This window comes from Daphnia pulicaria, chromosome 7 (assembly GCF_021234035.1).
Source record: "Daphnia pulicaria isolate SC F1-1A chromosome 7, SC_F0-13Bv2, whole genome shotgun sequence".
NCBI lineage: Eukaryota > Metazoa > Arthropoda > Branchiopoda > Diplostraca > Daphniidae > Daphnia > Daphnia pulicaria.
This window is the reverse complement of record NC_060919.1, coordinates 10378737-10447842: the sequence shown is the minus strand read 5'-3', so window position 1 is coordinate 10447842 and position 69106 is coordinate 10378737. Positions and strand designations below refer to the sequence as shown.

At 38.5% G+C, this 69106-nt stretch overlaps 4 protein-coding genes, 1 long non-coding RNA gene and 1 pseudogene across 29 annotated transcripts; 2 read left to right on the top strand and 4 right to left on the bottom strand.

Moving 5' to 3' along the window:
• Positions 1 to 29763: 29763 nt before the first annotated feature.
• Positions 29764 to 36678, bottom strand: LOC124348714. The gene has a single exon (XM_046798988.1). It carries the CDS (start codon positions 36676 to 36678, stop codon positions 29764 to 29766), a length of 6915 nt encoding a protein of 2304 aa, XP_046654944.1.
• Positions 36679 to 36790: 112 nt separating this feature from the next.
• Positions 36791 to 38169, bottom strand: LOC124348713 (annotated as a pseudogene).
• Positions 38170 to 45657: 7488 nt separating this feature from the next.
• On the bottom strand, positions 45658 to 48731 carry LOC124348532. 9 transcript variants are annotated; one of them, XR_006920003.1, is made up of 9 exons: positions 48598 to 48729; positions 48453 to 48501; positions 48294 to 48392; positions 48100 to 48235; positions 47806 to 47989; positions 47610 to 47733; positions 47320 to 47474; positions 46020 to 46204; positions 45658 to 45956 (listed from the first exon to the last, which is right to left on the bottom strand). XR_006920003.1 is itself a non-coding variant. In XM_046798763.1 (4 exons), exons 1-4 carry the CDS (start codon positions 48708 to 48710, stop codon positions 48111 to 48113), a joined length of 390 nt encoding a protein of 129 aa, XP_046654719.1. In that variant the 5' UTR covers positions 48711 to 48731. The 9 variants fall into 9 exon arrangements, 1 of the variants encoding a protein (XP_046654719.1); XR_006920004.1 differs by having other exon boundaries at positions 47861 to 47989; positions 48453 to 48521; positions 48598 to 48727; XR_006920001.1 differs by having other exon boundaries at positions 47610 to 47736; positions 48453 to 48521; positions 48598 to 48726.
• LOC124348533 lies at positions 46202 to 47475 on the top strand. The gene is made up of 2 exons (XR_006920007.1): positions 46202 to 46241; positions 47295 to 47475. It is a non-coding gene; the product is annotated as an uncharacterized LOC124348533 (long non-coding RNA).
• Positions 48732 to 50305: 1574 nt separating the features above from the next.
• LOC124348423 lies at positions 50306 to 53122 on the top strand. 9 transcript variants are annotated; one of them, XR_006919979.1, is made up of 9 exons: positions 50306 to 50433; positions 50514 to 50562; positions 50623 to 50721; positions 50780 to 50915; positions 51026 to 51209; positions 51282 to 51405; positions 51541 to 51695; positions 51758 to 51942; positions 52006 to 52304. XR_006919979.1 is itself a non-coding variant. In XM_046798629.1 (4 exons), exons 1-4 carry the CDS (start codon positions 50321 to 50323, stop codon positions 50902 to 50904), a joined length of 390 nt encoding a protein of 129 aa, XP_046654585.1. In that variant the 5' UTR covers positions 50306 to 50320; the 3' UTR covers positions 50905 to 50915. The 9 variants fall into 9 exon arrangements, 1 of the variants encoding a protein (XP_046654585.1); XR_006919977.1 differs by having other exon boundaries at positions 50313 to 50433; positions 50494 to 50562; XR_006919981.1 differs by having other exon boundaries at positions 50379 to 50417.
• LOC124348421 lies at positions 52334 to 55172 on the bottom strand. Of its 9 annotated transcripts, none has more exons than XR_006919971.1 (9): positions 55039 to 55168; positions 54894 to 54942; positions 54735 to 54833; positions 54541 to 54676; positions 54247 to 54430; positions 54051 to 54174; positions 53761 to 53915; positions 53514 to 53698; positions 53153 to 53450 (listed from the first exon to the last, which is right to left on the bottom strand). XR_006919971.1 is itself a non-coding variant. In XM_046798628.1 (4 exons), the coding sequence occupies exons 1-4, from the start codon at positions 55149 to 55151 to the stop codon at positions 54552 to 54554; spliced, it is 390 nt and encodes a 129-aa protein (XP_046654584.1). In that variant the 5' UTR covers positions 55152 to 55172; the 3' UTR covers positions 54541 to 54551. The 9 variants fall into 9 exon arrangements, 1 of the variants encoding a protein (XP_046654584.1); XR_006919973.1 differs by having other exon boundaries at positions 54302 to 54430; positions 54894 to 54962; positions 55039 to 55164; XR_006919969.1 differs by having other exon boundaries at positions 54051 to 54177; positions 54894 to 54962; positions 55039 to 55163.
• Between the last annotated feature and the right edge of the window lie 13934 nt (positions 55173 to 69106).

Below are 69106 nucleotides of genomic sequence, written 5' to 3'. Positions count from 1 at the left end.
GGTCCAAAATAAAAAAATCCGATAAAATGATGAAAAAAGACTTTCAGGAGGTGGAGAGGTCCAAAATCAAAAAATCCGATAAAATGATGAAAAAAGACTTTCAGGAGGTGGAGAGGTCCAAAATCAAAAAATCCGAAAAAATGATGAGAAAAGACTTTCAGGAGGTGGAGAGGTCCAAAATCAAAAAATCCGATAAAATGATGAAAAAAGACTTTCAGGAGGTGGAGAGGTCCAAAATCAAAAAATCCGATAAAATGATGAGAAAAGACGTTTCACGAAGTCAAAGGTCAAAGTTCAAAAAGTCAAAAAAAAATGATGAGAAAAGACGTTTCAGAAGGTCAAAGGTCAAAGTTCAAAAAATCCAAAAAAATGATGAGAAAAGACTTTCAGGAGGTGGAGAGGTCCAAAATAAAAAAATCCGAAAAAATGATGAGAAAAGACGTTTCAGAAGGTCAAAGGTCAAAGTTCAAAAATTCCGAAAAAATGTAGAGAAAGACGTTTCACGAAGTCAAAGGTCAAAGTTCAAAAAATCCGTTTCTTGTTGAATGCTTTGAAAAATGAAGAAAATAAAGGAAATAATGATGCGATGCGACTCAGTTGAAAAATTTTGTTTTTTTATCGACGCCTTAGCCCACTCGCCCATCTCGGCCCATTCTCTTATTTCGGATTCAAAACGACATCAAAACTCTCAGTTGAAATTGTTTTTTTTTATCGACGCCATAGCCAACTCGCCCATCTCTGCCCATTCTCTTATTTCTCTTATGACGGAAAAATGATGAGAAAAGACGTTTCAGGAGGTTGAGAGGTCAAAATTCAAAAAATCCGAAAAAATAATGAGAAAAGACGATTCAGGAGGTCATAGGTCAAAGTTCAAAAAATCCGAAAAAATGATGAGAAAAGACTTTTCAGGAGGTCAAAGGTCAAAGTTCAAAAAATCCCAAAAAATGATAAGAAAAGACGTTACAGGAGGTGGAGAGGTCCATAATAAAAAAATCCGAAAAAATGATGAGAAAAGACTTTCAGGAGGTGGAGAGGTCCAAAATAAAATAATCCGAAAAAATGATGAGAAAAGACTTTCAGGAGGTGGAGAGGTCCAAAATCAAAAAATCCGAAAAAATGATGAGAAAAGACGTTTCACGAAGTCAAAGGTCAAAGTTCAAAAAGTAAAAAAAAAAATGATGAGAAAAGACGTTTCAGAAGGTCAAAGGTCAAAGTTCAAAAAATCCGAAAAATGATGAGAAAAGACTTTCAGGAGGTCAAAGGTCAAAGTTCAAAAAATCCGAAAAAATGATGAGAAAAGACTTTCAGGAGGTGGAGAGGTCCAAAATCAAAAAATCCGAAAAAATGATGAGAAAAGACGTTTCAGAAGGTCAAAGGTCAAAGTTCAAAAAATCCGAAAAAATGATGAGAAAAGACGTTTCACGAAGTCAAAGGTCAAAGTTCAAAAATTCCGTTTCTTGTTGAATGCTTTGAAAAATGAAGAAAATAAAGGAAATAATGATGCGATGCGACTCAGTTGAAAAATTTTGTTTTTTTATCGACGCCTTAGTCCACTCGCCCATCTCGGCCCATTCTCTTATTTCGGATTCAAAACGACATCACAACTCTCAGTTGAAATTTTTTTTTTGATCGACGCCATAGCCAACTCGCCCATCTCTGCCTATTCTCTTATTTCGGATTCGAAACGACATCACAACTCTCTATTGGAATTTTTTTTTGTGATCGACGCCTTAGCCCACTCGCCCATCTCGGCCCATTCTCTTATTTCTCTTATGACGGAAAAATGATGAGAAAAGACGTTTCAGGAGGTTGAGAGGTCAAAATTCAAAAAATCCGAAAAAATGATGAGAAAAGACGTTTCACGAAGTCAAAGGTCAAAGTTCAAAAAGTAAAAAAAAAAAAATGATGAGAAAAGACGTTTCAGAAGGTCAAAGGTCAAAGTTCAAAAAATCCGAAAAAATGATGAGAAAAGACTTTCAGGAGGTGGAGAGGTCCAAAATCAAAAAATCCGAAAAAATGATGAGAAAAGACGTTTCAGAAGGTCAAAGGTCAAAGTTCAAAAAATCCGAAAAAATGATGAGAAAAGATGTTTCACGAAGTCAAAGGTCAAAGTTCAAAAAATCCGTTTCTTGTTGAATGCTTTGAAAAATGAAGAAAATAAAGGAAATAATGATGCGATGCGACTCAGTTGAAAAATTTTGTTTTTTAATCGACGCCTTAGCCCACTCGCCCATCCCGGCCCATTCTCTTATTTCGGATTCAAAACGACATCACAACTCTCAGTTGAAATTTTTTTTTGATCGACGCCATAGCCAACTCGCCCATCTCGGCCCATTCTCTTATTTCTCTTATGACGGAAAAATGATGAGAAAAGACGTTTCAGGAGGTTGAGAGGTCAAAATTCAAAAAATCCGAAAAAATAATGAGAAAAGACGTTTCAGGAGGTCATAGGTCAAAGTTCAAAAAATCCGAAAAAATGATAAGAAAAGACTTTTCAGGAGGTCAAAGGTCAAAGTTCAAAAAATCCCAAAAAATGATAAGAAAAGACGTTACAGGAGGTGGAGAGGTCCAAAATAAAAAAATCCAAAAAAATGATGAGAAAAGACTTTCAGGAGTCTCTATTGGAATTTTTTTTTGTGATCGACGCCTTAGCCCACTCGCCCATCTCGGCCAATTCTCTTATTTCGGATTCAAAACGACATCACAACTCTCAGTTGAAATTTTTTTTTTGATCGACGCCATAGCCAACTCGCCCATCTCTGCCCATTCTCTTATTTCTCTTATGACGGAAAAATGATGAGAAAAGACGTTTCAGGAGGTTGAGAGGTCAAAATCAAAAAATCCGAAAAAATGATGAGAAAAGACGTTTCAGAAGGTCAAAGGTCAAAGTTCAAAAAATCCGAAAAAATGATGAGAAAAGATGTTTCACGAAGTCAAAGGTCAAAGTTCAAAAAATCCGTTTCTTGTTGAATGCTTTGAAAAATGAAGAAAATAAAAGAAATAATGATGCGATGCGACTCAGTTGAAAAATTTTGTTTTTTAATCGACGCCTTAGCCCACTCGCCCATCCCGGCCCATTCTCTTATTTCGGATTCAAAACGACATCACAACTCTCAGTTGAAATTTTTTTTTGATCGACGCCATAGCCAACTCGCCCATCTCGGCCCATTCTCTTATTTCTCTTATGACGGAAACATGATGAGAAAAGACGTTTCAGGAGGTCAAAGGTCAAAATTCAAAAAATCCGAAAAAATGATGAGAAAAGACGTTTCAGAAGGTTAAAGGTCAAAGTTCAAAAAATCCGAAAAAATGATGAGAAAAGACTTTCAGGAGGTGGAGAGGTCAAAATCAAAAAATCCGAAAAAATGATGAGAAAAGACGTTTCAGAAGGTCAAAGGTCAAAGTTCAAAAAATCCGAAAAAATGATGAGAAAAGATGTTTCACGAAGTCAAAGGTCAAAATTCAAAAAATCCGTTTCTTGTTGAATGCTTTGAAAAATGAAGAAAATAAAGGAAATAATGATGCGATGCGACTCAGTTTAAAAATTTTGTTTTTTAATCGACGCCTTAGCCCACTCGCCCATCCCGGCTCATTCTCTTATTTCGGATTCAAAACGACATCACAACTCTCAGTTGAAATTGTTTTTTTTTATCGACGCCATAGCCAACTCGCCCATCTCTGCCCATTCTCTTATTTCTCTTATGACGGAAAAATGATGAGAAAAGACGTTTCAGGAGGTTGAGAGGTCAAAATTCAAAAAATCCGAAAAAATAATGAGAAAAGACGTTTCAGGAGGTCATAGGTCAAAGTTCAAAAAATCCGAAAAAATGATGAGAAAAGACTTTTCAGGAAGTCAAAGGTCAAAGTTCAAAAAATCCCAAAAAATGATAAGAAAAGACGTTCAGGAGGTGGAGAGGTCCATAATCAAAAAATCCAAAAAAATGATGAGAAAAGACTTTCAGGAGTCTCTATTGGAATTTTTTTTTGTGATCGACGCCTTAGCCCACTCGTTCATCTCGGCCAATTCTCTTATTTCTCTTATGACGGAAAAATGATGAGAAAAGACGTTTCAGGAGGTTGAGAGGTCAAAATTCAAAAAATCCGAAAAAATGATGAGAAAAGACGTTTCAGGAGGTCAAAGGTCAAAGTTCAAAAAATCCAAAAAAAATTATGAGAAGAGACGTTTCAGGAGGTCAAAGGTGAAAGTTAAAAAAATCCGAAAAAATGATGAGAAAAGACTTTCAGGAGGTGGAGAGGTCCAAAATCAAAAAATCCGAAAAAATGATGAGAAAAGACGTTTCAGAAGGTCAAAGGTCAAAGTTCAAAAAATCCGAAAAAATGATGAGAAAAGACTTTCAGGAGGTGGAGAGGTCCAAAATCAAAAAATCCGAAAAAATGATGAGAAAAGACGTTTCAGAAGGTCAAAGGTCAAAGTTCAAAAAATCCGAAAAAATGATGAGAAAAGACGTTTCACGAAGTCAAAGGTCAAAGTTCAAAAAATCCGTTTCTTGTTGAATGCTTTGAAAAATGAAGAAAATAAAGGAAATAATGATGCGATGCGACTCAGTTGAAAAATTTTGTTTTTTTATCGACGCCTTAGCCCACTCGCCCATCTCGGCCCATTCTCTTATTTCGGATTCAAAACGACATCACAACTCTCAGTTGAAATTTTTTTTTGATCGACGCCATAGCCAACTCGCCCATCTCGGCCCATTCTCTTATTTCTCTTATGACGGAAAAATGATGAGAAAAGACGTTTCAGGAGGTTGAGAGGTCAAAATTCAAAAAATCCGAAAAAATAATGAGAAAAGACGTTTCAGGAGGTCATAGGTCAAAGTTCAAAAAATCCGAAAAAATGATGAGAAAAGACATTTCAGGAGGTCAAAGGTCAAAGTTCAAAAAATCCCAAAAAATGATAAGAAAAGACGTTACAGGAGGTGGAGAGGTCCAAAATCAAAAAATCCGAAAAAATGATGAGAAAAGACGTTTCAGAAGGTCAAAGGTCAAAGTTCAAAAAATCCGAAAAAATGATGAGAAAAGACATTTCAGGAGGTCAAAGGTCAAAGTTCAAAAAATCCCAAAAAATGATAAGAAAAGACGTTACAGGAGGTGGAGAGGTCCAAAATCAAAAAATCCAAAAAAATGATGAGAAAAGACTTTCAGGAGTCTCTATTGGAATTTTTTTTTGTGATCGACGCCTTAGCCCACTCGCCCATCTCGGCCAATTCTCTTATTTCGGATTCAAAACGACATCACAACTCTCAGTTGAATTTTTTTTTTTGATCGACGCCATAGCCAACTCGCCCATCTCTGCCCATTCTCTTATTTCTCTTATGACGGAAAAATGATGAGAAAAGACGTTTCAGGAGGTTGAGAGGTCAAAATCAAAAAATCCGAAAAAATGATGAGAAAAGACGTTTCAGAAGGTCAAAGGTCAAAGTTCAAAATTCCGAAAAAATGATGAGAAAAGATGTTTCACGAAGTCAAAGGTCAAAGTTCAAAAAATCCGTTTCTTGTTGAATGCTTTGAAAAATGAAGAAAATAAAGGAAATAATGATGCGATGCGACTCAGTTGAAAAATTTTGTTTTTTAATCGACGCCTTAGCCCACTCGCCCATCCCGGCCCATTCTCTTATTTCGGATTCAAAACGACATCACAACTCTCAGTTGAAATTTTTTTTTGATCGACGCCATAGCCAACTCGCCCATCTCGGCCCATTCTCTTATTTCTCTTATGACGGAAAAATGATGAGAAAAGACGTTTCAGGAGGTTGAGAGGTCAAAATTAAAAAAATCCGAAAAAATGATGAGAAAAGACGTTTCACGAAGTCAAAGGTCAAAGTTCAAAAAGTAAAAAAAAAATGATGAGAAAAGACGTTTCAGAAGGTCAAAGGTCAAAGTTCAAAAAATCCGAAAAAATGATGAGAAAAGACATTTCAGGAGGTCAAAGGTCAAAGTTCAAAAAATCCCAAAAAATGATAAGAAAAGACGTTACAGAAGGTGGAGAGGTCCAAAATCAAAAAATCCAAAAAAATGATGAGAAAAGACTTTCAGGAGTCTCTATTGGAATTTTTTTTTGTGATCGACGCCTTAGCCCACTCGCCCATCTCGGCCAATTCTCTTATTTCGGATTCAAAACGACATCACAACTCTCAGTTGAATTTTTTTTTTTGATCGACGCCATAGCCAACTCGCCCATCTCTGCCCATTCTCTTATTTCTCTTATGACGGAAAAATGATGAGAAAAGACGTTTCAGGAGGTTGAGAGGTCAAAATCAAAAAATCCGAAAAAATGATGAGAAAAGACGTTTCAGAAGGTCAAAGGTCAAAGTTCAAAATTCCGAAAAAATGATGAGAAAAGATGTTTCACGAAGTCAAAGGTCAAAGTTCAAAAAATCCGTTTCTTGTTGAATGCTTTGAAAAATGAAGAAAATAAAGGAAATAATGATGCGATGCGACTCAGTTGAAAAATTTTGTTTTTTAATCGACGCCTTAGCCCACTCGCCCATCCCGGCCCATTCTCTTATTTCGGATTCAAAACGACATCACAACTCTCAGTTGAAATTTTTTTTTGATCGACGCCATAGCCAACTCGCCCATCTCGGCCCATTCTCTTATTTCTCTTATGACGGAAAAATGATGAGAAAAGACGTTTCAGGAGGTTGAGAGGTCAAAATTCAAAAAATCCGAAAAAATAATGAGAAAAGACGTTTCAGGATGTCATAGGTCAAAGTTCAAAAAATCCGAAAAAATGATAAGAAAAGACTTTTCAGGAGGTCAAAGGTCAAAGTTCAAAAAATCCCAAAAAATGATAAGAAAAGACGTTACAGGAGGTGGAGAGGTCCAAAATCAAAAAATCCAAAAAAATGATGAGAAAAGACTTTCAGGAGTCTCTATTGGAATTTTTTTTTGTGATCGACGCCTTAGCCCACTCGCCCATCTCGGCCAATTCTCTTATTTCTCTTATGACGGAAAAATGATGAGAAAAGACGTTTCAGGAGGTTGAGAGGTCAAAATTCAAAAAATCCGAAAAAATGATGAGAAAAGACGTTTCAGGAGGTCAAAGGTCAAAGTTCAAAAAATCCGAAAAAATGATGAGAAAAGACTTTCAGGAGGTGGAGAGGTCCAAAATCAAAAAATCCAAAAAAATGATGAGAAAAGACTTTCAGGAGTCTCTATTGGAATTTTTTTTTTGATCGACGCCTTAGCCCACTCGCCCATCTCGGCCAATTCTCTTATTTCTCTTATGACGGAAAAATGATGAGAAAAGACGTTTCAGGAGGTTGAGAGGTCAAAGTTCAAAAAATCCGAAAAAATGATGAGAAAGACGTTTCACGAAGTCAAAGGTCAAAGTTCAAAAAATCCGTTTCTTGTTGAATGCTTTGAAAAATGAAGAAAATAAAGGAAATAATGATGCGATGCGACTCAGTTGAAAAATTTTGTTTTTTTATCGACGCCTTAGCCCACTCGCCCATCTCGGCCCATTCTCTTCTTTCGGATTCAAAACGACATCACAACTCTCAGTTGAAATTTTTTTTTTGATCGACGCCATAGCCAACTCGCCCATCTCTGCCTATTCTCTTATTTCGGATTCGAAACGACATCACAACTCTCTATTGGAATTTTTTTTTGTGATCGACGCCTTAGCCCACTCGCCCATCTCGGCCTATTCTCTTATTTCTCTTATGACGGAAAAATGATGAGAAAAGACGTTTCAGGAGGTTGAGAGGTCAAAATTCAAAAAATCCGAAAAAATGATGAGAAAAGACGTTTCACGAAGTCAAAGGTCAAAGTTCAAAAAGTAAAAAAAAAATGATGAGAAAAGACGTTTCAGAAGGTCAAAGGTCAAAGTTCAAAAAATCCGAAAAAATGATGAGAAAAGACTTTCAGGAGGTGGAGAGGTCCAAAATCAAAAAATCCGAAAAAATGATGAGAAAAGACGTTTCAGAAGGTCAAAGGTCAAAGTTCAAAAAATCCGAAAAAATGATGAGAAAAGACTTTCAGGAGGTGGAGAGGTCCAAAATCAAAAAATCCGAAAAAATGATGAGAAAAGATGTTTCACGAAGTCAAAGGTCAAAGTTCAAAAAATCCGTTTCTTGTTGAATGCTTTGAAAAATGAAGAAAATAAAGGAAATAATGATGCGATGCGACTCAGTTGAAAAATTTTGTTTTTTAATCGACGCCTTAGCCCACTCGCCCATCCCGGCCCATTCTCTTATTTCGGATTCAAAACGACATCACAACTCTCAGTTGAAATTTTTTTTTGATCGACGCCATAGCCAACTCGCCCATCTCGGCCCATTCTCTTATTTCTCTTATGACGGAAAAATGATGAGAAAAGACGTTTCAGGAGGTTGAGAGGTCAAAATTCAAAAAATCCGAAAAAAATAATGAGAAAAGACGTTTCAGGAGGTCATAGGTCAAAGTTCAAAAAATCCGAAAAAATGATGAGAAAAGACATTTCAGGAGGTCAAAGGTCAAAGTTCAAAAAATCCCAAAAAATGATCAGAAAAGACGTTACAGGAGGTGGAGAGGTCCAAAATCAAAAAATCCGAAAAAATGACGAGAAAAGACGTTTCAGAAGGTCAAAGGTCAAAGTTCAAAAAATCCGAAAAAATGATGAGAAAGACGTTTCACGAAGTCAAAGGTCAAAGTTCAAAAAATCCGTTTCTTGTTGAATGCTTTGAAAAATGAAGAAAATAAAGGAAATAATGATGCGATGCGACTCAGTTGAAAAATTTTGTTTTTTTATCGACGCCTTAGCCCACTCGCCCATTTCGGCCCATTCTCTGATTTCGGATTCAAAACGACATCACAACTCTCAGTTGAAATTTTTTTTTTGATCGACGCCATAGCCAACTCGCCCATCTCTGCCCATTCTCTTATTTCTCTTATGACGGAAAAATGATGAGAAAAGACGTTTCAGGAGGTTGAGAGGTCAAAATAAAAAAATCCGAAAAAATGATGAGAAAAGACGTTTCAGAAGGTCAAAGGTCAAAGTTCAAAAAATCCGAAAAAATGATGAGAAAAGATGTTTCACGAAGTCAAAGGTCAAAGTTCAAAAAATCCGTTTCTTGTTGAATGCTTTGAAAAATGAAGAAAATAAAGGAAATAATGATGCGATGCGACTCAGTTGAAAAATTTTGTTTTTTTATCGACGCCTTAGCCCACTCGCCCATCTCGGCCCATTCTCTTATTTCGGATTCAAAACGACATCACAACTCTCAGTTGAAATTTTTTTTTGATCGACGCCATAGCCAACTCGCCCATCTCGGCCCATTCTCTTATTTCTCTTATGACGGAAAAATGATGAGAAAAGACGTTTCAGGAGGTTGAGAGGTCAAAATTCAAAAAATCCGAAAAAATGATGAGAAAAGACGTTTCAGGAGGTCAAAGGTCAAAGTTCAAAAAATCCAAAACAATTATGAGAAGAGACGTTTCAGGAGGTCAAAGGTCAAAGTTAAAAAAATCCGAAAAAATGATGAGAAAAGACTTTCAGGAGGTGGAGAGGTCCAAAATCAAAAAATCCGAAAAAATGATGAAAAAAGACTTTCAGGAGGTGGAGAGGTCCAAAATCAAAAAATCCAAAAAAATGATGAGAAAAGACTTTCAGGAGTCTCTATTGGAATTTTTTTTTTGATCGACGCCTTAGCCCACTCGCCCATCTCGGCCAATTCTCTTATTTCTCTTATGACGGAAAAATGATGAGAAAAGACGTTTCAGGAGGTTGAGAGGTCAAAATTCAAAAAATCCGAAAAAATGATGAGAAAAGACGTTTCAGAAGGTCAAAGGTCAAAGTTCAAAAAATCCGAAAAAATGATGAGAAAGACGTTTCACGAAGTCAAAGGTCAAAGTTCAAAAAATCCGTTTCTTGTTGAATGCTTTGAAAAATGAAGAAAATAAAGGAAATAATGATGCGATGCGACTCAGTTGAAAAATTTTGTTTTTTTATCGACGCCTTAGCCCACTCGCCCATCTCGGCCCATTCTCTTCTTTCGGATTCAAAACGACATCACAACTCTCAGTTGAAATTTTTTTTTTGATCGACGCCATAGCCAACTCGCCCATCTCTGCCTATTCTCTTATTTCGGATTCGAAACGACATCACAACTCTCTATTGGAATTTTTTTTTGTGATCGACGCCTTAGCCCACTCGCCCATCTCGGCCTATTCTCTTATTTCTCTTATGACGGAAAAATGATGAGAAAAGACGTTTCAGGAGGTTGAGAGGTCAAAATTCAAAAAATCCGAAAAAATGATGAGAAAAGACGTTTCACGAAGTCAAAGGTCAAAGTTCAAAAAGTAAAAAAAAAATGATGAGAAAAGACGTTTCAGAAGGTCAAAGGTCAAAGTTCAAAAAATCCGAAAAAATGATGAGAAAAGACTTTCAGGAGGTGGAGAGGTCCAAAATCAAAAAATCCGAAAAAATGATGAGAAAAGACGTTTCAGAAGGTCAAAGGTCAAAGTTCAAAAAATCCGAAAAAATGATGAGAAAAGACTTTCAGGAGGTGGAGAGGTCCAAAATCAAAAAATCCGAAAAAATGATGAGAAAAGATGTTTCACGAAGTCAAAGGTCAAAGTTCAAAAAATCCGTTTCTTGTTGAATGCTTTGAAAAATGAAGAAAATAAAGGAAATAATGATGCGATGCGACTCAGTTGAAAAATTTTGTTTTTTAATCGACGCCTTAGCCCACTCGCCCATCCCGGCCCATTCTCTTATTTCGGATTCAAAACGACATCACAACTCTCAGTTGAAATTTTTTTTTGATCGACGCCATAGCCAACTCGCCCATCTCGGCCCATTCTCTTATTTCTCTTATGACGGAAAAATGATGAGAAAAGACGTTTCAGGAGGTTGAGAGGTCAAAATTCAAAAAATCCGAAAAAAATAATGAGAAAAGACGTTTCAGGAGGTCATAGGTCAAAGTTCAAAAAATCCGAAAAAATGATGAGAAAAGACATTTCAGGAGGTCAAAGGTCAAAGTTCAAAAAATCCCAAAAAATGATCAGAAAAGACGTTACAGGAGGTGGAGAGGTCCAAAATCAAAAAATCCGAAAAAATGACGAGAAAAGACGTTTCAGAAGGTCAAAGGTCAAAGTTCAAAAAATCCGAAAAAATGATGAGAAAGACGTTTCACGAAGTCAAAGGTCAAAGTTCAAAAAATCCGTTTCTTGTTGAATGCTTTGAAAAATGAAGAAAATAAAGGAAATAATGATGCGATGCGACTCAGTTGAAAAATTTTGTTTTTTTATCGACGCCTTAGCCCACTCGCCCATTTCGGCCCATTCTCTGATTTCGGATTCAAAACGACATCACAACTCTCAGTTGAAATTTTTTTTTTGATCGACGCCATAGCCAACTCGCCCATCTCTGCCCATTCTCTTATTTCTCTTATGACGGAAAAATGATGAGAAAAGACGTTTCAGGAGGTTGAGAGGTCAAAATAAAAAAATCCGAAAAAATGATGAGAAAAGACGTTTCAGAAGGTCAAAGGTCAAAGTTCAAAAAATCCGAAAAAATGATGAGAAAAGATGTTTCACGAAGTCAAAGGTCAAAGTTCAAAAAATCCGTTTCTTGTTGAATGCTTTGAAAAATGAAGAAAATAAAGGAAATAATGATGCGATGCGACTCAGTTGAAAAATTTTGTTTTTTTATCGACGCCTTAGCCCACTCGCCCATCTCGGCCCATTCTCTTATTTCGGATTCAAAACGACATCACAACTCTCAGTTGAAATTTTTTTTTGATCGACGCCATAGCCAACTCGCCCATCTCGGCCCATTCTCTTATTTCTCTTATGACGGAAAAAATGATGAGAAAAGACGTTTCAGGAGGTTGAGAGGTCAAAATTCAAAAAATCCGAAAAAATGATGAGAAAAGACGTTTCAGGAGGTCAAAGGTCAAAGTTCAAAAAATCCAAAACAATTATGAGAAGAGACGTTTCAGGAGGTCAAAGGTCAAAGTTAAAAAAATCCGAAAAAATGATGAGAAAAGACTTTCAGGAGGTGGAGAGGTCCAAAATCAAAAAATCCGAAAAAATGATGAAAAAAGACTTTCAGGAGGTGGAGAGGTCCAAAATCAAAAAATCCAAAAAAATGATGAGAAAAGACTTTCAGGAGTCTCTATTGGAATTTTTTTTTTGATCGACGCCTTAGCCCACTCGCCCATCTCGGCCAATTCTCTTATTTCTCTTATGACGGAAAAATGATGAGAAAAGACGTTTCAGGAGGTTGAGAGGTCAAAATTCAAAAAATCCGAAAAAATGATGAGAAAAGACGTTTCACGAAGTCAAAGGTCAAAGTTCAAAAAGTAAAAAAAAAATGATGAGAAAAGACGTTTCAGAAGGTCAAAGGTCAAAGTTCAAAAAATCCGAAAAAATGATGAGAAAAGACTTTCAGGAGGTGGAGAGGTCCAAAATCAAAAAATCCGAAAAAATGATGAGAAAAGACGTTTCAGAAGGTCAAAGGTCAAAGTTCAAAAAATCCGAAAAAATGATGAGAAAAGACTTTCAGGAGGTGGAGAGGTCCAAAATCAAAAAATCCGAAAAAAATGATGAGAAAAGACGTTTCAGAAGGTCAAAGGTCAAAGTTCAAAAAATCCAAAAAAAAGATGAGTAAAGACGTTTCAGGAGGTCAAAGGTCAAAGTTCTAAAAATCCGAAAAAATGATGAGAAAAGACTTTCAGGAGGTGGAGAGGTCCAAAATCAAAAAATCTGAAAAAATGATGAGAAAAGACGTTTCAGAAGGTCAAAGGTCAAAGTTCAAAAAATCCGAAAAAATGATGAGAAAAGATGTTTCACGAAGTCAAAGGTCAAAGTTCAAAAAATCCGTTTCTTGTTGAATGCTTTGAAAAATGAAGAAAATAAAGGAAATAATGATGCGATGCGACTCAGTTGAAAAATTTTGTTTTTTAATCGACGCCTTAGCCCACTCGCCCATCCCGGCCCATTCTCTTATTTCGGATTCAAAACGACATCACAACTCTCAGTTGAAATTTTTTTTTGATCGACGCCATAGCCAACTCGCCCATCTCGGCCCATTCTCTTATTTCTCTTATGACGGAAAAATGATGAGAAAAGACGTTTCAGGAGGTTGAGAGGTCAAAATTCAAAAAATCCGAAAAAATAATGAGAAAAGACGTTTCAGGAGGTCATAGGTCAAAGTTCAAAAAATCCGAAAAAATGATGAGAAAAGACATTTCAGGAGGTCAAAGGTCAAAGTTCAAAAAATCCCAAAAAATGATAAGAAAAGACGTTACAGGAGGTGGAGAGGTCCAAAATAAAAAAATCCGAAAAAATGATGAGAAAAGACGTTTCAGAAGGTCAAAGGTCAAAGTTCAAAAAATCCGAAAAAATGATGAGAAAGACGTTTCACGAAGTCAAAGGTCAAAGTTCAAAAAATCCGTTTCTTGTTGAATGCTTTGAAAAATGAAGAAAATAAAGGAAATAATGATGCGATGCGACTCAGTTGAAAAATTTTGTTTTTTTATCGACGCCTTAGCCCACTCGCCCATCTCGGCCCATTCTCTTATTTCGGATTCAAAACGACATCACAACTCTCAGTTAAAATTTTTTTTTTGATCGACGCCACAGCCAACTCGCCCATCTCTGCCCATTCTCTTATTTCTCTTATGACAGAAAAATGATGAGAAAAGACGTTTCAGGAGGTTGAGAGGTCAAAATTCAAAAAATCCGAAAAAATAATGAGAAAAGACGTTTCAGGAGGTCATAGGTCAAAGTTCAATAAATCCGAAAAAATGATAAGAAAAGACTTTTCAGGAGGTCAAAGGTCAAAGTTCAAAAAATCCCAAAAAATGATAAGAAAAGACGTTACAGGAGGTGGAGAGGTCCAAAATCAAAAAATCCGAAAAAATGATGAAAAAAGACTTTCAGGAGGTGGAGAGGTCCAAAATCAAAAAATCCAAAAAAATGATGAGAAAAGACTTTCAGGAGTCTCTATTGGAATTTTTTTTTTGATCGACGCCTTAGCCCACTCGCCCATCTCGGCCAATTCTCTTATTTCTCTTATGACGGAAAAATGATGAGAAAAGACGTTTCAGGAGGTTGAGAGGTCAAAATTCAAAAAATCCGAAAAAATGATGAGAAAAGACGTTTCAGAAGGTCAAAGGTCAAAGTTCAAAAAATCCGAAAAAATGATGAGAAAGACGTTTCACGAAGTCAAAGGTCAAAGTTCAAAAAATCCGTTTCTTGTTGAATGCTTTGAAAAATGAAGAAAATAAAGGAAATAATGATGCGATGCGACTCAGTTGAAAAATTTTGTTTTTTTATCGACGCCTTAGCCCACTCGCCCATCTCGGCCCATTCTCTTCTTTCGGATTCAAAACGACATCACAACTCTCAGTTGAAATTTTTTTTTTGATCGACGCCATAGCCAACTCGCCCATCTCTGCCTATTCTCTTATTTCGGATTCGAAACGACATCACAACTCTCTATTGGAATTTTTTTTTGTGATCGACGCCTTAGCCCACTCGCCCATCTCGGCCTATTCTCTTATTTCTCTTATGACGGAAAAATGATGAGAAAAGACGTTTCAGGAGGTTGAGAGGTCAAAATTCAAAAAATCCGAAAAAATGATGAGAAAAGACGTTTCACGAAGTCAAAGGTCAAAGTTCAAAAAGTAAAAAAAAAATGATGAGAAAAGACGTTTCAGAAGGTCAAAGGTCAAAGTTCAAAAAATCCGAAAAAATGATGAGAAAAGACTTTCAGGAGGTGGAGAGGTCCAAAATCAAAAAATCCGAAAAAATGATGAGAAAAGACGTTTCAGAAGGTCAAAGGTCAAAGTTCAAAAAATCCGAAAAAATGATGAGAAAAGACGTTTCACGAAGTCAAAGGTCAAAGTTCAAAAAATCCGTTTCTTGTTGAATGCTTTGAAAAATGAAGAAAATAAAGGAAATAATGATGTGATGCGACTCAGTTGAAAAATTTTGTTTTTTTATCGACGCCTTAGCCCACTCGCCCATCTCGGCCCATTCTCTTATTTCGGATTCAAAACGACATCACAACTCTCAGTTGAAATTTTTTTTTTGATCGACGCCATAGCCAACTCGCCCATCTCGGCCCATTCTCTTATTTCTCTTATGACGGAAAAATGATGAGAAAAGACGTTTCAGGAGGTTGAGAGGTCAAAATTCAAAAAATCCGAAAAAATGATGAGAAAAGACGTTTCAGGAGGTCAAAGGTCAAAGTTCAAAAAATCCAAAACAATTATGAGAAGAGACGTTTCAGGAGGTCAAAGGTCAAAGTTAAAAAAATCCGAAAAAAATGATGAGAAAAGACTTTCAGGAGGTGGAGAGGTCCAAAATCAAAAAATCCGAAAAAATGATGAAAAAAGACTTTCAGGAGGTGGAGAGGTCCAAAATCAAAAAATCCAAAAAAATGATGAGAAAAGACTTTCAGGAGTCTCTATTGGAATTTTTTTTTTGATCGACGCCTTAGCCCACTCGCCCATCTCGGCCAATTCTCTTATTTCTCTTATAACGGAAAAATGATGAGAAAAGACGTTTCAGGAGGTTGAGAGGTCAAAATTCAAAAAATCCGAAAAAATGATGAGAAAAGACGTTTCAGGAGGTCAAAGGTCAAAGTTCAAAAAATCCAAAACAATTATGAGAAGAGACGTTTCAGGAGGTCAAAGGTCAAAGTTAAAAAAATCCGAAAAAATGATGAGAAAAGACTTTCAGGAGGTGGAGAGGTCCAAAATCAAAAAATCCGAAAAAATGATGAAAAAAGACTTTCAGGAGGTGGAGAGGTCCAAAATAAAAAAATCCAAAAAAATGATGAGAAAAGACTTTCAGGAGTCTCTATTGGAATTTTTTTTTGATCGACGCCTTAGCCCACTCGCCCATCTCGGCCAATTCTCTTATTTCTCTTATGACGGAAAAATGATGAGAAAAGACGTTTCAGGAGGTTGAGAGGTCAAAGTTCAAAAAATCCGAAAAAATGATGAGAAAGACGTTTCACGAAGTCAAAGGTCAAAGTTCAAAAAATCCGTTTCTTGTTGAATGCTTTGAAAAATGAAGAAAATAAAGGAAATAATGATGCGATGCGACTCAGTTGAAAAATTTTGTTTTTTTATCGACGCCTTAGCCCACTCGCCCATCTCGGCCCATTCTGTTCTTTCGGATTCAAAACGACATCACAACTCTCAGTTGAAATTTTTTTTTTGATCGACGCCATAGCCAACTCGCCCATCTCTGCCTATTCTCTTATTTCGGATTCGAAACGACATCACAACTCTCTATTGGAATTTTTTTTTGTGATCGACGCCTTAGCCCACTCGCCCATCTCGGCCTATTCTCTTATTTCTCTTATGACGGAAAAATGATGAGAAAAGACGTTTCAGGAGGTTGAGAGGTCAAAATTCAAAAAATCCGAAAAAATGATGAGAAAAGACGTTTCACGAAGTCAAAGGTCAAAGTTCAAAAAGTAAAAAAAAAATGATGAGAAAAGACGTTTCAGAAGGTCAAAGGTCAAAGTTAAAAAAATCCGAAAAAATGATGAAAAAAGACTTTCAGGAGGTGGAGAGGTCCAAAATCAAAAAATCCAAAAAAATGATGAGAAAATACTTTCAGGAGTCTCTATTGGAATTTTTTTTTTGATCGACGCCTTAGCCCACTCGCCCATCTCGGCCAATTCTCTTATTTCTCTTATGACGGAAAAATGATGAGAAAAGACGTTTCAGGAGGTTGAGAGGTCAAAATTCAAAAAATCCGAAAAAATGATGAGAAAAGACGTTTCAGAAGGTCAAAGGTCAAAGTTCAAAAAATCCGAAAAAATGATGAGAAAAGATGTTTCACGAAGTCAAAGGTCAAAGTTCAAAAAATCCGTTTCTTGTTGAATGCTTTGAAAAATGAAGAAAATAAAGGAAATAATGATGCGATGCGACTCAATTGAAAAATTTTGTTTTTTAATCGACGCCTTAGCCCACTCGCCCATCCCGGCCCATTCTCTTATTTCGGATTCAAAACGACATCACAACTCTCAGTTGAAATTTTTTTTTGATCGACGCCATAGCCAACTCGCCCATCTCGGCCCATTCTCTTATTTCTCTTATGACGGAAAAATGATGAGAAAAGACGTTTCAGGAGGTCAAAGGTCAAAATTCAAAAAATCCGAAAAAATGATGAGAAAAGACCTTTCAGTAGGTCAAAGGTCAAAGTTCAAAAAATCCAAAAAAATTATGAGAAAAGACGTTTCAGGAGGTCAAAGGTCAAAGTTAAAAAAATCCGAAAAAATGATGAGAAAAGACTTTCAGGAGGTGGAGAGGTCCAAAATAAAAAAATCCAAAAAAATGATGAGAAAAGACTTTCAGGAGTCTCTATTGGAATTTTTTTTTGTGATCGACGCCTTAGCCCACTTGCCCATCTCGGCCAATTCTCTTATTTCTCTTATGACGGAAAAATGATGAGAAAAGACGTTTCAGAAGGTTAAAGGTCAAAAAAAAATATCCGAAAAAATGATGAGAAAAGACCTTTCAGGAGGTCAAAGGTCAAAGTTCAAAAAATCCAAAAAAATGATGAGAAAAGACGTTTCAGGAGGTCAAAGGTCAAAGTTAAAAAAATCCGAAAAAATGATGAGAAAAGACTTTCAGGAGGTGGAGAGGTCCAAAATCAAAAAATCCGAAAAAATGATGAAAAAAGACTTTCAGGAGGTGGAGAGGTCCAAAATCAAAAAATCCGAAAAAATGATGAGAAAAGACGTTTCACGAAGTCAAAGGTCAAAGTTCAAAAAGTCAAAAAAAAATGATGAGAAAAGACGTTTCAGAAGGTCAAAGGTCAAAGTTCAAAAAATCCAAAAAAATGATGAGAAAAGACGTTTCAGGAGGTCAAAGGTCAAAGTTCTAAAAATCCGAAAAAATGATGAGAAAAGACTTTCAGGAGGTGGAGAGGTCCAAAATAAAAAAATCCAAAAAAATGATGAGAAAAGACATTTCAGGAGGTCAAAGGTCAAAGTTCAAAAAATCCCAAAAAATGATAAGAAAAGACGTTACAGGAGGTGGAGAGGTCCAAAATCAAAAAATCCGAAAAAAATGATGAGAAAAGACGTTTCAGAAGGTCAAAGGTCAAAGTTCAAAAAATCCGAAAAAATGATGAGAAAGACGTTTCACGAAGTCAAAGGTCAAAGTTCAAAAAATCCGTTTCTTGTTGAATGCTTTGAAAAATGAAGAAAATAAAGGAAATAATGATGCGATGCGACTCAGTTGAAAAATTTTGTTTTTTTATCGACGCCTTAGCCCACTCGCCCATCTCGGCCCATTCTCTTATTTCGGATTCAAAACGACATCACAACTCTCAGTTGAAATTTTTTTTTTGATCGACGCCATAGCCAACTCGCCCATCTCTGCCTATTCTCTTATTTCGGATTCAAAACGACATCACAACTCTCAGTTGAAATTTTTTTTTTGATCGACGCCATAGCCAACTCGCCCATCTCGGCCCATTCTCTTATTTCTCTTATGACGAAAAAATGATGAGAAAAGACGTTTCAGGAGGTTGAGAGGTCAAAATTCAAAAAATCCGAAAAAATGATGAGAAAAGACGTTTCACGAAGTCAAAGGTCAAAGTTCAAAAAGTAAAAAAAAAAAATGATGAGAAAAGACGTTTCAGAAGGTCAAAGGTCAAAGTTCAAAAAATCCGAAAAAATGATGAGAAAAGACTTTCAGGAGGTGGAGAGGTCCAAAATAAAAAAATCCGAAAAAATGATGAGAAAAGACGTTTCAGAAGGTCAAAGGTCAAAGTTCAAAAAATCCGAAAAAATGATGAGAAAAGATGTTTCACGAAGTCAAAGGTCAAAGTTCAAAAAATCCGTTTCTTGTTGAATGCTTTGAAAAATGAAAAAATAAAGGAAATAATGATGCGATGCGACTCAGTTGAAAAATTTTGTTTTTTAATCGACGCCTTAGCCCACTCGCCCATCCCGGCCCATTCTCTTATTTCGGATTCAAAACGACATCACAACTCTCAGTTGAAATTTTTTTTTGATCGACGCCATAGCCAACTCGCCCATCTCGGCCCATTCTCTTATTTCTCTTATGACGGAAAAATGATGAGAAAAGACGTTTCAGGAGGTTGAGAGGTCAAAATTCAAAAAATCCGAAAAAATAATGAGAAAAGACGTTTCAGGAGGTCATAGGTCAAAGTTCAAAAAATCCGAAAAAATGATGAGAAAAGATATTTCAGGAGGTCAAAGGTCAAAGTTCAAAAAATCCCAAAAAATGATAAGAAAACACGTTACAGGAGGTGGAGAGGTCCAAAATAAAAAAATCCAAAAAAATGATGAGAAAAGACTTTCAGGAGTCTCTATTGGAATTTTTTTTTTGTGATCGACGCCTTAGCCCACTCGCCCATCTCGGCCAATTCTCTTATTTCGGATTCAAAACGACATCACAACTCTCAGTTGAAATTTTTTTTTTTTATCGACGCCATAGCCAACTCGCCCATCTCTGCCCATTCTCTTATTTCTCTTATGACGGAAAAATGATGAGAAAAGACGTTTCAGGAGGTTGAGAGGTCAAAATCAAAAAATCCGAAAAAATGATGAGAAAAGACGTTTCAGAAGGTCAAAGGTCAAAGTTCAAAAAATCCGAAAAAATGATGAGAAAAGATGTTTCACGAAGTCAAAGGTCAAAGTTCAAAAAATCCGTTTCTTGTTGAATGCTTTGAAAAATGAAGAAAATAAAGGAAATAATGATGCGATGCGACTCAGTTGAAAAATTTTGTTTTTTAATCGACACCTTAGCCCACTCGCCCATCCCGGCCCATTCTCTTATTTCGGATTCAAAACGACATCACAACTCTCAGTTGAAATTTTTTTTTGATCGACGCCATAGCCAACTCGCCCATCTCGGCCCATTCTCTTATTTCTCTTATGACGGAAAAATGATGAGAAAAGACGTTTCAGGAGGTCAAAGGTCAAAATTCAAAAAATCCGAAAAAAATGATGAGAAAAGACGTTTCAGAAGGTCAAAGGTCAAAGTTTCAAAAAATCCGAAAAAATGATGAGAAAAGATGTTTCACGAAGTCAAAGGTCAAAGTTCAAAAAATCCGTTTCTTGTTGAATGCTTTGAAAAATGAAGAAAATAAAGGAAATAATGATGCGATGCGACTCAGTTGAAAAATTTTGTTTTTTAATCGACGCCTTAGCCCACTCGCCCATCCCGGCCCATTCTCTTATTTCGGATTCAAAACGACATCACAACTCTCAGTTGAAATTTTTTTTTGATCGACGCCATAGCCAACTCGCCCATCTCGGCCCATTCTCTTATTTCTCTTATGATGGAAAAATGATGAGAAAAGACGTTTCAGGAGGTTGAGAGGTCAAAATTCAAAAAATCCGAAAAAATAATGAGAAAAGACGTTTCAGGAGGTCATAGGTCAAAGTTCAAAAAATCCGAAAAAATGATGAGAAAAGACTTTTCAGGAGGTCAAAGGTCAAAGTTCAAAAAATCCCAAAAAATGATGAGAAAAGACTTTTCAGGAGGTCAAAGGTCAAAGTTCAAAAAATCCCAAAAAATGATAAGAAAAGACGTTACAGGAGGTGGAGAGGTCCATAATCAAAAAATCCAAAAAAATGATGAGAAAAGACTTTCAGGAGTCTCTATTGGAATTTTTTTTTGTGATCGACGCCTTAGCCCACTCGCCCATCTCGGCCCATTCTCTTATTTCTCTTATGACGGAAAAATGATGAGAAAAGACGTTTCAGGAGGTTAAGAGGTCAAAATTCAAAAAATCCGAAAAAATGATGAGAAAAGACGTTTCACGAAGTCAAAGGTCAAAGTTCAAAAAGTAAAAAAAAAAATGATGAGAAAAGACGTTTCAGAAGGTCAAAGGTCAAAGTTCAAAAAATCCGAAAAAATGATGAGAAAAGACTTTCAGGAGGTGGAGAGGTCCAAAATCAAAAAATCCGAAAAAATGATGAGAAAAGACGTTTCAGAAGGTCAAAGGTCAAAGTTCAAAAAATCCGAAAAAATGATGAGAAAGACGTTTCACGAAGTCAAAGGTCAAAGTTCAAAAAATCCGTTTCTTGTTGAATGCTTTGAAAAATGAAGAAAATAAAGGAAATAATGATGCGATGCGACTCAGTTGAAAAATTTTGTTTTTTTATCGACGCCTTAGCCCACTCGCCCATCTCGGCCCATTCTCTTATTTCGGATTCAAAACGACATCACAACTCTCAGTTGAAATTTTTTTTTTGATCGACGCCATAGCCAACTCGCCCATCTCTGCCTATTCTCTTATTTCGGATTCAAAACGACATCACAACTCTCAGTTGAAATTTTTTTTTTGATCGACGCCATAGCCAACTCGCCCATCTCGGCCCATTCTCTTATTTCTCTTATGACGAAAAAATGATGAGAAAAGACGTTTCAGGAGGTTGAGAGGTCAAAATTCAAAAAATCCGAAAAAATGATGAGAAAAGACGTTTCACGAAGTCAAAGGTCAAAGTTCAAAAAGTAAAAAAAAAAATGATGAGAAAAGACGTTTCAGAAGGTCAAAGGTCAAAGTTCAAAAAATCCGAAAAAATGATGAGAAAAGACTTTCAGGAGGTGGAGAGGTCCAAAATAAAAAAAATCCGAAAAAATGATGAGAAAAGACGTTTCAGAAGGTCAAAGGTCAAAGTTCAAAAAATCCGAAAAAATGATGAGAAAAGATGTTTCACGAAGTCAAAGGTCAAAGTTCAAAAAATCCGTTTCTTGTTGAATGCTTTGAAAAATGAAAAAATAAAGGAAATAATGATGCGATGCGACTCAGTTGAAAAATTTTGTTTTTTAATCGACGCCTTAGCCCACTCGCCCATCCCGGCCCATTCTCTTATTTCGGATTCAAAACGACATCACAACTCTCAGTTGAAATTTTTTTTTGATCGACGCCATAGCCAACTCGCCCATCTCGGCCCATTCTCTTATTTCTCTTATGACGGAAAAATGATGAGAAAAGACGTTTCAGGAGGTTGAGAGGTCAAAATTCAAAAAATCCGAAAAAATAATGAGAAAAGACGTTTCAGGAGGTCATAGGTCAAAGTTCAAAAAATCCGAAAAAATGATGAGAAAAGATATTTCAGGAGGTCAAAGGTCAAAGTTCAAAAAATCCCAAAAAATGATAAGAAAACACGTTACAGGAGGTGGAGAGGTCCAAAATAAAAAAATCCAAAAAAATGATGAGAAAAGACTTTCAGGAGTCTCTATTGGAATTTTATTTTGTGATCGACGCCTTAGCCCACTCGCCCATCTCGGCCAATTCTCTTATTTCGGATTCAAAACGACATCACAACTCTCAGTTGAAATTTTTTTTTTTTTATCGACGCCATAGCCAACTCGCCCATCTCTGCCCATTCTCTTATTTCTCTTATGACGGAAAAATGATGAGAAAAGACGTTTCAGGAGGTTGAGAGGTCAAAATCAAAAAATCCGAAAAAATGATGAGAAAAGACGTTTCAGAAGGTCAAAGGTCAAAGTTCAAAAAATCCGAAAAAATGATGAGAAAAGATGTTTCACGAAGTCAAAGGTCAAAGTTCAAAAAATCCGTTTCTTGTTGAATGCTTTGAAAAATGAAGAAAATAAAGGAAATAATGATGCGATGCGACTCAGTTGAAAAATTTTGTTTTTTAATCGACACCTTAGCCCACTCGCCCATCCCGGCCCATTCTCTTATTTCGGATTCAAAACGACATCACAACTCTCAGTTGAAATTTTTTTTTGATCGACGCCATAGCCAACTCGCCCATCTCGGCCCATTCTCTTATTTCTCTTATGACGGAAAAATGATGAGAAAAGACGTTTCAGGAGGTCAAAGGTCAAAATTCAAAAAATCCGAAAAAATGATGAGAAAAGACGTTTCAGAAGGTCAAAGGTCAAAGTTCAAAAAATCCGAAAAAATGATGAGAAAAGATGTTTCACGAAGTCAAAGGTCAAAGTTCAAAAAATCCGTTTCTTGTTGAATGCTTTGAAAAATGAAGAAAATAAAGGAAATAATGATGCGATGCGACTCAGTTGAAAAATTTTGTTTTTTAATCGACGCCTTAGCCCACTCGCCCATCCCGGCCCATTCTCTTATTTCGGATTCAAAACGACATCACAACTCTCAGTTGAAATTTTTTTTTGATCGACGCCATAGCCAACTCGCCCATCTCGGCCCATTCTCTTATTTCTCTTATGATGGAAAAATGATGAGAAAAGACGTTTCAGGAGGTTGAGAGGTCAAAATTCAAAAAATCCGAAAAAATAATGAGAAAAGACGTTTCAGGAGGTCATAGGTCAAAGTTCAAAAAATCCGAAAAAATGATGAGAAAAGACTTTTCAGGAGGTCAAAGGTCAAAGTTCAAAAAATCCCAAAAAATGATGAGAAAAGACTTTTCAGGAGGTCAATGTCAAAGTTCAAAAAATCCCAAAAAATGATAAGAAAAGACGTTACAGGAGGTGGAGAGGTCCATAATCAAAAAATCCAAAAAAATGATGAGAAAAGACTTTCAGGAGTCTCTATTGGAATTTTTTTTTGTGATCGACGCCTTAGCCCACTCGCCCATCTCGGCCCATTCTCTTATTTCTCTTATGACGGAAAAATGATGAGAAAAGACGTTTCAGGAGGTTAAGAGGTCAAAATTCAAAAAATCCGAAAAAATGATGAGAAAAGACGTTTCACGAAGTCAAAGGTCAAAGTTCAAAAAGTAAAAAAAAAAATGATGAGAAAAGACGTTTCAGAAGGTCAAAGGTCAAAGTTCAAAAAATCCGAAAAAATGATGAGAAAAGACTTTCAGGAGGTGGAGAGGTCCAAAATCAAAAAATCCGAAAAAATGATGAGAAAAGACGTTTCAGAAGGTCAAAGGTCAAAGTTCAAAAAATCCGAAAAAATGATGAGAAAGACGTTTCACGAAGTCAAAGGTCAAAGTTCAAAAAATCTGTTTCTTGTTGAATGCTTTGAAAAATGAAGAAAATAAAGGAAATAATGATGCGATGCGACTCAGTTGAAAAATTTTGTTTTTTTATCGACGCCTTAGCCCACTCGCCCATCTCGGCCCATTCTCTTCTTTCGGATTCAAAACGACATCACAACTCTCAGTTGAAATTTTTTTTTTGATCGACGCCATAGCCAACTCGCCCATCTCTGCCTATTCTCATATTTCGGATTCAAAACGACATCACAACTCTCTATTGGAATTTTTTTTTGTGATCGACGCCTTAGCCCACTCGCCCATCTCGGCCTATTCTCTTATTTCTCTTATGACGGAAAAATGATGAGAAAAGACGTTTCAGGAGGTTGAGAGGTCAAAATTCAAAAAATCCGAAAAAATGATGAGAAAAGACGTTTCACGAAGTCAAAGGTCAAAGTTCAAAAAGTAAAAAAAAAATGATGAGAAAAGACGTTTCAGAAGGTCAAAGGTCAAAGTTCAAAAAATCCGAAAAAATGATGAGAAAAGACTTTCAGGAGGTGGAGAGGTCCAAAATCAAAAAATCCGAAAAAATGATGAGAAAAGACGTTTCAGAAGGTCAAAGGTCAAAGTTCAAAAAATCCGAAAATATGATGAGAAAAGACTTTCAGGAGGTGGAGAGGTCCAAAATCAAAAAATCCGAAAAAAATGATGAGAAAAGACGTTTCAGAAGGTCAAAGGTCAAAGTTCAAAAAATCCAAAAAAATGATGAGAAAAGACGTTTCCGGAGGTCAAAGGTCAAAGTTCTAAAAATCCGAAAAAATGATGAGAAAAGACTTTCAGGAGGTGGAGAGGTCCAAAATCAAAAAATCCAAAAAAATGATGAGAAAAGACTTTCAGGAGTCTCTATTGGAATTTTTTTTTTTGATCGACGCCTTAGCCCACTCGCCCATCTCGGCCAATTCTCTTATTTCTCTTATGACGGAAAAATGATGAGAAAAGACGTTTCAGGAGGTTGAGAGGTCAAAATTCAAAAAATCCGAAAAAATGATGAGAAAAGACGTTTCAGAAGGTCAAAGGTCAAAGTTAAAAAAATCCGAAAAAATGATGAGAAAAGACCTTTCAGGAGGTCAAAGGTCAAAGTTCAAAAAATCCAAAAAAATTATGAGAAGAGACGTTTCAGGAGGTCAAAGGTCAAAGTTAAAAAAATCCGAAAAAATGATGAGAAAAGACTTTCAGGAGGTGGAGAGGTCCAAAATCAAAAAATCCGAAAAAATGATGAGAAAAGACGTTTCAGAAGGTCAAAGGTCAAAGTTAAAAATATCCGAAAAAATGATGAGAAAAGACCTTTCAGGAGGTCAAAGGTCAAAGTTCAAAAAATCCAAAAAAATGATGAGAAAAGACGTTTCAGGAGGTCAAAGGTCAAAGTTAAAAAAATCCGAAAAAATGATGAGAAAAGACTTTCAGGAGGTGGAGAGGTCCAAAATAAAAAAATCCAAAAAAATGATGAGAAAAGACTTCAGGAGTCTCTATTGGAATTTTTTTTTGTGATCGACGCCTTAGCTCACTCGCCCATCTCGGCCAATTCTCTTATTTCTCTTATGACGGAAAAATGATGAGAAAAGACGTTTCAGGAGGAGGACGAGACAGGAGAGGTCAAAATAAAAAAATCCGAAAAAATGATGAGAAAAGACGTTTCAGAAGGTCAAAGGTCAAAGTTCAAAAAATCCGAAAAAATGATGAGAAAAGATGTTTCACGAAGTCAAAGGTCAAAGTTCAAAAAATCCGTTTCTTGTTGAATGCTTTGAAAAATGAAGAAAATAAAGGAAATAATGATGCGATGCGACTCAGTTGAAAAATTTTGTTTTTTAATCGACGCCTTAGCCCACTCGCCCATCCCGGCCCATTCTCTTATTTCGGATTCAAAACGACATCACAACTCTCAGTTGAAATTTTTTTTTGATCGACGCCATAGCCAACTCGCCCATCTCGGCCCATTCTCTTATTTCTCTTATGACGGAAAAATGATGAGAAAAGACGTTTCAGGAGGTCAAAGGTCAAAATTCAAAAAATCCGAAAAAATGATGAGAAAAGACGTTTCAGAAGGTTTAAGGTCAAAGTTAAAAATATCCGAAAAAATGATGAGAAAAGACCTTTCAGGAGGTCAAAGGTCAAAGTTCAAAAAATCCAAAAAAATGATGAGAAAAGACGTTTCAGGAGGTCAAAGGTCAAAGTTAAAAAAATCCGAAAAAATGATGAGAAAAGACTTTCAGGAGGTGGAGAGGTCCAAAATCAAAAAATCCGAAAAAATGATGAAAAAAGACTTTCAGGAGGTGGAGAGGTCCAAAATCAAAAAATCCGAAAAAATGATGAGAAAAGACGTTTCACGAAGTCAAAGGTCAAAGTTCAAAAAGTCAAAAAAAAATGATGAGAAAAGACGTTTCAGAAGGTCAAAGGTCAAAGTTCAAAAAATCCAAAAAAATAATGAGAAAAGACGTTTCAGGAGGTCAAAGGTCAAAGTTCTAAAAATCCGAAAAAATGATGAGAAAAGACTTTCAGGAGGTGGAGAGGTCCAAAATCAAAAAATCCAAAAAAATGATGAGAAAAGACATTTCAGGAGGTCAAAGGTCAAAGTTCAAAAAATCCCAAAAAATGATAAGAAAAGACGTTACAGGAGGTGGAGAGGTCCAAAATAAAAAAATCCGAAAAAATGATGAGAAAAGACGTTTCAGAAGGTCAAAGGTCAAAGTTCAAAAAATCCGAAAAAATGATGAGAAAGACGTTTCACGAAGTCAAAGGTCAAAGTTCAAAAAATCCGTTTCTTGTTGAATGCTTTGAAAAATGAAGAAAATAAAGGAAATAATGATGCGATGCGACTCAGTTGAAAAATTTTGTTTTTTTATCGACGCCTTAGCCCACTCGCCCATCTCGGCCCATTCTCTTATTTCGGATTCAAAACGACATCACAACTCTCAGTTGAAATTTTTTTTTTGATCGACGCCATAGCCAACTCGCCCATCTCTGCCTATTCTCTTATTTCGGATTCAAAACAACATCACAACTCTCAGTTGAAATTTTTTTTTTGATCGACGCCATAGCCAACTCGCCCATCTCGGCCCATTCTCTTATTTCTCTTATGACGAAAAAATGATGAGAAAAGACGTTTCAGGAGGTTGAGAGGTCAAAATTCAAAAAATCCGAAAAAATGATGAGAAAAGACGTTTCACGAAGTCAAAGGTCAAAGTTCAAAAAGTAAAAAAAAAATGATGAGAAAAGACGTTTCAGAAGGTCAAAGGTCAAAGTTCAGAAAATACGAAAAAATGATGAGAAAAGACTTTCAGGAGGTGGAGAGGTCCAAAATCAAAAAATCCGAAAAAATGATGAGAAAAGACGTTTCAGAAGGTCAAAGGTCAAAGTTCAAAAAATCCGAAAAAATGATGAGAAAAGATGTTTCACGAAGTCAAAGGTCAAAGTTCAAAAAATCCGTTTCTTGTTGAATGCTTTGAAAAATGAAGAAAATAAAGGAAATAATGATGCGATGCGACTCAGTTGAAAAATTTTGTTTTTTAATCGACGCCTTAGCCCACTCGCCCATCCCGGCCCATTCTCTTATTTCGGATTCAAAACGACATCACAACTCTCAGTTGAAATTTTTTTTTGATCGACGCCATAGCCAACTCGCCCATCTCGGCCCATTCTCTTATTTCTCTTATGACGGAAAAATGATGAGAAAAGACGTTTCAGGAGGTTGAGAGGTCAAAATTCAAAAAATCCGAAAAAATAATGAGAAAAGACGTTTCAGGAGGTCATAGGTCAAAGTTCAAAAAATCCGAAAAAATGATGAGAAAAGACATTTCAGGAGGTCAAAGGTCAAAGTTCAAAAAATCCCAAAAAATGATAAGAAAAGACGTTACAGGAGGTGGAGAGGTCCAAAATAAAAAAATCCGAAAAAATGATGAGAAAAGACGTTTCAGAAGGTCAAAGGTCAAAGTTCAAAAAATCCGAAAAAATGATGAGAAAGACGTTTCACGAAGTCAAAGGTCAAAGTTCAAAAAATCCGTTTCTTGTTGAATGCTTTGAAAAATGAAGAAAATAAAGGAAATAATGATGCGATGCGACTCAGTTGAAAAATTTTGTTTTTTTATCGACGCCTTAGCCCACTCGCCCATCTCGGCCCATTCTCTTATTTCGGATTCAAAACGACATCACAACTCTCAGTTGAAATTTTTTTTTTGATCGACGCCACAGCCAACTCGCCCATCTCTGCCCATTCTCTTATTTCTCTTATGACGGAAAAATGATGAGAAAAGACGTTTCAGGAGGTTGAGAGGTCAAAATTCAAAAAATCCGAAAAAATAATGAGAAAAGACGTTTCAGGAGGTCATAGGTCAAAGTTCATAAAATCCGAAAAAATGATGAGAAAAGACTTTCAGGAGGTGGAGAGGTCAAAATAAAAAAATCCGAAAAAATGATGAGAAAAGACGTTTCAGAAGGTCAAAGGTCAAAGTTCAAAAAATCCGAAAAAATGATGAGAAAAGATGTTTCACGAAGTCAAAGGTCAAAATTCAAAAAATCCGTTTCTTGTTGAATGCTTTGAAAAATGAAGAAAATAAAGGAAATAATGATGCGATGCGACTCAGTTGAAAAATTTTGTTTTTTAATCGACGCCTTAGCCCAATCGCTGTAGAATTATGGGCGTAATTCCCTTCCAGATTTCTCTGGGCGGTTCAATGAAATTGCCGTATGACGGGAGTTCTAATTGATAGATACTTACTTCTATGGTGATAGTGTTGAATATGCGTTCGACGATGCGTCTAAGCGGTAGATAATCAGATTGAATCTGTGGAGAGAAAGAATAAGCCCGGTTAATATCAGGTATACACCGGTTGAGGAGACGATCGGTGGTGGCTTGGAGTCACCCCGTAGGATGGCCGTCAAACGCCGTTCGAGTGTTGGTGGCTACCGTCAGACGATGCGTCTATCGGTGCCGGGCAGATACCGTCCGGATGCCGGATATCTATTTCACCTGGAGTGGCTGCAACCCAGAAAGCAGAACGATCTGAATTCTGTCTTAGAAATTATTCCTTGCCCAAGAAATATTTCTAAGTCCCTAAATACACAAATAAATACAAGTCTTTTCCCACGACGGAGAGCGGACAACATACACAAATACAAGCGGAATACAATGAGCAGAAGCCCAAGGGAATTGACTCAAGACCCGGACCCAAAGGAGCAGTCTAAATAAGAACTTACTAGTTTGAGTGTGTGTGAATGAGTGATTTATTAGCACAGATAGATGCCCTGAGGTTACATACAATTATAGGCTGGGTAATAAACGTTGTCATGTATGCATAATTCAATTAATTAATAACGTGCGGAATATAGGTGGCGTTGTCTTCAGTTCCTTGTAGTCTTTGGCGGTTGTTATTTCCGGAGTTGTGGATGCCTCCGGGAACTTCCTGTTTATCATTCGCCCAAGTATTTAGGCGGTAAATCCAATGAAGGCGGTAAATTCAAAGGTTGGCCGGTTGAGATCTTGTGAATATTCTAAGTCCAGTCGGTCGGAATTATTCTAAGTCCGCTCGATGGTTTTTCTTCTAAGTCCCATTGCCGGAATTTTGGCTAAGTCCTAACCGATGAATCTTTTCTAAGTCCCGCCAGATATTCCAGGATTTCGTCTAAGTCCCATCATTGATAACAAGGACCTCTTCTACAATAGGGAAACTGCATAATGTTCCGCCGCATAATGTCTTGGTTTCACGGGCTGGCATGTAAAAGTTGGCCGATGGATAGGGTGTTGCCTCGGCCTGGTGATCTGAGCGCTCCGTCTCATCTGTGCTTTTCCTGAGCAACAAGGTGTTCCGCCGCTCAGGTGATGTGTCCGTTTAGTTTCTGTTAGTGGTGCCGTTGGACGGTGGTGGCTCGTCATAGCTCGGGTCTGAGGCCCAGATGCCTTGGACCCAATCTTCTCCCCGTCCTACGTCGTGCTGTTCTTCGAGCTCCCGGCGTCTCTCTTCTTCTTGCTCGGTCATTGGTTGTTCATCCGAGCCGTCGTTCTTGTCGTATTTTCCTCTCGGGCCTGCTTCGAGCATTCGTGGTGGGTCGTAGCGGTGTTTCGTACCGACTACTTCGGTGTCATCTTCCGTACCCTCAGCGTCAAGGGTGGTTGAATAATTCAACACTCCCCCCATGGAATCTTGTTTCCATAATTCCCCAGCTGAGGTAACATAGTCCCCGTACAGACTGGGTGTTGGCGAGAAGTCGGCATCGATTGTTCCTGCTTCTACTTCCAGTGGGTATAGGCATTGGATTGCTCGTTCTGTTTCTACGGGTTTGCCTTTTTCCATCAGAATTAGCTGAACCCGTCGTATCTTTCCATCTTTGCCTTTCACTACTTCAGTTACTCGTCCTACAGGCCATTCGATGCGTTTGGTGTTTGGTTGAAATGCGATTACGACTTGTCCTACTTGAATTGGTTTGATTCTTTTCTGAGCCGCATAGTGTCGGTTCAAATCTTTAAGGTGCCTGGGTCGGTATTCTGTCCACCAACCGGCTACTAGCTGTCGTCGAGCTATCTCTCTTGCTGTTATGTGCGAGGCGTCTGAGTTCAGCAGAGACGCTTCATCGAGTGGTTGCGTGTCCATTTGATTCACAAATCCTCCTTTGAGGAGTTGGTTTGGAGTCAATGGGAATAGGTCTTTTGCTACATAGGCTAGTGGCCTATTGTTCACGATGTCGCTGACTTCAGTGACTACTGTGCAGAAGAGGTCGTAATCCATTTGTAGTGGATTGAAGGTTTTATAGAGTGCTTCTTTTGCTGTTCGTACCATTCTCTCCCAAAATCCTCCCCACCATGATGAGAGTTTTGCCGAGAATCTCCAGACAATGTTATTATTGGCCATGTAATCTCCTATAAGGCGGCTTGCAAACAACCTTCTTAGGTACTTAGCTGCACTTTCGAATTCTTTCGCGTTGTCTGAGTATAGTGTTCTCGGTTTGAAGCGCAAGGCGCAGAAGCGTCTGAATGCATTGATAAAGGCAGCTGTACTCTTGTTTCTTGTGACTTCTAGATGTACCGCCCGTGTGGTTGCGCATGTAAACAGGAGGATGTATACATGTTGTATTTGGCCGGCTATTTCGGGGGTTATGTGTTCAAACTTCTTGGCTCCTGAAATACCCGGGGCTGTCTCTTTGGGTAGTACCGGTGGGCCGGCTGAAGGTTCGGTTACCAAGACTTGGAATGGCCCGGCAAAGTCTACTCCAGTGACTGAAAACGGGTCTTCCGTCCTTAGTCTTTGTATAGGTAGATGTGACGGAATCTCGTCACAAGATGTGGCGTTCTGTCTTTGACAGGGTACGCATTGATCCAAGATTTTTCTGATGACTTGCACATGTCTTGGGAGCCAGTAGTCGACCCTGATTGCTGTGATCATTGTAGCCATGCCTAGGTGACCGACTCTCTTGTGTATATCTCGTATCAGTACTGTTGATAGATAGTGATCTGGTGGGAGTAGAACTAGTGCGTCCTCTTTATAGTGTGCGAGCAGCGCTTGCTGTCTTCCGACACACCGGATTACTCGGTTGGTTGTATCGAATCTCGGTCTGAGTTTGTTAAACAGCTTCTCTGTCGGAGTTTCTTGGTTGATGATGGCTTCATAGTCCTCTGGGTACGATTCTCTTTGTGCTTGCCGCAATACGTCGTACGTGGCTCGAAGCAATTCGTGATCCTGTAGCCTGACGAATTTCCTGACTGTCAGGTACCGGTAGCTATCTGATTGAGGATCCACATCCGCTATCCAGTATTCGTCTACTTCGTGTTTTTTGTTGGAAACAACTTTTCGCCCGCAGAAGGCGTCAATAGCTCTGGTGAGCATGGCTCGTATCCTGACGATTCTTGTCCATTCGCTGTATTCTAAATACCATATCGGATGCTTTGGTCTTATCATGTCTGTTCTGATGTGAGAAACCGTTGTTTCCAAGGGTTTGTATTCATCATACTTAGGTAGCCAGTTTGGACCTGTCCACCATTTTGCCTGAGCAAGCTCTTTGGCTGAGGCTCCTCTGGATAATAAGTCGGCTGGGTTCTGTGTCCCTTCGCAGAAGTGTGATTCTGCTCCAAACGCCCTGATTTTAGCGACTCGGTTTTGTACCCATATCTCTGGGTTTTTATCTGTGGCTTTGATCCAGCAGAGCGAGATTTGTGAATCGGTCCAGATATGTGCTGCATGATCTGTTCTATGCTGTTCCCGTACGTACTGCCCGAGGAGGGTAGCCATCACGTTACTTAGCAACTCTAACCGAGGTATTGACATCGATTTCTTTGGGAGCGGGGCTACCTTAGATTTCGCTGCTATGAGTGCGATTGTTGAGCCTTGCTTTTGATATACCACCGCTCCGTAGCCTGTTTCACTAGCGTCACAGAAGATGTGAAGCTCGCTAGGCTGTTTCTTGTCTATTTTTGTCCACCGGGGAATTTTTATTAGCCCAAGGTCTTTCAACCCTTTAATAAACTTCTCCCATGTTTCTGTGGGTTCTGATGTCACTAGTTGATCCCATTTAGTGGGTGATAACCAGGTGATTTGCATCGACCTTTTTCCGTTCAACATTGTTGGATTTATGAGCCCAAGCGGGTCATACATCGTAAGTGCTAGACTAAACAACTGTCGTTTGGTTAGCCCGTCTTTGATTCTTATCGCTTCATTGATGATATGATCTGCGTTGAAGGAGAAGTTGTCGGTACTGGGGTCCCACCGGATACCCAGTGCTTTCTTGTCTGTATGTTGGAATACCTCATTAATAGCGAGATTCGATGGTTCCGCGGAGAATGTGATCTCCCCCCGTAATAGTTCTTTCAATTCCGGAGAATTTGTTGTCCATTTGGACAATTTCATTTGGATTTCGCTGAGTATCCGGTTTACTAACCTTATCTCATTGGCTGCCGCCTGTGGATTCTCTTCACCTCCCATCCAGTCATCTACGTAGATTTGATCTAGGACTCGATTTGTGATCCCAGGATATTGTGTCTCATACTTCGCTAGGTGCCACATGAGCACGGCTCTTAAAATGAATGGACTGGAGGTGAGACCAAACGGTAGTCGTTTCCAGACATAAATTTTGACTACTGGGTTTTTTGCTTTGGGGTTGTCAACCCATAGGAACCGTACGATCTGACAATGGTCGTCATGAATTCGTATTTGCAAAAACGCTTTCTCAATATCGGCGGTCCAAGCTATGCAGTCTTGTCGGAATCTCATGAGAATACCCATTATGTCTGGGTTGAGGTTGGGACCTACTTCGAGGTTCGCGTTGAAGCTCCGTCGTCCCTTGTGATGCACTGATCCATCCAATACAGGTCTTACTTTTGTTGTCTCAGCCTGGTCCCGGAAGATTGGCCCGTGTGGTACGAATGCTACTGGGCCGTCATAATTGGGATCTGCTTCTTCTATAAATCCGTCTCTGAGATACGACTGAATTACCTCATGGTATTGTTCTTGGTGTATAGGGTTGGCAGCTAGGGTTACTAGTAAGCTTTGCATCCTACTCCTAGCTATAGGTTCACAGGAGTCATAGTCTTGTTTTTCTCCTCTGAATGGTAATTTAATGACTGCCCGCCCATCTTTGTCCGACTCGATGCTGTCGATGTACCATTGTATGAATTCTTGGTCAGTTTTTTCGTGTCTGGATATTCCCAGACTTTCTAGTGTCCAGAAGACGCTGAAGTGTTTGTCTACACTTGATATCTGCTGTTCCTCAGGGATAATGTCCACTTTGGTTGTTAGAGTGGTTGTTTTCAATGGGGGTTTATCCAACGATCCTGATATTGCCCAGCCAAATATGGTGTTCTGAGCTAGGACCCTGTTATGCTTTCGTGGGGCCTCCATTGTAATGAACTCTCCCATGAGACTGTTTCCGATGAGCATGTCAATGTTCTCTCCGTGATACGGTTTTCTATGTCTCGTATCGGCTAAAGTTTTGCCTTCTCTTAGTAGTATTCGAGCGAGCTCTGTGTCTACGTATGGCGAGATTTTCTGTACAAAGTCTCTGACTATGTATTTCTCTGTTACCGTCTTGGTGTGACCGGCGACTGAAATTCGTACGATATCCAAGTATCCTTCTATCGGAGTTGGGGACCCGAAGGTGCCTACTCTGATTAATTGCCTCCCTGAGACCTCTGCGTTGAGCCTTCTCGCTAAGTCCGAGGTAATGAAGGAGTTGCTGCTTCCATTATCCAGAATTCCCCTGATCGTGATCCAGTCATCGGTTCCGTGAATTCTTGCTTTTGCCGTAAAGTTTAGTAGGACTCCGGCTGTCACTAGCCCGTTGTCTGTCCCTTCTATCCTGGCGACGTTAGCTTGCTCGTTCACGGGTTCAGGCTGTGCCGTGTTTCTTCTGGGTGACTGTGCTGGGCGCAACATTGAGGCTGGCGTGCTAGGTCTTGGCGATCTGTTTCTGCCAATCTCTTGTGATTGACTACGGCTCCTAGGTCTTTGCCGTGGGCCTGGAGATCTTCCACGTCTTTCTAGTGTGCATAGTACCGTTGCGTGAGACGTGGCTTGACAGTTATTACATGCCTGTGGAGACTGACAGTCGTGGTATCTGTGTCCCTGGCCTAGGCATCTAAGGCAGCGATCTGAATCTATTATAACCCGTCTCCTGTCTCTTGCTGTACCCATCGAACAGAAATGCGAGTTGTGTGTTTCGCTACTGCAGATAACACAAGCCGCTCTAGGAGGAGTTTGGTCTCTGAATCTAACTGTTGCCACTGAGGCTGCGTTTGTCTGTGTGACCGCTGGTCTGAACGCTTGACGCGTGGCCTCTTCACTTGATTTTACTTGTATCAGATCGTCAAGTTGTTGTAAGACTTGGTCTAGTGTTGGTGCGTTGTTTATCCCCCAGTTGAATCTCCATCTTTCTGTGATGGAGTGGGGTAGAGATCTCAGTATCTCGACTGCCGTGTGGGAGTCAAATGTGGCTGGTAGGACACCCTGGTCTAGTAGACCTTGGCGATGGTTGGCCACTTCTATATATTTCTCTCTTAGCTCAAATGCTGTGCTCTCGGCTCCCAGTGGCCTGCCTGCTGCTTGTCTTAACAGGGCTTCGTGTTTACCGATCACTTGGTTTCGGTTGCCGAATCTATCTGCCAGAACTTGTAAGATGTTGGCATAGCTTTCCGCTGAGAACGTAAAGCTTGCTGTCGATGTTCTGGCTTCACCTTCTAACGCTGCTTCGAGCATCTGGCTCTTCTCACTATCTGTGTAGCTTGGATTGTTATGGTACGTATCCCAAGTGCTTCTCCAACCATGATATTTCAATATGTCTCCAGAGAATTTTGGTGGGTTAATCCTTACCCTCGGCGGTGCTGCATGAGCTTGCCCTTGCTGTGGGGTAATGCCCAACCTCTCTGTTTCTACCCGGGCTATTTCTTGCCTAAGGTTCGCCTTACCTGCTCGGTCGAGCAGAGGCATTAGCGCTTTTGTAGTGTCTATGTATGGTTGGTATCTGGCCATAAAGTTAACCCGTTGTACCTGTCTTTCTGGCTCTGTTCTAGACCTCCCATAACGCGCATAGGCTGTTGTTAGCTCGTCGCGAATTTGCGCCAGTTCCTCTGTCAGCTCTTCTTGGTCGTTGGCTGGGCCACGACGAGGAGCTCTTGCCGTTCTATCCGGGGACAGACTTCGGTGTGACCCTCTGGGGGGTGGTCCGGCCGCCGGACGATTCCTATGATCTGAGTGTGGTCGTGACGTGCCCGCCGCGGTTGGCCCGCCACCCGTGTGATGTCTGGGCCCGTCTCCGTTGCCCATCGTACTGTGATAGGATGGCGGTGGTTCGTCATATGATGGAGGCTGCCTGTCTTCACCCGATCTGTTTGCCCGAGGAGGTTCTCTCTCCGTTGGTTCGTCCCATAGGCTTCGGGCCGGTCTAGGAACGGTTCCCGTTGCCGAGGCGGCTGCCGCAGGGTTTATGTGAGGTCTGTTCACTTCTAAGGCTTCAATCCTTCTCATAGATGCTATTCCTGATGCGTATAGCTGATTTAGTCTGTCTGTTAATACTCTGAGTGCCGTGTCTCGGGCCTCGGTTTGGGCGTCGAGTAATGCTCTTGTCTCGGCCCTAATGGCTTCTTCGAGGGCCCCATGCGTGGGCATGTTTTGTAGCTCGGCTATGTGGAGTGATAAATTTCTTATCGTACCACGGAGTTCGCTTGCCACAGTATTCAGTGACCCGTTCATTTCACGGCGGAAGTTTTGAAGGGTTGCCGCCGATTGTTGTTCGGCGACCATTAGTCTAGATGCTGATTCGTTATATATTGTGCCTTTGAGGTCTATGACTGTCGCCTGTAGTGCCGGTACTGTCGTGATCATCGTGGCTATGAAGCCTGTGTTTTCCCGTATGTTGGCTTGCATGCCTTCCAGTTGCCGACTTGTGTCCTGCATCTGGCTCTCTGATCTGTTTACCCGTGTTGTTAACTCCTGGAGTCTTACGCTCAGTACTTCGTTGTCTCCTATTACTAATTCATTTAGGTCCGGAGACGGGAGCTCCGGTGTCGGGTTTCTTGCAACCGGTGGAACGTTTTGTCCGGGCTGATCCTCGGGCGTTGTTTGCCCACTCGCTGAGCCTGAACTGCTATTCGGCATCGTCACTGGTCTTCGTGACCTGTCTCTAAGAGTTTGCCTTATTGCGTCTTGCCTCGCGGTCTCCTCTGGGCTAATCGGCAAGTGTTGTCGCCTACCTGGTGTAGGGGTTCGAGCAGGGGTGTCGTCTCTTCGTCCTCTGCCTCTGCCCCCCTTCTTAGCCAGGACCATTTATAGTAACAACGCCAAGTCGCTGATTGAATGCTAAACAAATATGTATTGTTGACAGGAACCAAGTAACAGTAATAGACTGAAACAAATATGGCCGAGGCCGGAGAGTTTTTTAGTCGTCGATAAGGCCCAGTCTAGTTGCTCGGCTGACCAGGTCCTCCGCTTCGTTAGGCTCGGCTAAGACCTCGAGCTCGTCGTCTGACGAGATGCGGCGGATCCGCGAGCGGCCCCGAATGGCAGGACGCGAGGACGGAGTAGTGCTGGTTGAGGCGGGTGGGTCCTGTAGCAGGGCCTCCTCGTCTTCCGATCCGAACAGCTCCCGTTGCCTGGGCGTTCGGCCGGTTGACCTGCTCCGAGTCTGTCTCTCTGTGTGTTGAGTTGTCTTTCGGCTATCTGGAGTCTTGGACCGTGGCGTGATCGTACCGTGTGCTCGGATGAATTCTTTTCTCGTGGGTGTTATGATTTTGATCCTTAGAGACTCGAGCTCGGCTTCCGTGGTCGAGCTTGAGGACGGTCCAGGCTTTGGTGTACCGACGTTGGACTTCGAATTTTTGCGGAGAGATTTTCCTTTAGACGGCTTGTCTATTGGTGTGTCGATCCGTGTTACCACTGGGCGGAGAGTGCAGCCGTCCTTCGTTAAACTTCGCACCAGTTCGGCCTCCGTGCGCGGGCGCCTAGGAGTAGACGGGAGAGGGGCGGGAGTCGCTGGAAGATTCTCGGTCGACGGGACGTGCAGTTCCTCGGGGGTCGGTAGTGGAGGTAGCGGGGTTACCGGCGGAGTTAGAATTCCCGTACGGATTGCACCAGTCCGAGCGATGCGCTCCTCTAACGCTCTCTCTGCTCTCAGTCGGGCGGTAATCTTCCCAATTGTCGTGGCGTGGGGGCCTGGAGGTCCGGTGAACGTCCCCTCGACTAACACGCGCTCTTTGGCCGGGAGACCGGTTTGTGTGGGAGCGCAGTTAACCTGTACGATGAGTGGGGCGTCGGTTGTACGCCTACGCTTGGCGTCCAGCTCCAAGAATCGCTTCTCGAGGTCGAGGGCGTCGTGGTCAAGGAGGGCCTCCTCGTGGATAATGGCTTTCCTTTTGGCCGCCTCTCTTGCGTTGAGTCGAGACTCGCGTGCAATCCTGGCGTTGTCCGCGAGGATTTGGTCCTCTCTCTCGATCGCTAGGCGCTTGTCCTCGGGAAGCCGGGCGATGGCGTCCTTCAGTCGTCTGGCTGCCTGCAGCACTTTTCGTGGAGTCTGCTTGGGCTCCAGTAGCGCCAAGGGTGCTGGGGCGTTGATCAAGTGAAAGAATGGCAGCTCGAACAGGTACTCTAACAGGCGCCAGCACTCCCTTGGATCCCCTGCTGCCACCAGGGTCTTGCTGTATTCTTTGATGGCGTCAATCGGGACGACGAGGTCGGCCGGAGGAGGAATGTAGCGGTTGGCCACTGTAAGAGAAATAGGTTTCAATTAGAATCGGTATAGGAACCGGTTCGAAGGACCATGTAGAATTATGGGCGTAATTCCCTTCCAGATTTCTCTGGGCGGTTCAATGAAATTGCCGTATGACGGGAGTTCTAATTGATAGATACTTACTTCTATGGTGATAGTGTTGAATATGCGTTCGACGATGCGTCTAAGCGGTAGATAATCAGATTGAATCTGTGGAGAGAAAGAATAAGCCCGGTTAATATCAGGTATACACCGGTTGAGGAGACGATCGGTGGTGGCTTGGAGTCACCCCGTAGGATGGCCGTCAAACGCCGTTCGAGTGTTGGTGGCTACCGTCAGACGATGCGTCTATCGGTGCCGGGCAGATACCGTCCGGATGCCGGATATCTATTTCACCTGGAGTGGCTGCAACCCAGAAAGCAGAACGATCTGAATTCTGTCTTAGAAATTATTCCTTGCCCAAGAAATATTTCTAAGTCCCTAAATACACAAATAAATACAAGTCTTTTCCCACGACGGAGAGCGGACAACATACACAAATACAAGCGGAATACAATGAGCAGAAGCCCAAGGGAATTGACTCAAGACCCGGACCCAAAGGAGCAGTCTAAATAAGAACTTACTAGTTTGAGTGTGTGTGAATGAGTGATTTATTAGCACAGATAGATGCCCTGAGGTTACATACAATTATAGGCTGGGTAATAAACGTTGTCATGTATGCATAATTCAATTAATTAATAACGTGCGGAATATAGGTGGCGTTGTCTTCAGTTCCTTGTAGTCTTTGGTGGTTGTTATTTCCGGAGTTGTGGATGCCTCCGGGAACTTCCTGTTTATCATTCGCCCAAGTATTTAGGCGGTAAATCCAATGAAGGCGGTAAATTCAAAGGTTGGCCGGTTGAGATCTTGTGAATATTCTAAGTCCAGTCGGTCGGAATTATTCTAAGTCCGCTCGATGGTTTTTCTTCTAAGTCCCATTGCCGGAATTTTGGCTAAGTCCTAACCGATGAATCTTTTCTAAGTCCCGCCAGATATTCCAGGATTTCGTCTAAGTCCCATCATTGATAACAAGGACCTCTTCTACAATAGGGAAACTGCATAATGTTCCGCCGCATAATGTCTTGGTTTCACGGGCTGGCATGTAAAAGTTGGCCGATGGATAGGGTGTTGCCTCGGCCTGGTGATCTGAGCGCTCCGTCTCATCTGTGCTTTTCCTGAGCAACAAGGTGTTCCGCCGCTCAGGTGATGTGTCCGTTTAGTTTCTGTTAGTGGTGCCGTTGGACGGTGGTGGCTCGTCATAGCTCGGGTCTGAGGCCCAGATGCCTTGGACCCAATCTTCTCCCCGTCCTACGTCGTGCTGTTCTTCGAGCTCCCGGCGTCTCTCTTCTTCTTGCTCGGTCATTGGTTGTTCATCCGAGCCGTCGTTCTTGTCGTATTTTCCTCTCGGGCCTGCTTCGAGCATTCGTGGTGGGTCGTAGCGGTGTTTCGTACCGACTACTTCGGTGTCATCTTCCGTACCCTCAGCGCCAAGGGTGGTTGAATAATTCAACACTCGCCCATCCCGGCCCATTCTCTTATTTCGGATTCAAAACGACATCACAACTCTCAGTTGAAATTGTTTTTTTTTATCGACGCCATAGCCAACTCGCCCATCTCTGCCCATTCTCTTATTTCTCTTATGACGGAAAAATGATGAGAAAAGACGTTTCAGGAGGTTGAGAGGTCAAAATTCAAAAAATCCGAAAAAATAATGAGAAAAGACGTTTCAGGACGTCATAGCTCAAAGTTCAAAAAATCCGAAAAAATGATGAGAAAAGACTTTTCAGGAAGTCAAAGGTCAAAGTTCAAAAAATCCCAAAAAATGATAAGAAAAGACGTTACAGGAGGTGGAGAGGTCCATAATCAAAAAATCCAAAAAAATGATGAGAAAAGACTTTCAGGAGTCTCTATTGGAATTTTTTTTTGTGATCGACGCCTTAGCCCACTCGCCCATCTCGGCCAATTCTCTTATTTCTCTTATGACGGAAAAATGATGAGAAAAGACGTTTCAGGAGGTTGAGAGGTCAAAATTCAAAAAATCCGAAAAAATGATGAGAAAAAACGTTTCACGAAGTCAAAGGTCAAAATTCAAAAAGTAAAAAAAAAATGATGAGAAAAGACGTTTCAGAAGGTCAAAGGTCAAAGTTCAAAAAATCCGAAAAAATGATGAGAAAAGATGTTTCACGAAGTCAAAGGTCAAAGTTCAAAAAATCCGTTTCTTGTTGAATGCTTTGAAAAATGAAGAAAATAAAGGAAATAATGATGCGATGCGACTCAGTTGAAAAATTTTGTTTTTTAATCGACGCCTTAGCCCACTCGCCCATCCCGGCCCATTCTCTTATTTCGGATTCAAAACGACATCACAACTCTCAGTTGAAATTTTTTTTTGATCGACGCCATAGTCAACTCGCCCATCTCGGCCCATTCTCTTATTTCTCTTATGACGGAAAAATGATGAGAAAAGACGTTTCAGGAGGTTGAGAGGTCAAAATTCAAAAAATCCGAAAAAATAATGAGAAAAGACGTTTCAGGAGGTCATAGGTCAAAGTTCAAAAAATCCGAAAAAATGATGAGAAAAGACATTTCAGGAGGTCAAAGGTCAAAGTTCAAAAAATCCCAAAAAATGATAAGAAAAGACGTTACAGGAGGTGGAGAGGTCCAAAATAAAAAAATCCAAAAAAATGATGAGAAAAGACTTTCAGGAGTCTCTATTGGAATTTTTTTTGTGATCGACGCCTTAGCCCACTCGCCCATCTCGGCCAATTCTCTTATTTCGGATTCAAAACGACATCACAACTCTCAGTTGAAATTTTTTTTTTGATCGACGCCATAGCCAACTCGCCCATCTCTGCCCATTCTCTTATTTCTCTTATGACGGAAAAATGATGAGAAAAGACGTTTCAGGAGGTTGAGAGGTCAAAATCAAAAAATCCGAAAAAATGATGAGAAAAGACGTTTCAGAAGGTCAAAGGTCAAAGTTCAAAAAATCCGAAAAAATGATGAGAAAAGATGTTTCACGAAGTCAAAGGTCAAAGTTCAAAAAATCCGTTTCTTGTTGAATGCTTTGAAAAATGAAGAAAATAAAGGAAATAATGATGCGATGCGACTCAGTTGAAAAATTTTGTTTTTTAATCGACGCCTTAGCCCACTCGCCCATCCCGGCCCATTCTCTTATTTCGGATTCAAAACGACATCACAACTCTCAGTTGAAATTTTTTTTTGATCGACGCCATAGCCAACTCGCCCATCTCGGCCCATTCTCTTATTTCTCTTATGACGGAAAAATGATGAGAAAAGACGTTTCAGGAGGTCAAAGGTCAAAATTCAAAAAATCCGAAAAAATGATGAGAAAAGACGTTTCAGAAGGTCAAAGGTCAAAGTTCAAAAAATCCGAAAAAATGATGAGAAAAGATGTTTCACGAAGTCAAAGGTCAAAGTTCAAAAAATCCGTTTCTTGTTGAATGCTTTGAAAAATGAAGAAAATAAAGGAAATAATGATGCGATGCGACTCAGTTGAAAAATTTTGTTTTTTAATCGACGCCTTAGCCCACTCGCCCATCCCGGCCCATTCTCTTATTTCGGATTCAAAACGACATCACAACTCTCAGTTGAAATTTTTTTTTGATCGACGCCATAGCCAACTCGCCCATCTCGGCCCATTCTCTTATTTCTCTTATGATGGAAAAATGATGAGAAAAGACGTTTCAGGAGGTTGAGAGGTCAAAATTCAAAAAATCCGAAAAAATAATGAGAAAAGACGTTTCAGGAGGTCATAGGTCAAAGTTCAAAAAATCCGAAAAAATGATAAGAAACGACTTTTCAGGAGGTCAAAGGTCAAAGTTCAAAAAATCCCAAAAAATGATGAGAAAAGACTTTTCAGGAGGTCAAAGGTCAAAGTTCAAAAAATCCCAAAAAATGATAAGAAAAGACGTTACAGGAGGTGGAGAGGTCCATAATCAAAAAATCCAAAAAAATGATGAGAAAAGACTTTCAGGAGTCTCTATTGGATTTTTTTTTTGTGATCGACGCCTTAGCCCACTCGCCCATCTCGGCCCATTCTCTTATTTCTCTTATGACGGAAAAATGATGAGAAAAGACGTTTCACGAGGTTAAGAGGTCAAAATTCAAAAAATCCGAAAAAATGATGAGAAAAGACGTTTCACGAAGTCAAAGGTCAAAGTTCAAAAAGTAAAAAAAAAAATGATGAGAAAAGACGTTTCAGAAGGTCAAAGGTCAAAGTTCAAAAAATCCGAAAAAATGATGAGAAAAGACTTTCAGGAGGTGGAGAGGTTCAAAATCAAAAAATCCGAAAAAATGATGAGAAAAGACGTTTCACGAAGTCAAAGGTCAAAGTTCAAAAAGTCAAAAAAAAATGATGAGAAAAGACGTTTCAGAAGGTCAAAGGTCAAAGTTCAAAAAATCCAAAATAATGATGAGAAAAGACGTTTCAGGAGGTCAAAGGTCAAAGTTCTAAAAATCCGAAAAAATGATGAGAAAAGACTTTCAGGAGGTGGAGAGGTCCAAAATCAAAAAATCCAAAAAAATGATGAGAAAAGACTTTCAGGAGTCTCTATTGGAATTTTTTTTTGTGATCGACGCCTTAGCCCACTTGCCCATCTCGGCCAATTCTCTTATGTCTCTTATGACGGAAAAATGATGAGAAAAGACGTTTCAGGAGGTTGAGAGGTCAAAATTCAAAAAATCTGAAAAAATGATGAGAAAAGACGTTTCAGAAGGTCAAAGGTCAAAGTTCAAAAAATCCGAAAAAATGATGAGAAAAGACATTTCAGGAGGTCAAAGGTCAAAGTTCAAAAAATCCCAAAAAATGATAAGAAAAGACGTTACAGGAGGTGGAGAGGTCCAAAATAAAAAAATCCAAAAAAATGATGAGAAAAGACTTTCAGGAGTCTCTATTGGAATTTTTTTTTGTGATCGACGCCTTAGCCCACTCGCCCATCTCGGCCAATTCTCTTATTTCGGATTCAAAACGACATCACAACTCTCAGTTGAAATTTTTTTTTTGATCGACGCCATAGCCAACTCGCCCATCTCTGCCCATTCTCTTATTTCTCTTATGACGGAAAAATGATGAGAAAAGACGTTTCAGGAGGTTGAGAGGTCAAAATCAAAAAATCCGAAAAAATGATGAGAAAAGACGTTTCAGAAGGTCAAAGGTCAAAGTTCAAAAAATCCGAAAAAATGATGAGAAAAGATGTTTCACGAAGTCAAAGGTCAAAGTTCAAAAAATCCGTTTCTTGTTGAATGCTTTGAAAAATGAAGAAAATAAAGGAAATAATGATGCGATGCGACTCAGTTGAAAAATTTTGTTTTTTAATCGACGCCTTAGCCCACTCGCCCATCCCGGCCCATTCTCTTATTTCGGATTCAAAACGACATCACAACTCTCAGTTGAAATTTTTTTTTGATCGACGCCATAGTCAACTCGCCCATCTCGGCCCATTCTCTTATTTCTCTTATGACGGAAAAATGATGAGAAAAGACGTTTCAGGAGGTTGAGAGGTCAAAATTCAAAAAATCCGAAAAAATAATGAGAAAAGACGTTTCAGGAGGTCATAGGTCAAAGTTCAAAAAATCCGAAAAAATGATGAGAAAAGACATTTCAGGAGGTCAAAGGTCAAAGTTCAAAAAATCCCAAAAAATGATAAGAAAAGACGTTACAGGAGGTGGAGAGGTCCAAAATAAAAAAATCCAAAAAAATGATGAGAAAAGACTTTCAGGAGTCTCTATTGGAATTTTTTTTTGTGATCGACGCCTTAGCCCACTCGCCCATCTCGGCCAATTCTCTTATTTCGGATTCAAAACGACATCACAACTCTCAGTTGAAATTTTTTTTTTGATCGACGCCATAGCCAACTCGCCCATCTCTGCCCATTCTCTTATTTCTCTTATGACGGAAAAATGATGAGAAAAGACGTTTCAGGAGGTTGAGAGGTCAAAATCAAAAAATCCGAAAAAATGATGAGAAAAGACGTTTCAGAAGGTCAAAGGTCAAAGTTCAAAAAATCCGAAAAAATGATGAGAAAAGATGTTTCACGAAGTCAAAGGTCAAAGTTCAAAAAATCCGTTTCTTGTTGAATGCTTTGAAAAATGAAGAAAATAAAGGAAATAATGATGCGATGCGACTCAGTTGAAAAATTTTGTTTTTTAATCGACGCCTTAGCCCACTCGCCCATCCCGGCCCATTCTCTTATTTCGGATTCAAAACGACATCACAACTCTCAGTTGAAATTTTTTTTTGATCGACGCCATAGTCAACTCGCCCATCTCGGCCCATTCTCTTATTTCTCTTATGACGGAAAAATGATGAGAAAAGACGTTTCAGGAGGTTGAGAGGTCAAAATTCAAAAAATCCGAAAAAATAATGAGAAAAGACGTTTCAGGAGGTCATAGGTCAAAGTTCAAAAAATCCGAAAAAATGATGAGAAAAGACATTTCAGGAGGTCAAAGGTCAAAGTTCAAAAAATCCCAAAAAATGATAAGAAAAGACGTTACAGGAGGTGGAGAGGTCCAAAATAAAAAAATCCAAAAAAATGATGAGAAAAGACTTTCAGGAGTCTCTATTGGAATTTTTTTTTGTGATCGACGCCTTAGCCCACTCGCCCATCTCGGCCAATTCTCTTATTTCGGATTCAAAACGACATCACAACTCTCAGTTGAAATTTTTTTTTTGATCGACGCCATAGCCAACTCGCCCATCTCTGCCCATTCTCTTATTTCTCTTATGACGGAAAAATGATGAGAAAAGACGTTTCAGGAGGTTGAGAGGTCAAAATCAAAAAATCCGAAAAAATGATGAGAAAAGACGTTTCAGAAGGTCAAAGGTCAAAGTTCAAAAAATCCGAAAAAATGATGAGAAAAGATGTTTCACGAAGTCAAAGGTCAAAGTTCAAAAAATCCGTTTCTTGTTGAATGCTTTGAAAAATGAAGAAAATAAAGGAAATAATGATGCGATGCGACTCAGTTGAAAATTGAATATTTCGTACAGAAGTCTACGAAGAATTATGGCTAGACATAATTTATCTGTACGGGGAACATATAGTTCAATGTCGAATGAAGCGCTTCAAATTCTAGTGTTTCAAATCTCGGTATAAATTGAAAAATTATGTCTAGCCATAATTCTTCGTAGACTTCTGTACGAAATATTCAATTCGTCGGTAATTTCCCACACCAAGAATCCTAGATCTTAAGTGAGTAAAGTGTTAGGCCTACTGATGTACTCTTTAAATCAACAGTTTCTGCACTTACTTAAATATCTGCTGATTTGTAACTCCAGATCCATATTGCTTGGTGGGATAGAACTCTTTTGATTTGAAATTGAGAAATTGAGTTCCATATCGACCGGCGAGTAGAACGACGCCTTCAAAGAAAATACGGGCATTTGCTGTGTAGGCTACCAATTGCAATGCGGAAATATCGCCGACTGCGTCATGAGGTGATGGCAATAACTCAAAACAGATGAAAATTGAAATAAAACATTTGGTTTCGTAAATACACATGTATTCATTTGACTCATCTACACAGCATCGCAAAATATCAACACGATTTGTATGTTCTAAAACGCATCATTGACGAGAAAATGGCCATCCAAACTTGCCCGGGGTGAATGCGCCACGACAATGTTGAGTTATTAAACGACGAAAGTTCCGGGTTGAAAGAATTGACCGCCAGCATCGAATAAAAACATCCGTAGTAGAGAGCCGGAAGAAACAGAAAACTGGCGGAACATATTTCCAACGTAGAAAGCTGAATGCCGATGGTCCCCCTTCTTGATTTGACAGAACTATTGGTAACGAGAGCGTTATTATGTTTTGGTCAAATGTATCACTTGTAAACAACAACTCACATCATAAGAAGGCTTTGAAGAATGCAATAGGCCTCCAGAAGTTGTTACGAAAAAAAAAACATCTATCGCTTAACACCGCCCAGTGTTATTTCTTTTCGGTCGCCTTGAAACCACAAGTTTGATTCTAATCATGAAGCGACAGCAATCGCGGACCCGCCATTAGCAAAGTTGGACATCGAAAAGACCTGTCAGAAACAAGACGAAATTTGTGCATTCGTTACGGTGTGTTATATTTGAATAGGAATACTTTGAATTGAGTTCAGAAGGATGCTGGCTACTTCGTCGACTCGCTCCAGTGCAATTCGGCCGGGGAGCTGTGGATCGTCCTTCTGCTGCCCTCGAGTGTTGGATGACGCCAGGCTCAATTAACTGACCAGGGCACGCTGTCCATACTATTTTTTCCTAGTTTTTAAGATCATATTTACTGTTTTATTAGGTAGTTATGAATAATATGATTTAGTTTTCAGTTGCTTACACGCAATTTAGCAACGCTAAAAACAAGAAGATCAATATTATTCAGAAAACAGAAGATCTTACCGAAAAACAAGGCACGCCTTTTTGATTGTCGACCGTAAGTCAAAAGAAAAAGGCCAAGATAGAGTCGAGCTTAAATGACATTGATTACTTGACAGGCATAACCTCACGTGGGGCTACGTAGCTGCTGCTGAGATAAAGACGAAAATGATCGTTAATTTCAAACGAACTCTCGAAATTGTAAGCTTCTACTATTTACCAGGGTCATGAAGATATGTCGTGAAGACCGTCTAGAGAATTCTCGTAAATCGTACTCGTTCTTATTTTTGTTCCACCGACTCCCAAGCTGTTATAAGTAACTTCAAGGTCGACAGCATACTGATCGCGAGCATGATATAATACTGAATATAATCCTGAATCTCTGTTCCTTTGAGATGTCCTCACTGAATCATTGTCCCGAAAAGGGAAAAACAATAAAAACAAAACAAAAAAACAAGGCATTAAATTTTAGGGATAGAAAATAATGATTAAAAATAATAATAAATAGTGTTACTTGATTGGATATCATTTCCTAGATCGAGTTTTGTTCACTCCAACTGGGGAGTCTTTCGTGGGATGTAAGAGCAGTCCTTTCATGTGGAGGTATGATGGGTATAACATGTTGCTTGAAATGATTAGAAGTAATATGACCTAATTTGAAAAAAAACAAATCAGTTTCAAGTGTAACAATGTATGCAATGAATAATTTACTGGCAGAAGCCAGTCTTTCGTGGGATGTAAGAGCAGTCCTTTCATGTGGAGGTGTGTTATATTTGAATAGGAATACTTTGAATTGAGTTCAGAAGGATGCTGGCTACTTCGTCGACTCGCTCCAGTGCAATTCGGCCGGGGAGCTGTGGATCGTCCTTCTGCTGCCCTCGAGTGTTGGATGACGCCAGGCTCAATTAACTGACCAGGGCACGCTGTCCATACTATTTTTTCCTAGTTTTTAAGATCATATTTACTGTTTTATTAGGTAGTTATGAATAATATGATTTAGTTTTCAGTTGCTTACACGCAATTTAGCAACGCTAAAAACAAGAAGATCAATATTATTCAGAAAACAGAAGATCTTACCGAAAAACAAGGCACGCCTTTTTGATTGTCGACCGTAAGTCAAAAGAAAAAGGCCAAGATAGAGTCGAGCTTAAATGACATTGATTACTTGACAGGCATAACCTCACGTGGGGCTACGTAGCTGCTGCTGAGATAAAGACGAAAATGATCGTTAATTTCAAACGAACTCTCGAAATTGTAAGCTTCTACTATTTACCAGGGTCATGAAGATATGTCGTGAAGACCGTCTAGAGAATTCTCGTAAATCGTACTCGTTCTTATTTTTGTTCCACCGACTCCCAAGCTGTTATAAGTAACTTCAAGGTCGACAGCATACTGATCGCGAGCATGATATAATACTGAATATAATCCTGAATCTCTGTTCCTTTGAGATGTCCTCACTGAATCATTGTCCCGAAAAGGGAAAAACAATAAAAACAAAACAAAAAAACAAGGCATTAAATTTTAGGGATAGAAAATAATGATTAAAAATAATAATAAATAGTGTTACTTGATTGGATATCATTTCCTAGATCGAGTTTTGTTCACTCCAACTGGGGAGTCTTTCGTGGGATGTAAGAGCAGTCCTTTCATGTGGAGTATGATGGGTATAACGTGTTGCTTGAAATGATTAGAAGTAATATGACCTAATTTGAAAAAACAAATCAGTTTCAAGTGTAACAATGTATGCAATGAATAATTTACTGGCAGAAGCCAGTCTTTCGTGGGATGTAAGAGCAGTCCTTTCATGTGGAGGTATGATGGGTATAACATGTTGCTTGAAATGATTAGAAGTAATATGACCTAATTTGAAAAAAAACAAATCAGTTTCAAGTGTAACAATGTATGCAATGAATAATTTACTGGCAGAAGCAAAAGACGTCACATCCTCCAAGGCAAACTCGACAGTTAACTGCTTGATCAAGTCAAGTGCTACAGTTGGAAAGCATAACTATGTTAACTCATGTAAATTTAGTTATCAGTTAGTTATACCGTTATCACGATTCACCGTTATCACGATTCACCGTTATCACGATTCACGAACATACACGATAACACGACACAGCCATACTTGACACTTTCAATGAAGGCATGAATCTTTCCACCAATAGTTTCCACCATTTCGCTTGTGGAAACGATTATCAATCGATATCAATACGTACATTTTGGAAAAAATCGATACAATCCGTTACGCCAATTGAAACCGCTAGATGGCGCCACCCAGTTGTATATTATTCAAGTGATTTGTAAAATAAATAGCACTAGTCGAGTGCTATTATTTTAGGGGGTCATTTGGCGTTCCGTACCATAGCCAACTCGCCCATCTCGGCCCATTCTCTTATTTCTCTTATGACGGAAAAATGATGAGAAAAGACGTTTCAGGAGGTCAAAGGTCAAAATTCAAAAAATCCGAAAAAATGATGAGAAAAGACGTTTCAGAAGGTCAAAGGTCAAAGTTCAAAAAATCCGAAAAAATGATGAGAAAAGATGTTTCACGAAGTCAAAGGTCAAAGTTCAAAAAATCCGTTTCTTGTTGAATGCTTTGAAAAATGAAGAAAATAAAGGAAATAATGATGCGATGCGACTCAGTTGAAAAATTTTGTTTTTTAATCGACGCCTTAGCCCACTCGCCCATCCCGGCCCATTCTCTTATTTCGGATTCAAAACGACATCACAACTCTCAGTTGAAATTTTTTTTTGATCGACGCCATAGTCAACTCGCCCATCTCGGCCCATTCTCTTATTTCTCTTATGACGGAAAAATGATGAGAAAAGACGTTTCAGGAGGTTGAGAGGTCAAAATTCAAAAAATCCGAAAAAATAATGAGAAAAGACGTTTCAGGAGGTCATAGGTCAAAGTTCAAAAAATCCGAAAAAATGATGAGAAAAGACATTTCAGGAGGTCAAAGGTCAAAGTTCAAAAAATCCCAAAAAATGATAAGAAAAGACGTTACAGGAGGTGGAGAGGTCCAAAATAAAAAAATCCAAAAAAATGATGAGAAAAGACTTTCAGGAGTCTCTATTGGAATTTTTTTTTGTGATCGACGCCTTAGCCCACTCGCCCATCTCGGCCAATTCTCTTATTTCGGATTCAAAACGACATCACAACTCTCAGTTGAAATTTTTTTTTTGATCGACGCCATAGCCAACTCGCCCATCTCTGCCCATTCTCTTATTTCTCTTATGACGGAAAAATGATGAGAAAAGACGTTTCAGGAGGTTGAGAGGTCAAAATCAAAAAATCCGAAAAAATGATGAGAAAAGACGTTTCAGAAGGTCAAAGGTCAAAGTTCAAAAAATCCGAAAAAATGATGAGAAAAGATGTTTCACGAAGTCAAAGGTCAAAGTTCAAAAAATCCGTTTCTTGTTGAATGCTTTGAAAAATGAAGAAAATAAAGGAAATAATGATGCGATGCGACTCAGTTGAAAAATTTTGTTTTTTAATCGACGCCTTAGCCCACTCGCCCATCCCGGCCCATTCTCTTATTTCGGATTCAAAACGACATCACAACTCTCAGTTGAAATTTTTTTTTGATCGACGCCATAGTACGGAACGCCAAATGACCCCCTAAAATAATAGCACTCGACTAGTGCTATTTATTTTACAAATCACTTGAATAATATACAACTGGGTGGCGCCATCTAGCGGTTTCAATTGGCGTAACGGATTGTATCGATTTTTTCCAAAATGTACGTATTGATATCGATTGATAATCGTTTCCACAAGCGAAATGGTGGAAACTATTGGTGGAAAGATTCATGCCTTCATTGAAAGTGTCAAGTATGGCTGTGTCGTGTTATCGTGTATGTTCGTGAATCGTGATAACGGTGAATCGTGATAACGGTATAACTAACTGATAACTAAATTTACATGAGTTAACATAGTTATGCTTTCCAACTGTAGCACTTGACTTGATCAAGCAGTTAACTGTCGAGTTTGCCTTGGAGGATGTGACGTCTTTTGCTTCTGCCAGTAAATTATTCATTGCATACATTGTTACACTTGAAACTGATTTGTTTTTTTTCAAATTAGGTCATATTACTTCTAATCATTTCAAGCAACATGTTATACCCATCATACCTCCACATGAAAGGACTGCTCTTACATCCCACGAAAGACTGGCTTCTGCCAGTAAATTATTCATTGCATACATTGTTACACTTGAAACTGATTTGTTTTTTCAAATTAGGTCATATTACTTCTAATCATTTCAAGCAACATGTTATACCCATCATACTCCACATGAAAGGACTGCTCTTACATCCCACGAAAGACTCCCCAGTTGGAGTGAACAAAACTCGATCTAGGAAATGATATCCAATCAAGTAACACTATTTATTATTATTTTTAATCATTATTTTCTATCCCTAAAATTTAATGCCTTGTTTTTTTGTTTTGTTTTTATTGTTTTTCCCTTTTCGGGACAATGATTCAGTGAGGACATCTCAAAGGAACAGAGATTCAGGATTATATTCAGTATTATATCATGCTCGCGATCAGTATGCTGTCGACCTTGAAGTTACTTATAACAGCTTGGGAGTCGGTGGAACAAAAATAAGAACGAGTACGATTTACGAGAATTCTCTAGACGGTCTTCACGACATATCTTCATGACCCTGGTAAATAGTAGAAGCTTACAATTTCGAGAGTTCGTTTGAAATTAACGATCATTTTCGTCTTTATCTCAGCAGCAGCTACGTAGCCCCACGTGAGGTTATGCCTGTCAAGTAATCAATGTCATTTAAGCTCGACTCTATCTTGGCCTTTTTCTTTTGACTTACGGTCGACAATCAAAAAGGCGTGCCTTGTTTTTCGGTAAGATCTTCTGTTTTCTGAATAATATTGATCTTCTTGTTTTTAGCGTTGCTAAATTGCGTGTAAGCAACTGAAAACTAAATCATATTATTCATAACTACCTAATAAAACAGTAAATATGATCTTAAAAACTAGGAAAAAATAGTATGGACAGCGTGCCCTGGTCAGTTAATTGAGCCTGGCGTCATCCAACACTCGAGGGCAGCAGAAGGACGATCCACAGCTCCCCGGCCGAATTGCACTGGAGCGAGTCGACGAAGTAGCCAGCATCCTTCTGAACTCAATTCAAAGTATTCCTATTCAAATATAACACACCGTAACGAATGCACAAATTTCGTCTTGTTTCTGACAGGTCTTTTCGATGTCCAACTTTGCTAATGGCGGGTCCGCGATTGCTGTCGCTTCATGATTAGAATCAAACTTGTGGTTTCAAGGCGACCGAAAAGAAACAACACTGGGCGGTGTTAAGCGATAGATGTTTTTTTTTTCGTAACAACTTCTGGAGGCCTATTGCATTCTTCAAAGCCTTCTTATGATGTGAGTTGTTGTTTACAAGTGATACATTTGACCAAAACATAATAACGCTCTCGTTACCAATAGTTCTGTCAAATCAAGAAGGGGGACCATCGGCATTCAGCTTTCTACGTTGGAAATATGTTCCGCCAGTTTTCTGTTTCTTCCGGCTCTCTACTACGGATGTTTTTATTCGATGCTGGCGGTCAATTCTTTCAACCCGGAACTTTCGTCGTTTAATAACTCAACATTGTCGTGGCGCATTCACCCCGGGCAAGTTTGGATGGCCATTTTCTCGTCAATGATGCGTTTTAGAACATACAAATCGTGTTGATATTTTGCGATGCTGTGTAGATGAGTCAAATGAATACATGTGTATTTACGAAACCAAATGTTTTATTTCAATTTTCATCTGTTTTGAGTTATTGCCATCACCTCATGACGCAGTCGGCGATATTTCCGCATTGCAATTGGTAGCCTACACAGCAAATGCCCGTATTTTCTTTGAAGGCGTCGTTCTACTCGCCGGTCGATATGGAACTCAATTTCTCAATTTCAAATCAAAAGAGTTCTATCCCACCAAGCAATATGGATCTGGAGTTACAAATCAGCAGATATTTAAGTAAGTGCAGAAACTGTTGATTTAAAGAGTACATCAGTAGGCCTAACACTTTACTCACTTAAGATCTAGGATTCTTGGTGTGGGAAATTACCGACGAATTGAATATTTCGTACAGAAGTCTACGAAGAATTATGGCTAGACATAATTTATCTGTACGGGGAACATATAGTTCAATGTCGAATGAAGCGCTTCAAATTCTAGTGTTTCAAATCTCGGTATAAATTGAAAAATTATGTCTAGCCATAATTCTTCGTAGACTTCTGTACGAAATATTCAATTCGTCGGTAATTTCCCACACCAAGAATCCTAGATCTTAAGTGAGTAAAGTGTTAGGCCTACTGATGTACTCTTTAAATCAACAGTTTCTGCACTTACTTAAATATCTGCTGATTTGTAACTCCAGATCCATATTGCTTGGTGGGATAGAACTCTTTTGATTTGAAATTGAGAAATTGAGTTCCATATCGACCGGCGAGTAGAACGACGCCTTCAAAGAAAATACGGGCATTTGCTGTGTAGGCTACCAATTGCAATGCGGAAATATCGCCGACTGCGTCATGAGGTGATGGCAATAACTCAAAACAGATGAAAATTGAAATAAAACATTTGGTTTCGTAAATACACATGTATTCATTTGACTCATCTACACAGCATCGCAAAATATCAACACGATTTGTATGTTCTAAAACGCATCATTGACGAGAAAATGGCCATCCAAACTTGCCCGGGGTGAATGCGCCACGACAATGTTGAGTTATTAAACGACGAAAGTTCCGGGTTGAAAGAATTGACCGCCAGCATCGAATAAAAACATCCGTAGTAGAGAGCCGGAAGAAACAGAAAACTGGCGGAACATATTTCCAACGTAGAAAGCTGAATGCCGATGGTCCCCCTTCTTGATTTGACAGAACTATTGGTAACGAGAGCGTTATTATGTTTTGGTCAAATGTATCACTTGTAAACAACAACTCACATCATAAGAAGGCTTTGAAGAATGCAATAGGCCTCCAGAAGTTGTTACGAAAAAAAAAACATCTATCGCTTAACACCGCCCAGTGTTGTTTCTTTTCGGTCGCCTTGAAACCACAAGTTTGATTCTAATCATGAAGCGACAGCAATCGCGGACCCGCCATTAGCAAAGTTGGACATCGAAAAGACCTGTCAGAAACAAGACGAAATTTGTGCATTCGTTACGGTGTGTTATATTTGAATAGGAATACTTTGAATTGAGTTCAGAAGGATGCTGGCTACTTCGTCGACTCGCTCCAGTGCAATTCGGCCGGGGAGCTGTGGATCGTCCTTCTGCTGCCCTCGAGTGTTGGATGACGCCAGGCTCAATTAACTGACCAGGGCACGCTGTCCATACTATTTTTTCCTAGTTTTTAAGATCATATTTACTGTTTTATTAGGTAGTTATGAATAATATGATTTAGTTTTCAGTTGCTTACACGCAATTTAGCAACGCTAAAAACAAGAAGATCAATATTATTCAGAAAACAGAAGATCTTACCGAAAAACAAGGCACGCCTTTTTGATTGTCGACCGTAAGTCAAAAGAAAAAGGCCAAGATAGAGTCGAGCTTAAATGACATTGATTACTTGACAGGCATAACCTCACGTGGGGCTACGTAGCTGCTGCTGAGATAAAGACGAAAATGATCGTTAATTTCAAACGAACTCTCGAAATTGTAAGCTTCTACTATTTACCAGGGTCATGAAGATATGTCGTGAAGACCGTCTAGAGAATTCTCGTAAATCGTACTCGTTCTTATTTTTGTTCCACCGACTCCCAAGCTGTTATAAGTAACTTCAAGGTCGACAGCATACTGATCGCGAGCATGATATAATACTGAATATAATCCTGAATCTCTGTTCCTTTGAGATGTCCTCACTGAATCATTGTCCCGAAAAGGGAAAAACAATAAAAACAAAACAAAAAAACAAGGCATTAAATTTTAGGGATAGAAAATAATGATTAAAAATAATAATAAATAGTGTTACTTGATTGGATATCATTTCCTAGATCGAGTTTTGTTCACTCCAACTGGGGAGTCTTTCGTGGGATGTAAGAGCAGTCCTTTCATGTGGAGTATGATGGGTATAACATGTTGCTTGAAATGATTAGAAGTAATATGACCTAATTTGAAAAAACAAATCAGTTTCAAGTGTAACAATGTATGCAATGAATAATTTACTGGCAGAAGCCAGTCTTTCGTGGGATGTAAGAGCAGTCCTTTCATGTGGAGGTATGATGGGTATAACATGTTGCTTGAAATGATTAGAAGTAATATGACCTAATTTGAAAAAAAACAAATCAGTTTCAAGTGTAACAATGTATGCAATGAATAATTTACTGGCAGAAGCAAAAGACGTCACATCCTCCAAGGCAAACTCGACAGTTAACTGCTTGATCAAGTCAAGTGCTACAGTTGGAAAGCATAACTATGTTAACTCATGTAAATTTAGTTATCAGTTAGTTATACCGTTATCACGATTCACCGTTATCACGATTCACCGTTATCACGATTCACGAACATACACGATAACACGACACAGCCATACTTGACACTTTCAATGAAGGCATGAATCTTTCCACCAATAGTTTCCACCATTTCGCTTGTGGAAACGATTATCAATCGATATCAATACGTACATTTTGGAAAAAATCGATACAATCCGTTACGCCAATTGAAACCGCTAGATGGCGCCACCCAGTTGTATATTATTCAAGTGATTTGTAAAATAAATAGCACTAGTCGAGTGCTATTATTTTAGGGGGTCATTTGGCGTTCCGTACCATAGCCAACTCGCCCATCTCGGCCCATTCTCTTATTTCTCTTATGACGGAAAAATGATGAGAAAAGACGTTTCAGGAGGTCAAAGGTCAAAATTCAAAAAATCCGAAAAAATGATGAGAAAAGACGTTTCAGAAGGTCAAAGGTCAAAGTTCAAAAAATCCGAAAAAATGATGAGAAAAGATGTTTCACGAAGTCAAAGGTCAAAGTTCAAAAAATCCGTTTCTTGTTGAATGCTTTGAAAAATGAAGAAAATAAAGGAAATAATGATGCGATGCGACTCAGTTGAAAAATTTTGTTTTTTAATCGACGCCTTAGCCCACTCGCCCATCCCGGCCCATTCTCTTATTTCGGATTCAAAACGACATCACAACTCTCAGTTGAAATTTTTTTTTGATCGACGCCATAGCCAACTCGCCCATCTCGGCCCATTCTCTTATTTCTCTTATGATGGAAAAATGATGAGAAAAGACGTTTCAGGAGGTTGAGAGGTCAAAATTCAAAAAATCCGAAAAAATAATGAGAAAAGACGTTTCAGGAGGTCATAGGTCAAAGTTCAAAAAATCCGAAAAAATGATAAGAAACGACTTTTCAGGAGGTCAAAGGTCAAAGTTCAAAAAATCCCAAAAAATGATGAGAAAAGACTTTTCAGGAGGTCAAAGGTCAAAGTTCAAAAAATCCCAAAAAATGATAAGAAAAGACGTTACAGGAGGTGGAGAGGTCCATAATCAAAAAATCCAAAAAAATGATGAGAAAAGACTTTCAGGAGTCTCTATTGGAATTTTTTTTTGTGATCGACGCCTTAGCCCACTCGCCCATCTCGGCCCATTCTCTTATTTCTCTTATGACGGAAAAATGATGAGAAAAGACGTTTCACGAGGTTAAGAGGTCAAAATTCAAAAAATCCGAAAAAATGATGAGAAAAGACGTTTCACGAAGTCAAAGGTCAAAGTTCAAAAAGTAAAAAAAAAAATGATGAGAAAAGACGTTTCAGAAGGTCAAAGGTCAAAGTTCAAAAAATCCGAAAAAATGATGAGAAAAGACTTTCAGGAGGTGGAGAGGTCCAAAATCAAAAAATCCGAAAAAATGATGAGAAAAGACGTTTCACGAAGTCAAAGGTCAAAGTTCAAAAAGTCAAAAAAAAATGATGAGAAAAGACGTTTCAGAAGGTCAAAGGTCAAAGTTCAAAAAATCCAAAATAATGATGAGAAAAGACGTTTAAGGAGGTCAAAGGTCAAAGTTCTAAAAATCCGAAAAAATGATGAGAAAAGACTTTCAGGAGGTGGAGAGGTCCAAAATCAAAAAATCCAAAAAAATGATGAGAAAAGACTTTCAGGAGTCTCTATTGGAATTTTTTTTTGTGATCGACGCCTTAGCCCACTTGCCCATCTCGGCCAATTCTCTTATGTCTCTTATGACGGAAAAATGATGAGAAAAGACGTTTCAGGAGGTTGAGAGGTCAAAATTCAAAAAATCTGAAAAAATGATGAGAAAAGACGTTTCAGAAGGTCAAAGGTCAAAGTTAAAAAAATCCGAAAAAATGATGAGAAGAGACGTTTCAGGAGGTCAAAGGTCAAAGTTAAAAAAATCCGAAAAAATGATGAGAAAAGACTTTCAGGAGGTGGAGAGGTCCAAAATCAAAAAATCCGAAAAAATGATGAGAAAAGACGTTTCAGAAGGTCAAAGGTCAAAGTTCAAAAAATCCGAAAAAATGATGAGAAAGACGTTTCACGAAGTCAAAGGTCAAAGTTCAAAAAATCCGTTTCTTGTTGAATTCTTTGAAAAATGAAGAAAATAAAGGAAATAATGATGCGATGCGACTCAGTTGAAAAATTTTGTTTTTTTATCGACGCCTTAGCCCACTCGCCCATCTCGGCCCATTCTCTTATTTCGGATTCAAAACGACATCACAACTCTCAGTTGAAATTTTTTTTTTTGATCAACGCCATAGCCAACTCGCCCATCTCTGCCCATTCTCTTATTTCTCTTATGACGGAAAAATGATGAGAAAAGACGTTTCAGGAGGTTGAGAGGTCAAAATTCAAAAAATCCGAAAAAATGATGAGAAAAGACGTTTCAGGAGGTTGAGAGGTCAAAATTCAAAAAATCCGAAAAAATGATGAGAAAAGACGTTTCAGGAGGTCAAAGGTCAAAGTTCAAAAAATCCAAAAAAAATATGAGAAGAGACGTTTCAGGAGGTCAAAGGTCAAAGTTAAAAAAATCCGAAAAAATGATGAGAAAAGACTTTCAGGAGGTGGAGAGGTCCAAAATAAAAAAATCCGAAAAAATGATGAGAAAAGACTTTCAGGAGGTGGAGAGGTCCAAAATCAAAAAATCCGAAAAAATGATGAGAAAAGACGTTTCACGAAGTCAAAGGTCAAAGTTCAAAAAGTAAAAAAAAAATGATGAGAAAAGACGTTTCAGAAGGTCAAAGGTCAAAGTTCAAAAAATCCGAAAAATGATGAGAAAAGACTTTCAGGAGGTCAAAGGTCAAAGTTCAAAAAGTCAAAAAAAAAAGATGAGAAAAGACGTTTCAGAAGGTCAAAGGTCAAAGTTCAAAAATCCGAAAAAATGATGAGAAAAGACTTTCAGGAGGTGGAGAGGTCCAAAATAAAAAAATCCGAAAAAATGATGAGAAAAGACGTTTTAGAAGGTCAAAGGTCAAAGTTCAAAAAATCCGAAAAAATGATGAGAAAGACGTTTCACGAAGTCAAAGGTCAAAGTTCAAAAAATCCGTTTCTTGTTGAATGCTTTGAAAAATGAAGAAAAAAAAGGAAATAATGATGCGATGCGACCCAGTTGAAAAATTTTGTTTTTTTATCGACGCCTTAGCCCACTCGCCCATCTCAGCCCATTCTCTTATTTCTCTTATGACGGAAAAATGATGAGAAAAGACGTTTCAGGAGGTTGAGAGGTCAAAATTCAAAAAATCCGAAAAAATGATGAGAAAAGACGTTTCACGAAGTCAAAGGTCAAAGTTCAAAAAGTAAAAAAAAAATGATGAGAAAAGACGTTTCAGAAGGTCAAAGGTCAAAGTTCAAAAAATCCGAAAAAATGATGAGAAAAGACGTTTCACGAAGTCAAAGGTCAAAGTTCAAAAAATCCGTTTCTTGTTGAATGCTTTGAAAAATGAAGAAAATAAAGGAAATAATGATGCGATGAGACTCAGTTGAAAAATTTTGTTTTTTTATCGACGCCTTAGCCCACTCGCCCATCTCGGCCCATTCTCTTATTTCGGATTCAAAACGACATCACAACTCTCAGTTGAAATTTTTTTTTGTGATCGACGCCTTAGCCCACTCGCCCATCTCGGCCCATTCTCTTATTTCTCTTATGACGGAAAAATGATGAGAAAAGACGTTTCAGGAGGTTGAGAGGTCAAAATTCAAAAAATCCGAAAAAATGATGAGAAAAGACGTTTCACAAAGTCAAAGGTCAAAGTTAAAAAAGTAAAATAAAATTATGAGAAAAGACGTTTCAGAAGGTCAAAGGTCAAAGTTCAAAAAATCCAAAAAAATTATGAGAAGAGACGTTTCAGGAGGTCAAAGGTCAAAGTTAAAAAAATCCGAAAAAATGATGAGAAAAGACTTTCAGGAGGTGGAGAGGTCAAAATTCAAAAAATCCGAAAAAATGATGAGAAAAGACGTTTCACGAAGTCAAAGGTCAAAGTTCAAAAAGTAAAAAAAAATGATGAGAAAAGACGTTTCAGAAGGTCAAAGGTCAAAGTTCAAAAAATCCAAAAAAATTATGAGAAGAGACGTTTCAGGAGGTCAAAGGTCAAAGTTAAAAAAATCCGAAAAAATGATGAGAAAAGACTTTCAGGAGGTGGAGAGGTCCAAAATCAAAAAATCCGAAAAAATGATGAGAAAAGACGTTTCAGAAGGTCAAAGGTCAAAGTTCAAAAAATCCGAAAAAATGATGAGAAAGACGTTTCACGAAGTCAAAGGTCAAAGTTCAAAAAATCCGTTTCTTGTTGAATGCTTTGAAAAATGAAGAAAATAAAGGAAATAATGATGCGATGCGACCCAGTTGAAAAATTTTGTTTTTTTATCGACGCCTTAGCCCACTCGCCCATCTCGGCCATTTCTCTTATTTCGGATTCAAAACGACATCACAACTCTCAGTTGAAATTGTTTTTTTTTATCGACGCCATAGCCAACTCGCCCATCTCTGCCCATTCTCTTATTTCTCTTATGACGGAAAAATGATGAGAAAAGACGTTTCAGGAGGTTGAGAGGTCAAAATTCAAAAAATCCGAAAAAATAATGAGAAAAGACGTTTCAGGAGGTCATAGGTCAAAGTTCAAAAAATCCGAAAAAATGATGAGAAAAGACTTTTCAGGAGGTCAAAGGTCAAAGTTCAAAAAATCCCAAAAAATGATAAGAAAAGACGTTACAGGAGGTGGAGAGGTCCATAATCAAAAAATCCAAAAAAATGATGAGAAAAGACTTTCAGGAGTCTCTATTGGAATTTTTTTTTGTGATCGACGCCTTAGCCCACTCGCCCATCTCGGCCCATTCTCTTATTTCTCTTATGACGGAAAAATGATGAGAAAAGACGTTTCAGGAGGTTGAGAGGTCAAAATTCAAAAAATCCGAAAAAATGATGAGAAAAGACGTTTCAGAAGGTCAAAGGTCAAAGTTAAAAAAATCCGAAAAAATGATGAGAAGAGACGTTTCAGGAGGTCAAAGGTCAAAGTAAAAAAATCCGAAAAAATGATGAGAAAAGACTTTCAGGAGGTGGAGAGGTCCAAAATCAAAAAATTCCGAAAAAATGATGAGAAAAGACGTTTCAGAAGGTCAAAGGTCAAAGTTCAAAAAATCCGAAAAAATGATGAGAAAGACGTTTCACGAAGTCAAAGGTCAAAGTTCAAAAAATCCGTTTCTTGTTGAATGCTTTGAAAAATGAAGAAAATAAAGGAAATAATGATGCGATGCGACTCAGTTGAAAAATTTTGTTTTTTTATCGACGCCTTAGCCCACTCGCCCATCTCGGCCCATTCTCTTATTTCGGATTCAAAACGACATCACAACTCTCAGTTGAAATTGTTTTTTTTGATCGACGCCATAGCCAACTCGCCCATCTCTGCCCATTCTCTTATTTCTCTTATGACGGAAAAATGATGAGAAAAGACGTTTCAGGAGGTTGAGAGGTCAAAATTCAAAAAATCCGAAAAAATGATGAGAAAAGACGTTTCAGGAGGTCAAAGGTCAAAGTTCAAAAAATCAAAAAAAAATATGAGAAGAGACGTTTCAGGAGGTCAAAGGTCAAAGTTAAAAAAATCCGAAAAAATGATGAGAAAAGACTTTCAGGAGGTGGAGAGGTCCAAAATAAAAAAATCCGAAAAAATGATGAGAAAAGACTTTCAGGAGGTGGAGAGGTCCAAAATCAAAAAATCCGAAAAAATGATGAGAAAAGACGTTTCACGAAGTCAAAGGTCAAAGTTCAAAAAGTAAAAAAAAAATGATGAGAAAAGACGTTTCAGAAGGTCAAAGGTCAAAGTTCAAAAAATCCGAAAAATGATGAGAAAAGACTTTCAGGAGGTCAAAGGTCAAAGTTCAAAAAGTCAAAAAAAAAAGATGAGAAAAGACGTTTCAGAAGGTCAAAGGTCAAAGTTCAAAAAATCCAAAAAAATGATGAGAAAGACGTTTCACGAAGTCAAAGGTCAAAGTTCAAAAAATCCGTTTCTTGTTGAATGCTTTGAAAAATGAAGAAAATAGAGGAAATAATGATGCGATGCGACCCAGTTGAAAAATTTTGTTTTTTTATCGACGCCTTAGCCCACTCGCCCATCTCAGCCCATTCTCTTATTTCTCTTATGACGGAAAAATGATGAGAAAAGACGTTTCAGGAGGTTGAGAGGTCAAAATTCAAAAAATCCGAAAAAATGATGAGAAAAGACGTTTCACGAAGTCAAAGGTCAAAGTTCAAAAAGTAAAAAAAAAATGATGAGAAAAGACGTTTCAGAAGGTCAAAGGTCAAAGTTCAAAAAATCCGAAAAAATGACGAGAAAAGACTTTCAGGAGGTGGAGAGGTCCAAAATCAAAAAATCCGAAAAAATGATGAGAAAAGACGTTTCAGAAGGTCAAAGGTCAAAGTTCAAAAAATCCGAAAAAATGATGAGAAAAGACTTTCAGGAGGTGGAGAGGTCCAAAATCAAAAAATCCGAAAAAATGATGAGAAAAGACGTTTTAGAAGGTCAAAGGTCAAAGTTCAAAAAATCCGAAAAAATGATGAGAAAGACGTTTCACGAAGTCAAAGGTCAAAGTTCAAAAAATCCGTTTCTTGTTGAATGCTTTGAAAAATGAAGAAAATAGAGGAAATAATGATGTGATGCGACCCAGTTGAAAAATTTTGTTTTTTTATCGACGCCTTAGCCCACTCGCCCATCTCAGCCCATTCTCTTATTTCTCTTATGACGGAAAAATGATGAGAAAAGACGTTTCAGGAGGTTGAGAGGTCAAAATTCAAAAAATCCGAAAAAATGATGAGAAAAGACTTTCAGGAGGTGGAGAGGTCCAAAATCAAAAAATCCGAAAAAATGATGAGAAAAGACTTTCAGGAGTCTCTATTGGAATTTTTTTTTGTGATCGACGCCTTAGCCCACTCGCCCATCTCGGCCCATTCTCTTATTTCTCTTATGACGGAAAAATGATGAGAAAAGACGTTTCAGGAGGTTGAGAGGTCAAAATTCAAAAAATCCGAAAAAATGATGAGAAAAGACGTTTCACAAAGCCAAAGGTCAAAGTTCAAAAAGTAAAAAAAAAATGATGAGAAAAGACGTTTCAGAAGGTCAAAGGTCAAAGTTCAAAAAATCCAAAAAAATTATGAGAAGAGACGTTTCAGGAGGTCAAAGGTCAAAGTTAAAAAAATCCGAAAAAATGATGAGAAAAGACTTTCAGGAGGTGGAGAGGTCAAAATTCAAAAAATCCGAAAAAATGATGAGAAAAGACGTTTCACGAAGTCAAAGGTCAAAGTTCAAAAAGTAAAAAAAAAATGATGAGAAAAGACGTTTCAGAAGGTCAAAGGTCAAAGTTCAAAAAATCCGAAAAAATGATGAGAAAGACGTTTCACGAAGTCAAAGGTCAAAGTTCAAAAAATCCGTTTCTTGTTGAATGCTTTGAAAAATGAAGAAAATAAAGGAAATAATGATGCGATGCGACCCAGTTGAAAAATTTTGTTTTTTTATCGACGCCTTAGCCCAATCGCCCATCTCGGCCCATTCTCTTATTTCGGATTCAAAACGACATCACAACTCTCAGTTGAAATTTTTTTTTGTGATCGACGCCTTAGCCCACTCGCCCATCTCGGCCCATTCTCTTATTTCTCTTATGACGGAAAAATGATGAGAAAAGACGTTTCAGGAGGTTGAGAGGTCAAAATTCAAAAAATCCGAAAAAATGATGAGAAAAGACGTTTCACAAAGCCAAAGGTCAAAGTTCAAAAAGTAAAAAAAAAATGATGAGAAAAGACGTTTCAGAAGGTCAAAGGTCAAAGTTCAAAAAATCCAAAAAAATTATGAGAAGAGACGTTTCAGGAGGTCAAAGGTCAAAGTTAAAAAAATCCGAAAAAATGATGAGAAAAGACTTTCAGGAGGTGGAGAGGTCAAAATTCAAAAAATCCGAAAAAATGATGAGAAAAGACGTTTCACGAAGTCAAAGGTCAAAGTTCAAAAAGTAAAAAAAAAATGATGAGAAAAGACGTTTCAGAAGGTCAAAGGTCAAAGTTCAAAAAATCCGAAAAAATGATGAGAAAGACGTTTCACGAAGTCAAAGGTCAAAGTTCAAAAAATCCGTTTCTTGTTGAATGCTTTGAAAAATGAAGAAAATAAAGGAAATAATGATGCGATGCGACCCAGTTGAAAAATTTTGTTTTTTTATCGACGCCTTAGCCCAATCGCCCATCTCGGCCCATTCTCTTATTTCGGATTCAAAACGACATCACAACTCTCAGTTGAAATTGTTTTTTTTTATCGACGCCATAGCCAACTCGCCCATCTCTGCCCATTCTCTTATTTCTCTTATGACGGAAAAATGATGAGAAAAGACGTTTCAGGAGGTTGAGAGGTCAAAATTCAAAAAATCCGAAAAAATTATGAGAAAAGACGTTTCAGGAGGTCAAAGGTCAAAGTTCAAAAAATCCAAAAAAAATATGAGAAGAGACGTTTCAGGAGGTCAAAGTTCAAAGTTAAAAAAATCCGAAAAAATGATGAGAAAAGACTTTCAGGAGGTGGAGAGGTCCAAAATAAAAAAATCCGAAAAAATGATGAGAAAAGACTTTCAGGAGGTGGAGAGGTCCAAAATCAAAAAATCCGAAATAATGATGAGAAAAGACGTTTCACGAAGTCAAAGGTCAAAGTTCAAAAAGTAAAAAAAAAATAATGAGAAAAGACGTTTCAGAAGGTCAAAGGTCAAAGTTCAAAAAATCCGAAAAATGATGAGAAAAGACTTTCAGGAGGTCAAAGGTCAAAGTTCAAAAAGTCAAAAAAAAAAGATGAGAAAAGACGTTTCAGAAGGTCAAAGGTCAAAGTTCAAAAAATCCAAAAAAATGATGAGAAAGACGTTTCACGAAGTCAAAGGTCAAAGTTCAAAAAATCCGTTTCTTGTTGAATGCTTTGAAAAATGAAGAAAATAGAGGAAATAATGATGCGATGCGACCCAGTTGAAAAATTTTGTTTTTTTATCGACGCCTTAGCCCACTCGCCCATCTCAGCCCATTCTCTTATTTCTCTTATGACGGAAAAATGATGAGAAAAGACGTTTCAGGAGGTTGAGAGGTCAAAATTCAAAAAATCCGAAAAAATGATGAGAAAAGACTTTCAGGAGGTGGAGAGGTCCAAAATCAAAAAATCCGAAAAAATGATGAGAAAAGACGTTTCAAAAGGTCAAAGGTCAAAGTTCAAAAAATCCGAAAAAATGATGAGAAAAGACTTTCAGGAGGTGGAGAGGTCCAAAATCAAAAAATCCGAAAAAATGATGAGAAAAGACGTTTCAGAAGGTCAAAGGTCAAAGTTCAAAAAATCCGAAAAAATGATGAGAAAAGACGTTTCACGAAGTCAAACGTCAAAGTTCAAAAAATCCGTTTCTTGTTGAATGCTTTGAAAAATGAAGAAAATAAAGGAAATAATGATGCGATGAGACTCAGTTGAAAAATTTTGTTTTTTTATCGACGCCTTAGCCCACTCGCCCATCTCGGCCCATTCTCTTATTTCGGATTCGAAACGACATCACAACTCTCTATTGGAATTTTTTTTTTGATCGACGCCTTAGCCAACTCGCCCATCTCGGCCCATTCTCTTATTTCGGATTCAAAACGACATCACAACTCTCAGTTGAAATTTTTTTTTGTGATCGACGCCTTAGCCCACTCGCCCATCTCGGCCCATTCTCTTATTTCTCTTATGGCGGAAAAATGATGAGAAAAGACGTTTCAGGAGGTTGAGAGGTCAAAATTCAAAAAATCCGAAAAAATGATGAGAAAAGACGTTTCACAAAGCCAAAGGTCAAAGTTCAAAAAGTAAAAAAAAAATGATGAGAAAAGACGTTTCAGAAGGTCAAAGGTCAAAGTTCAAAAAATCCAAAAAAATTATGAGAAGAGACGTTTCAGGAGGTCAAAGGTCAAAGTTAAAAAAATCCGAAAAAATGATGAGAAAAGACTTTCAGGAGGTGGAGAGGTCAAAATTCAAAAAATCCGAAAAAATGATGAGAAAAGACGTTTCACGAAGTCAAAGGTCAAAGTTCAAAAAGTAAAAAAAAAATGATGAGAAAAGACGTTTCAGAAGGTCAAAGGTCAAAGTTCAAAAAATCCGAAACAATGATGAGAAAGACGTTTCACGAAGTCAAAGGTCAAAGTTCAAAAAATCCGTTTCTTGTTGAATGCTTTGAAAAATGAAGAAAATAAAGGAAATAATGATGCGATGCGACCCAGTTGAAAAATTTTGTTTTTTTATCGACGCCTTAGCCCAATCGCCCATCTCGGCCCATTCTCTTATTTCGGATTCAAAACGACATCACAACTCTCAGTTGAAATTGTTTTTTTTTATCGACGCCATAGCCAACTCGCCCATCTCTGCCCATTCTCTTATTTCTCTTATGACGGAAAAATGATGAGAAAAGACGTTTCAGGAGGTTGAGAGGTCAAAATTCAAAAAATCCGAAAAAATAATGAGAAAAGACGTTTCAGGAGGTCATAGGTCAAAGTTCAAAAAATCCGAAAAAATGATGAGAAAAGACTTTTCAGGAGGTCAAGGGTCAAAGTTCAAAAAATCCCAAAAAATGATAAGAAAAGACGTTACAGGAGGTGGAGAGGTCCATAATCAAAAAATCCAAAAAAATGATGAGAAAAGACTTTCAGGAGTCTCTATTGGAATTTTTTTTTGTGATCGACGCCTTAGCCCACTCGCCCATCTCGGCCCATTCTCTTATTTCTCTTATGACGGAAAAATGATGAGAAAAGACGTTTCAGGAGGTTGAGAGGTCAAAATTCAAAAAATCCGAAAAAATGATGAGAAAAGACGTTTCACGAAGTCAAAGGTCAAAGTTCAAAAAGTAAAAAAAAAATGATGAGAAAAGACGTTTCAGAAGGTCAAAGGTCAAAGTTCAAAAAATCCGAAAAAATGATGAGAAAAGACTTTCAGGAGGTGGAGAGGTCCAAAATAAAAAAATCCGAAAAAATGATGAGAAAAGACGTTTCAGAAGGTCAAAGGCCAAAGTTCAAAAAATCCGAAAAAATGATGAGAAAAGACGTTTCACGAAGTCAAAGGTCAAAGTTCAAAAAATCCGTTTCTTGTTGAATGCTTCGAAAAATGAAGAAAATAGAGGAAATAATGATGCGATGCGACCCAGTTGAAAAATTTTGTTTTTTTATCGACGCCTTAGCCCACTCGCCCATCTCGGCCCATTCTCTTATTTCGGATTCAAAACGACATCACAACTCTCAGTTGAAATTTTTTTTTTGATCGATGCCATAGCCAACTCGCCCATCTCTGCCTATTCTCTTATTTCGGATTCGAAACGACATCACAACTCTCTATTGGAATTTTTTTTTGTGATCGACGCCTTAGCCAACTCGCCCATCTCGGCACATTCTCTTATTTCTCTTATGACGGAAAAATGATGAGAAAAGACGTTTCAGGAGGTTGAGAGGTCAAAATTCAAAAAATCCGAAAAAATGATGAGAAAAGACGTTTCACGAAGTCAAAGGTCAAAGTTCAAAAAGTAAAAAAAAAATGATGAGAAAAGACGTTTCAGAAGGTCAAAGGTCAAAGTTCAAAAAATCCCAAAAAAATGATAAGAAAAGACGTTACAGGAGGTGGAGAGGTCCAAAATCAAAAAATCCAAAAAAATGATGAGAAAATACTTTCAGGAGTCTCTATTGGAATTTTTTTTTGTGATCGACGCCTTAGCCCACTCGCCCATCTCGGCCAATTCTCTTATTTCTCTTATGACGGAAAAATGATGAGAAAAGACGTTTCAGGAGGTTGAGAGGTCAAAATTCAAAAAATCCGAAAAAATGATGAGAAAGACGTTTCACGAAGTCAAAGGTCAAAGTTCAAAAAATCCGTTTCTTGTTGAATGCTTTGAAAAATGAAGAAAATAAAGGAAATAATGATGCGATGCGACTCAGTTGAAAAATTTTGTTTTTTTATCGACGCCTTAGCCCACTCGCCCATCTCGGCCCATTCTCTTATTTCGGATTCAAAACGACATCACAACTCTCAGTTGAAATTGTTTTTTTTGATCGACGCCATAGCCAACTCGCCCATCTCTGCCCATTCTCTTATTTCTCTTATGACGGAAAAATGATGAGAAAAGACGTTTCAGGAGGTTGAGAGGTCAAAATTCAAAAAATCCGAAAAAATGATGAGAAAAGACTTTCAGGAGGTGGAGAGGTCCAAAATCAAAAAATCCGAAAAAATGATGAGAAAAGACGTTTTAGAAGGTCAAAGGTCAAAGTTCAAAAAATCCTAAAAAATGATGAGAAAGACGTTTCACGAAGTCAAAGGTCAAAGTTCAAAAAATCCGTTTCTTGTTGAATGCTTTGAAAAATGAAGAAAATAGAGGAAATAATGATGCGATGCGACCCAGTTGAAAAATTTTGTTTTTTTATCGACGCCTTAGCCCACTCGCCCATCTCAGCCCATTCTCTTATTTCTCTTATGACGGAAAAATGATGAGAAAAGACGTTTCAGGAGGTTGAGAGGTCAAAATTCAAAAAATCCGAAAAAATGATGAGAAAAGACTTTCAGGAGGTGGAGAGGTCCAAAATCAAAAAATCCGAAAAAATGATGAGAAAAGACGTTTCAAAAGGTCAAAGGTCAAAGTTCAAAAAATCCGAAAAAATGATGAGAAAAGACTTTCAGGAGGTGGAGAGGTCCAAAATCAAAAAATCCGAAAAAATGATGAGAAAAGACGTTTCAGAAGGTCAAAGGTCAAAGTTCAAAAAATCCGAAAAAATGATGAGAAAAGACGTTTCACGAAGTCAAACGTCAAAGTTCAAAAAATCCGTTTCTTGTTGAATGCTTTGAAAAATGAAGAAAATAAAGGAAATAATGATGCGATGAGACTCAGTTGAAAAATTTTGTTTTTTTATCGACGCCTTAGCCCACTCGCCCATCTCGGCCCATTCTCTTATTTCGGATTCGAAACGACATCACAACTCTCTATTGGAATTTTTTTTTTGATCGACGCCTTAGCCAACTCGCCCATCTCGGCCCATTCTCTTATTTCGGATTCAAAACGACATCACAACTCTCAGTTGAAATTTTTTTTTGTGATCGACGCCTTAGCCCACTCGCCCATCTCGGCCCATTCTCTTATTTCTCTTATGGCGGAAAAATGATGAGAAAAGACGTTTCAGGAGGTTGAGAGGTCAAAATTCAAAAAATCCGAAAAAATGATGAGAAAAGACGTTTCACAAAGCCAAAGGTCAAAGTTCAAAAAGTAAAAAAAAAATGATGAGAAAAGACGTTTCAGAAGGTCAAAGGTCAAAGTTCAAAAAATCCAAAAAAATTATGAGAAGAGACGTTTCAGGAGGTCAAAGGTCAAAGTTAAAAAAATCCGAAAAAATGATGAGAAAAGACTTTCAGGAGGTGGAGAGGTCAAAATTCAAAAAATCCGAAAAAATGATGAGAAAAGACGTTTCACGAAGTCAAAGGTCAAAGTTCAAAAAGTAAAAAAAAAATGATGAGAAAAGACGTTTCAGAAGGTCAAAGGTCAAAGTTCAAAAAATCCGAAACAATGATGAGAAAGACGTTTCACGAAGTCAAAGGTCAAAGTTCAAAAAATCCGTTTCTTGTTGAATGCTTTGAAAAATGAAGAAAATAAAGGAAATAATGATGCGATGCGACCCAGTTGAAAAATTTTGTTTTTTTATCGACGCCTTAGCCCAATCGCCCATCTCGGCCCATTCTCTTATTTCGGATTCAAAACGACATCACAACTCTCAGTTGAAATTGTTTTTTTTTATCGACGCCATAGCCAACTCGCCCATCTCTGCCCATTCTCTTATTTCTCTTATGACGGAAAAATGATGAGAAAAGACGTTTCAGGAGGTTGAGAGGTCAAAATTCAAAAAATCCGAAAAAATAATGAGAAAAGACGTTTCAGGAGGTCATAGGTCAAAGTTCAAAAAATCCGAAAAAATGATGAGAAAAGACTTTTCAGGAGGTCAAGGGTCAAAGTTCAAAAAATCCCAAAAAATGATAAGAAAAGACGTTACAGGAGGTGGAGAGGTCCATAATCAAAAAATCCAAAAAAATGATGAGAAAAGAC

Bases quoted from the DNA above. Each gene is read 5' to 3' on its own strand.
- LOC124348714 (XM_046798988.1), bottom strand. From the start codon at position 36,678: ATGGTCCTGGCTAAGAAGGGGGGCAGAGGCAGAGGACGAAGAGACGAC.
- LOC124348421 (XM_046798628.1), bottom strand. From the start codon at position 55,151: ATGGTGGAAACTATTGGTGGAAAGATTCATGCCTTCATTGAAAGTGTC. The intron at 54,963-55,054 runs GTGAATCGTGAT...TTCCAACTGTAG, and splicing joins GTTCGTGAATCGTGATAACG to CACTTGACTTGATCAAGCAG. The intron at 54,677-54,734 runs GTAAATTATTCA...TTTTCAAATTAG, and splicing joins CGAAAGACTGGCTTCTGCCA to GTCATATTACTTCTAATCAT.
- LOC124348532 (XM_046798763.1), bottom strand. From the start codon at position 48,710: ATGGTGGAAACTATTGGTGGAAAGATTCATGCCTTCATTGAAAGTGTC. The intron at 48,522-48,613 runs GTGAATCGTGAT...TTCCAACTGTAG, and splicing joins GTTCGTGAATCGTGATAACG to CACTTGACTTGATCAAGCAG. The intron at 48,236-48,293 runs GTAAATTATTCA...TTTTCAAATTAG, and splicing joins CGAAAGACTGGCTTCTGCCA to GTCATATTACTTCTAATCAT.
- LOC124348423 (XM_046798629.1), top strand. From the start codon at position 50,321: ATGGTGGAAACTATTGGTGGAAAGATTCATGCCTTCATTGAAAGTGTC. The intron at 50,418-50,493 runs GTGAATCGTGAT...TTCCAACTGTAG, and splicing joins GTTCGTGAATCGTGATAACG to CACTTGACTTGATCAAGCAG. The intron at 50,563-50,622 runs GTAAATTATTCA...TTTTCAAATTAG, and splicing joins GACGTCTTTTGCTTCTGCCA to GTCATATTACTTCTAATCAT.